Genomic DNA, 72,089 nt, shown 5'->3' with positions numbered 1-72,089 from the left:
CAGATATTATAAGGGTCTGGTCCCTAGTTTTCGAATATTAGAAGGGTTCGATTCCCTAACATCACAGATATTATAAGGGTCTGGTCCCTAACATCACATATATTATAAGGGTTTGGTCCTTGGTTTTCGAATATTAGAAGGGTTCGATTCCCTAACATCACAGATATTATAAGGGTCTGGTCCCTGGTTTCGAATATTAGAAGGGTTCGATTCCCTAACATCACAGATATTATAAGGGTCTGGTTCCTAACATCACAGATATTATAAGGGTCTGGTCCCTAGTTTTCGAATATTAGTAGGGTTCGATTCCCTCTTCGTTACCATACAACCATACATCATTCCTCGAGTATTATTAGGGCTCGGTACCCTCCTTCCTCGAATATTAGTAGGGTTCGGTTCCCTAGTTCTCGAATATTAGTAGGGTTCGATTCCCTCTTCATTACCATACATCATCATTTCTTTCTTTTATTATATCTATCACGTTCATACACATAAGCATACATATCATACTTACCTTATACATAGTGTTACAACCTGACAGTACGTGCAATATCCGAAGATCGTTCACGTACCATCAAGCAATCATTCTTACCTATCACATATATCACATAAGGCATACACTTATCACTTAGGATAAATGTATTAACAACACATCAAGTATGCACACAGCCCCGAAAACATAACAAGGAATGGGGCTAGAAACTCACCTGAACACGGTTACGTTCACCGTTAATCGTAATCCCTTTCTTCAGTTGTGCACGGCTGACTGTATAACAAGTATACGTATCAATTAACTATCACTTCTCATAATGTATTTCTATCTTTATATGACCCACAACGAACGGGGGTCCGGGGGCAGCGCCTCTGGCAGCGGGGTCTAGGGGCGGCAGCCCCTAGCAGGGTCCAAGGGGCAGAGCCCCTGGCTGGGGTCGAGCTGCCAGGTCAGCTTGGAAAAATTTTATTTCCATTAACTGTCTTAACACATTTTTCATTAGATTTTTAATTTATTTTCTAATCGAACTTGACTTTAAGCGAAGTTAAACCTTAGGCGAACTTAGCTTTAGGCGAAGTTATCAGGCGAACTTGGCTTTAGGCGAAGTTAAACCTCAGGCGAACTTAGCTCTAGGCGAAGTTATCATCAGGCGAACTTGGCTTTAGGCGATGTTACCAATTAGGCGAACTTGGCTTTAGGCGAAGTTACCAGCTAGGCGAACTTAGCTTTACAGCGAAGTTGCCGTCAGGCGAACTTGGCTTTAGGCGAAGTTTTCATCAGGCGAACTTAGCTTGCAGGCGAAGTTCATCAGGCGAACTTAGCTTGCAGGCGAAGTTATCGCTTTGAAGGCGAAGTTGCCCAGTTGCAGGCGAAGTTGCCCAGATCAGCCGCTGTTTTAGTTTCTGACCAGCATTTCGAGCTATTTTAACACCCTTGCTATGGTTCAACATCACCCACTACGCTTCCCGACCATTTTCGGTCGTATCTACACTATAAAACTTGGATATTTAAACTTCAAAGATCAAGAATCATACATTTTTGAGCTTGTTTGGATCTCGTTTACTTGCTTAACCGCTCTCTCTCTCTCGGACCTCTCTCTCCCTCTCCTCGGCCGCCGGTGAGGGTGGTGTGTGGTGTGTGTGTTTTGGAGTGTGTTTAGAAAACAAATGGAATGAAAGATATTTTGGGTTTAGGGGATATTTATATCCCTGAAATCCCATGGATCTAAGGCCCATTTTCATTTAACCCATCTCAATTAATCCAAGTCCATGATCCGCTCCTTACCCGATATTAACTAATTACGCGAAATCACTAAACATAACTTCCTTTATTCGACATTAAATTTTAGGATGTTACACTTATATAGACTAACTTTGAGTGTCATATGATGATGTATCAGAATCTTGTGCATGGAAAGCATTTATATATATAAGGCCTTCTTATCCATTAAGAAATCTTCTCCATTAAGAAAACTTTGTCAAGAAGATACGAGTTGACATCATTTTCTTACCCTATAAGATTTCTATTATAATACAGATATTATGGATATGCATGACATCCAATTCAAAGACTTACTTGTTAAGGTTTTCTACAATCTTATCTTTTTCATTTTAATATTATAATACAGATATTATGGATATGCATGACATCCAATTCAAAGACTTACTCATTAAGGTTTTCTACAATCTTATCTTCTCCATTTTAATATTATAATACAGATATTATGGATGTGCATGACATCCAATTCAAATATTTTATTTTTATCCACAAAAAGGGATGTTACAAATCTCCCCCTCTTAATTAGGTTTCGTCCCCGAAACCTGTTCATACCTCGAATAACTCAGGGTAGTATTTTCTCATTTCATTTTCGGCTTCCCATGTGGTATCCAAACCTTGCCGATGTTTCCATTGTACTTTTACTTGACTTATATCTTTATTTCAAAGTTGCTTAACTTTACGATCAAGAACTGCTACAGGTTTTTTTACATAGTTAAGCTTATTATCTACTTTGATGTCATTTAACGGCACACATGCTGTTTCATCGGCCAAGCATTTTCGTAAATATGACACGTGAAATTTGTTATAGATATCGTTTAATTCTTCGGGTAGCTCTAATCGATATGCCATTTGCCCCACACGAGAAATTACTTTAAATGGACCAATGAATCGTGAACTTAGCTTGCCACGTTTACGGAAACAAATCACTCCTTTCCATGGAGAGACTTTTAACATAACATAGTCGCCTACTTGAAATTCAATTGGGCGTCTCCATTTATCAGCATACGACTTTTGTCGATCCTGGGCAGCTTTTAAATGTGCTCTAATTTGATCGATCTTTTCATTCGTTGCTTTTACAACTTCTTTATTTGCAAGTTCTCTTTGGCCGACTTCCCCCCAATACACTGGAGTGCGACATTTCCTACCATACAGTATTTCAAATGGGGGCATCCCTATGCTTGAATGGTAACTATTATTATAAGAGAACTCTTCTGGGGCAAATACTTGTCCCAACTTCCACCAAAATCAATAATGCAAGCACGAAGAATATCCTCAAGAGTTTGAATTGTTCTTTCGCTTTGTCCGTCGGTCTGAGGATGATATGCCGTACTGATCAATAATTTGGTTCCCATTTCCTCCTGAAATTTTCTCCAAAATTTTAAGGTAAAGCGGGTGTCTCTATCGGATACGATAGATACTGGCACTCCATGTCTTGATACCACCTCATTAATATACACTTCTGCCATTCGTTCAGAAGTATATTTTTCATGAATGGGTATAAAGTGTGCACTTTTTATCAAATGGTCGACAACCACCCATATCGTGTCATGCCCTTTGGCAGTTTTTGGAAGTTTCGTTATTAGGTCCATCGTAATGCGTTCCCACTTCCATAATGGAATCTCTAGTTATTGCATCTTCCCATATGGCTTATGGTGTTCAGGCTTCACTTGTAAACAAGTTAAACACCTTTCCGCATATTTAACAATATCTCTTTCATACCAGGCCACCAATAATTTTTCTTCAAATCACCGTACATTTTGGTTGCACCTGGATGAATTGAGTACTTTGATTTATGGTGTGACATCTGCCCCTATCCGACCCGACCCAGGTACCCGTTTCTCTGACCCGATCTCTTTCTTTTATGATTTAGTATTTATTTATACTTATATTTTACTTTTAAAATAATATATATATTTTCCTTCCCGCCTCTCTCTCTTTCTTTCCGCCGTCCCGTCCCTCTCCTTCTCTCTTTCCGCCTTCTTTTCCCTCTTGTCGCCGTCCCGCCCTTACGCCTTGTTTCCCTCTTTTTCTTCTAACTCTTTGCTTGTCCTTTGTTCCTTCCCGCCTAAGGTTGTCTGCGCAGCTCCACGCGCCAGACTCCCTTACAAGGAATCCTGCGTGAAGACCACCTGTACAGCGATTCGCGAGACGAACTCTTCTCGCAGCGCGCTAAGAATTGTAATTCTTCTCGCAGCGCGCTAAGAACGGTAGTTCTTCCCGCGACGCGCTAAGGATTTGTAGTTCTTCTCGCAGCGCGCTAAGAATCGTAGTTCATCCCTCGACGCGCGAAGAATTATAGTTCTTCCCGCGGCGGCTAGGAATTTTAGTTCCTCCCGCGGCGCGCTAAGAAATGTGATTCTTCCCGCGACGCGTTAAGGTTGGTTCTGTCTGCCTTGGCGCTCGCGCACTTTTGCCTTCGCGCCTTAGCCTTCTCGCGCTAAACCCTTTGAGTTTTCTTCTGTTTAATCTAGCCGTTTGCTTTTGTGTTGTCTTATCTTTTGAGCTGTTGACCTAATCTGATTTATGTCTGAAAAGTTACTTTCGGCGCAGCATGCGCGCCAACCCCATTGGTTGGCAGATAAAGTGACTGACATAATCTTTTGAGATCTGCTTTTTCCATGCTTGACCAGTACCTTTTTCTGAACCACTCATGCCTTTTTACTGTTCCCTGACAGCTTTATCTTGCCTCTGCAGCTGCCATATCTTTCCATATCTTTTGCTTTTGGAATCTTTTACTTTTTGAGATATTTTCCCCTTTTTCTAGGGATTGTGTTCCCTAGGGTTTCTCTATAAATAATAATAATATTTTCATAACACTACACACACAAAACACTTAATCTCTCCTGTTCTCTTGCTCCTTGCTCTCTCTGCCGCCTCCCTCTCTGCCTCCGTCTTCCTCCCTGTTCTGCCCTGTTTTCCGGTAATATATTATATATAATAACTTACTTATTAATTATGCTAACTTATAATCAAGACTTAAAACAAATCATTAAAACAATAATCTTATTTATAGGTTAACTTGTGCTTGTTTAAAGTTGGTTCTTGCTTTATCTTACACCGCATCGTTTATCAAGTGAGTAATCTCGTACCTAATCCCTTTTTGCTTTTAATGTTTTGGGATGTTCATGTGTTCATACAAACTTAGAGTCTTAAACTTGTTTATGAACTTTAGTCGCGCAGTATCCCATGTGTTGAGGACGTAGACTTGGCTGTTTATTTGTATGTGTGGATCATTAACCGTCTTGTCGGTCTATTCCGCAGTTTTCATGGTACCATTAGATGAACACGGGAGAACTATCGTTTATGATTTTCTCTTTTGTTACACTTGCACAGTTAGTCTTGTTTGTGAGCTCAATTGTGAGCACTGGCAGTCTTGTCTCTTAGAGTTGGTCCCGATCTGATTACACCCTTGTTGAAACCCAGACATACACATGTTGCGCGCAGATTTATTGTTATCTATGTATTGTATTAAACTTGATTTCTCACCAACACGCAAGTGTTTGACGTTTATTTTAACACATGTTCAGGTTTGCAGTAGCTGTTTTGGAGCTTGTGGACACATAGGAAGTTTCTTTATTTTGGACCTAGATTAAAATGTATCAAGACAAGTTTTTGTTGTTCGAATATTTTGTCTTATAATATATTGATTTATGTTGATTTATGTTATCTTGTGTTTACCCTGCGCGTGCGCGAATGAATGTATTTATTAAATATTGACACCCAATAGTGTCACGAGTAATGAAACAATATGTGGCGCCCCGATGTATAATCCGCCTTTGGTCGGGGTGTTACAGATTGGTATCAGAGCTCGTTGACTTTAGGATAGGTGGTTAGACGTAACGGCCTAGAATACCTAAGAGTCCCCTCTCGCGCATGAGAGAAATCTCATGTTTGCGCGCTTATTGTTAATTACTCGTTATTTATGAGTATGCTCGCGCTTGCGCAGTATATGATTTTATGTTTTATTCCGCGATATTTCGATTTTTGTGAATTTCGATTTTTATTGATTTTTCTTACATATTCGTTTGTTGAATTTGAAAGTCCGAAAAGTCATGGTGATGCATGAATAGCTGATTTTCAATTTCCACTTACGATTATGTTCTGAGGTTGGAGACTTGAAAAGTCATGGTGATACATGAATTGTCAACCTCCAATACTCATTTTCTTGTATGTTTTATATTGAAGATTGAAAAGTCATGGTGATACATGAATCGTCAATCTCCAATACTCGTTTGCTCGTATATTTTAAATTGGGAATTCGGAAAGTCATGGTGATACATGAATTGTCGATTCTTGATTCGAATTTGTTACCTTTATTAAGTCTGCATTTAGGGTCATTTATTTTACTTTAACTTTTGACAGTAACTGACTCCGTGAAACCAAGCTTTTCGAGGTTATACTTTGCGCTAAAACCAAGATATTAACTAAAATTAAAACTTTTATAGAATGCCTCCGCTATCAGCTCGCCATCTCAAGAAGAAAGAAGCCGCGCGCAGACGTTCGCTGCAACGTTCCCAGGAAATGGCCGCCGCAATAGCCCAAGCTTTGAGCCAAAACAATACCAACACCTCTGGTTACAACATTAAGTCCTTTAACGCGGGTAACCCTCCAAAGTTCACAGGTCTTGAAGGAGCCACCGTGATGCTCCAATGGCTCGAAAAGATTGAAAACACTTTCCTCCACACCCAATGCCCCTCAGACAGACGAACCCTGTATGCTTCCAGTGTCCTGGAATCTAGAGCGCTTACTTGGTGGAATGGAGTAGCTCATGCGCGTGGCGCAGAAGCTGCTTCTAGCATGCTCTGGGAGGAATTCAAGGAAATTCTGACGCGAGAATTCTGCCCTCCCAACGAAGTTAAGCGCCTGGAGGAGGAATTTTGGAATCTTAAGCAGTACAGTGGTGAAGCGCGCGAGTACGCGACGCGCTTCCACGAGCTAAGCTTACTGGTCCCTCACCTTGTTACCCCTTCCAGCCGAGCCATAGAGAAATTCCTTGGGGGTCTCCCCATGGAAATTCAAGATTCTGTATGGGCCAGAAACCCAGTAACCCTCCCTGACGCTATTGAGTTGGCCGCTGTGCTCAGCGACAACCATGTCAGAGCAGGAACCTTGTTCCTGCGGGGAACAGAAAAGACCAATCTCACCAAGACTGCCCCTGAACCAACAGAAACCAAACCTGAACCCTCAAACCGTAACAACCTCAAGCGCAGGCGCAAGGCCTATGCGCTTACCAACCCGCCCATTGTCCAGCAACCCATTTATCAACCCCCAGTTTACGCGCCTAACCCACTATCAGCCTACCCAACTCCCCCTATAGTCCACAACTATGCCTTAACCAATCCAGCACTCCCTGCCCCACCAACTAAGAAACCTTACACAGGAAACCACCCCTTTTGCCCAACCTGTAGATTTCACCACCCAACCCAAACCCCGTGTCGACTTTGTAACCGATGTGGCCGTACTGGTCACACTGCTGAGAACTGTAGAGTCCTTCCCGCCAATCCAATTGCGCCAACACCACCAGTCTACCCGCAGAACCCACAATCAACCTACCAAAACCCACGACCCAGATCGTGCTTTAACTGCGGTGATCCCAGTCATTTCCGGAACGCGTGCCCGAGACTACAAGTGCAAATCACACAAGCGAATCCGGTGAACCAGATTTCGAACCAAGTAACGCGTGGACGAGCTTTTAACATAACCGCGCACCAAGCGCAAGCGAATAATGACGTAGTTAATGGTACATTTTTGCTTAACGGATTTTATGCTTCTGTACTTTTTGATACTGGCGCCGATCGAAGTTTTATCTCTCGCGCCTTCGAGCAGAAGCTTGCGCGACCGCGCAACGATTTAAAAGAAAATTTTTCAGTTGAATTGGCTAATGGTGAAACTGTTTTAATAAACTCTGTGATTAAAGATTGCACGCTTAACCTTAACGAAAACGATTTTCTGATCGACCTCATCCCCATGCCTCTTGGAAGCTTTGATGTTATCATTGGTATGGACTGGCTTTCGCATAATCGCGCCGAAGTTATTTGCGCCAAGAAGTTGATTCGCATACCTCGAGAAAATGGTGATCTTCATATCTACGGCGAAAAACCCTCCCGCGGTCTTAAGCTTATGTCTTGCGCCGAAGCCCAAAGACTCATGCGGAAGAAGTATGTTGCATTCTTAGCCCATGTGGTTAAACCTGCTGAAGAAAAGAAGCTTCGCGATATCCCCATCGTGCGCGACTTCCCTGAAGTTTTTCCTGATGATCTTCCTGGTATCCCTCCCGCTCGTGAAGTCGAGTTCCGCATTGATCTTGTCCCTGGTGCTTCCCCCGTAGCTAAATCTCCTTATCGTCTTGCACCCGCTGAGATGCAAGAATTGGCAAGCCAACTTCAAGAGTTGACTGCTAAAGGATTCATTCGCCCTAGCTCTTCGCCCTGGGGTGCTCCGGTGTTGTTCGTTAAAAAGAAAGATGGATCGTTTCGCATGTGTATTGATTACCGCGAGTTGAACAAACTCACCATTAAAAACCGGTATCCCTTACCGCGTATTGACGACCTCTTTGATCAACTCCAAGGTGCCTCTTGTTTCTCGAAGATTGATCTCCGCTCTGGTTATCACCAGTTGCGCATCCGCGATGAAGATGTTCCGAAGACTGCTTTTCGAACTCGTTATGGCCATTTTGAATTCTTGGTCATGTCCTTCGGTCTAACCAACGCACCCGCCGTTTTCATGGATCTAATGAATCGGGTGTGTAGGCCCTTCCTGGATAAATTCGTGATTGTGTTTATCGATGATGTTCTGGTGTATTCTAAGACCAAGGCCGAGCACGAGCAACATCTCCGATTGGTATTGCAAAAGCTTAGAGCTGAACAACTCTATGCTAAGCTTTCCAAGTGTGAATTTTGGTCGGATGAAGTACAGTTTCTTGGCCATGTTGTTAACAAGATGGGTATTCATGTCGACCCATCCAAGATTGAAGCAATCAAGAACTGGATTACGCCATCCTCTCCTTCTGAGATCCGTTCCTTTCTGGGCTTAGCTGGTTATTACCGGCGCTTCATTTCGAACTTCTCGAAGATCGCTTTGCCTTTAACAGCTCTAACGCACAAAGGTAAACAGTATATTTGGGGCTCGAAGCAAGAAGAAGCCTTTCTAACGCTCAAGCGATTGTTGTGTGAAGCTCCTGTTCTTGCGCTACCTGAGGGTAATGATAATTTTGTCGTGTATTGCGATGCATCCAACCAAGGTCTCGGTTGTGTTCTTATGCAACGAGGCAAGGTTATCGCTTACGCATCAAGGCAACTTAAGGTTCATGAAAAGAATTATACAACTCACGACCTCGAACTTGGTGCAGTTGTATTTGCCTTGAAGATCTGGAGACACTACCTTTATGGTACTAAGTGTATCCTCTACACTGACCATAAAAGCCTTCAGCATATCTTTGATCAGAAGGAACTTAACATGAGACAACGCCGATGGAACGAACTCATCAGCGATTACGATTGTGAGATCCGGTATCATCCTGGTAAGGCTAATGTGGTAGCCGATGCGCTCAGCCGAAAACCCTGCCAGCTTAACTGTATTTTGCCGCGCACGCAGCTTCACTTCGCGCCGATTCAAAGCAACCTTGAATCGCGTATTCGTGACGCGCAGCGCGCATCCATCAGTAATGGTAACCTTCGCGCCGAGTTAGCGTGTGGCGCGGAAGCACTCTTTGTCCCTAATCTGAGTGGAATTCTCTGCTATCTCAATCGCATCTGGATTCCCTTTGATGAGAATCTTCGCGCTGATATCCTGAGTGAAGCGCACAAATCTCGGTATTCTATTCATCCTGGCGCTGATAAGATGTACAAGGATTTGCGCATAACTTATTGGTGGCCCGGTATGAAGAAGGATATTGCTGTGTTCGTAGCTAGATGTCTGACTTGTTCTAAAGTGAAAGCTGAACACCAACGCCCATCTGGTTTGCTCGAACAACCAGAAATTCCTACGTGGAAATGGGAAAGTATAGCGATGGACTTTATTACCAAGTTACCTTTGACAGCAAGCAAACATGATAGCATTTGGGTAATAGTGGATCGTTTGACTAAGTCTGCTCACTTTCTGCCCATTCGTGAAAACTACCGTGTTGAGCAACTCGCGCAGCTTTATGTCAAGGAAATTGTCTGCCGCCATGGTACTCCTTTGAGCATCATATCCGATCGCGATGGCCGTTTTATATCTCGCTTTTGGAAATCTCTCCAATCTGCGCTAGGAACTCGCTTGGACATGAGTACGGCATATCATCCTCAGACTGACGGTCAGTCTGAGCGAACTATTCAAACTCTTGAGGATATGCTCCGATCTTGTGTTCTTGATTTTGGAGGTAATTGGGATTCGCACCTGCCTTTGATCGAGTTCTCTTATAATAACAGCTATCATTCCAGTATTGGTATGGCCCCATTTGAAGCACTTTACGGTCGTAAGTGCCGCTCCCCGATTTGTTGGAGCGAAGTGGGTGAAACTCAAATCACAGGACCCGAACTTGTTCAAGAGACAACAGATAAAATCGCCAAGATCCGTGATCATCTGCTGACTGCCAGAAGCCGACAGAAGAGTTACGCAGATCGTAGGCGAAAGCCTCTCGAATTTCAAGTTGGTGATCTTGTTCTCCTCAAAGTGTCGCCTTGGAAAGGTGTTGTCCGCTTTGGGAAGAAGGGTAAGCTTGCTCCTCGTTATGTTGGACCATTTAAGATTCTCGCGCGTGTGGGAAAAGTTGCCTACAGACTTGACCTGCCGCCCGCGCTCAGTAATGTGCATCCAACGTTCCATGTATCCAATCTCAAGAAGTGTTTAGCTGACGAGAACCTTCACATTCCACTTGATGAAGTTCAAGTTGATGAAACTATGCATTTTGTTGAGAAGCCTGTTGAGATTAGGGATCGCGAGGTAAAGCAAACCAAGCGCAGTCGTATCCCTATTGTTAAAGTTCGCTGGGAGTCCAAGCGCGGAGCCGAGTTTACATGGGAAAGGGAAGATCAAGTGAAGATCAAGTACCCGCACCTGTTCTCTGCGCAACCTACTTCGAGATAAATTTCGGGACGAAATTTCTTAAAGTAGGGGAGACTGTGACATCTGCCCCGATCCGACCCGACCCAGGTACCCGTTTCTCTGACCCGATCTCTTTCTTTTATGATTTAGTATTTATTTATACTTATATTTTACTTTTAAAAATAATATATATATTTTCCTTCCCGCCTCTCTCTCTTTCTTTCCGCCGTCCCGTCCCTCTCCTTCTCTCTTTCCGCCTTCTTTTCCCTCTTGTCGCCGTCCCGCCCTTACGCCTTGTTTCCCTCTTTTTCTTCTAACTCTTTGCTTGTCCTTTGTTCCTTCCCGCCTAAGGTTGTCTGCGCAGCTCCACGCGCCAGACTCCCTTACAAGGAATCCTGCGTGAAGACCACCTGTACAGCGATTCGCGAGACGAACTCTTCTCGCAGCGCGCTAAGAATTGTAATTCTTCTCGCAGCGCGCTAAGAACGGTAGTTCTTCCCGCGACGCGCTAAGGATTTGTAGTTCTTCTCGCAGCGCGCTAAGAATCGTAGTTCATCCCTCGATGCGCGAAGAATTATAGTTCTTCCCGCGGCGGCTAGGAATTTTAGTTCCTCCCGCGGCGCGCTAAGAAATGTGATTCTTCCCGCGACGCGTTAAGGTTGGTTCTGTCTGCCTTGGCGCTCGCGCACTTTTGCCTTCGCGCCTTAGCCTTCTCGCGCTAAACCCTTTGAGTTTTCTTCTGTTTAATCTAGCCGTTTGCTTTTGTGTTGTCTTATCTTTTGAGCTGTTGACCTAATCTGCTTTATGTCTGAAAAGTTACTTTCGGCGCAGCATGCGCGCCAACCCCATTGGTTGGCAGATAAAGTGACTGACATAATCTTTTGAGATCTGCTTTTTCCATGCTTGACCAGTACCTTTTTCTGAACCACCCATGCCTTTTTACTGTTCCCTGACAGCTTTATCTTGCCTCTGCAGCTGCCATATCTTTCCATATCTTTTGCTTTTGGAATCTTTTACTTTTTGAGATCTTTTCCCCTTTTTCTAGGGATTGTGTTCCCTAGGGTTTCTCTATAAATAATAATAATATTTTCATAACACTACACACACAAAACACTTAATCTCTCCTGTTCTCTTGCTCCTTGCTCTCTCTGCCTCCGTCTTCCTCCCTGTTCTGCCCTGTTTTCCGGTAATATATTATATATAATAACTTACTTATTAATTATGCTAACTTATAATCAAGACTTAAAACAGATCATTAAAACAATAATCTTATTTATAGGTTAACTTGTGCTTGTTTAAAGTTGGTTCTTGCTTTATCTTACACCGCATCGTTTATCAAGTGAGTAATCTCGTACCTAATCCCTTTTTGCTTTTAATGTTTTGGGATGTTCATGTGTTCATACAAACTTAGAGTCTTAAACTTGTTTATGAACTTTAGTCGCGCAGTATCCCATGTGTTGAGGACGTAGACTTGGCTGTTTATTTGTATGTGTGGATCATTAACCGTCTTGTCGGTCTATTCCGCAGTTTTCATGGTACCATTAGATGAACACGGGAGAACTATCGTTTATGATTTTCTCTTTTGTTACACTTGCACAGTTAGTCTTGTTTGTGAGCTCAATTGTGAGCACTGGCAGTCTTGTCTCTTAGAGTTGGTCCCGATCTGATTACACCCTTGTTGAAACCCAGACATACACATGTTGCGCGCAGATTTATTGTTATCTATGTATTGTATTAAACTTGATTTCTCACCAACACGCAAGTGTTTGACGTTTATTTTAACACATGTTCAGGTTTGCAGTAGCTGTTTTGGAGCTTGTGGACACATAGGAAGTTTCTTTATTTTGGACCTAGATTAAAATGTATCAAGACAAGTTTTTGTTGTTCGAATATTTTGTCTTATAATATATTGATTTATGTTGATTTATGTTATCTTGTGTTTACCCTGCGCGTGCGCGAATGAATGTATTTATTAAATATTGACACCCAATAGTGTCACGAGTAATGAAACAATATGTGGCGCCCCGATGTATAATCCGCCTTTGGTCGGGGTGTTACATATGGGCCTCTTCAAGAATGATCGTTTTAATTGGACAAGACTTAGGAATCCAAATTCGTCCAAAACGAACCTTAATTCCTTTGTCATTTTCTTCCAAATGTCGGACTTGACCGAAAATTCTTTCGCGCTTTAAATTTTCTTCTTTTAGCACCTCCTTTTGCGTGTTTTTAATTTGATCAAATAAGTCTGAATTTACAATTAGTTTATATGAATGCACCTTAATTGGAGAATAACTCTCTTTTCGGCTTAGGGCATCAGCCACTACGTTGGCTTTACCCGGGTGATAGAGTATCTCACAGTCATAATCTTTGACTAATTCCAACCACAGCCGTTGTCTCTTGTTTAATTCTTTCTGATCAAAGAAATATTTCAGACTTTTATGATCAGTATAAATTGTGCATCTTGTTCCATATAAATAATGCCTCCAGATCTTTAGCGCAAATACTACTGCCGCTAATTCAAGATCATGAGTAGGGTAGTTTGCTTCATGTGATTTCAATTGTCGTGAGGCATATGCTATCACTTTCCCTCTTTGCATAAGGACACAACCCAATCCAACACGTGAGGCATCCGAATAAACCACAAAATCTTCTGTTCCTTTAGGTAAAGCAAGTACCGGAGCTCTAGTTAGCTTTTCTTTCAAAATTTAAAATGCCTTTTCGTGTTCTGGACTCCATTCGAACTTGGAATTCTTTCGAGTCAGCTTAGTCACGGGGAGGGAACTTTTGAAAAATATTGAATGAAACGCCCGATAATAACCAGCTAAACCCAGAAAACTTCTGACTTCCGTTGGAGTCTTCGGAGGAGACCAATGCATAATAGATTCTAACTTGGCGGGATCTACCAGGATACCCTCCGTGTTTACTACGTGGCCTAAGAATTCAACTAACTTCTGTTGGGAATCTGAGGCCAAATATTGAGCTAATACGTTCTCTAATTTCTTCATACTACTCTGAACAGGGTTGTGATTAGAATATTGACCATGGAATTGACCCTGATTATGCTGCGGCTGCTGATATTGATCATCATAATAATACGAAGGAGGTCCCTGCCAAAAATTTTGTTGCGCCTGCACAGGAGGGTTAGCATAATAATGTGCCAAACACCCCACATATTGTGGACATATAAGCGTAAAATGGGGTCCACCACAAATCTCACACATGTTTACGAGACTCAAAAGAAATAAAAGACACGGACAATTAGACTCCTACGACTCAAAATAAAAGAAAACGAAGTAGACTCCTACTAAAAGACTCCTAATAAAACTATCAATTAACTAAACTATATTAACCTAACTCCCACGGGAGGGTTAGCATAATAATGTGCCAAACACCCCACATATTGTGGACATATAAGCATAAAATGGGGTCCACCACAAATCTCACACATGTTTACGAGACTCAAAAGAAATAAAAGACACGGACAATTAGACTCCTACGACTCAAAATAAAAGAAAACGAAGTAGACTCCTACTAAAAGACTCCTAATAAAACTATCAATTAACTAAACTATGTTAACCTAACTCCCACGACTTAAAAAAAAAACAAAATACAATAACACGTATGTAGCAAGTAAGTCTAATCAAAGCTAATAACGCAATCGCCAAGAGTCCCCTGCAACGGCGCCAAAAACTTGATGTGCTAAAAGTAGTTATATAAAAACACGCTAATCTAGACACTAAGTAATAAATTCTAGACTCTTTAAACTTAACTAAACTACCAACCGGCAAGTGAACCGGTCGACTCTAGTACAGCTAAGTAAGTCCGGATATCGAACCCACGAGACTCTTTTAATTACGTAAACTAGCTAAATTAGATTCAACTACAAACACGACTATTTATTTATTATTTGTTTAGGGGGGGGGGGTTTACTAATAAACTAACTTTAAACTAATTAAGAAAAATAAAGACGACTAAACTTAGAACTTGGACTTAATTCAGAAGATGATGAGATAATTACCTAGGCTAGAATCCCCTAAATTTCAGTTGTTAATTAATCAGGAAAATATTTAGTTATGGACTGAGATCGTAAAATAGACACCAAAGAGAAAACCCGAACAGGACCACTGACCCTTCTCAAGAGACACATATGGGTTTCTAATAAGTTTTAACGCACACCAGTATTAAAAATCAAGTTTCCTTACGGTCACCTAATTGTTTATGACTTAGTTCCTTTATACGAAATTCTACCTTACAGCGCGGAAATCAAAGTCAGTTTAATATATTTAATTGATTCAATAGACAATAATTAAATAATCAAACCTAGATGGACTCATTATGAGGAACTAAATCTAGCAAGATCAAATAATAAAGATCTATCAATAACCTAGCACTTTACAGATTTAAGTTAGCAGTACACTTAGGTTTATTTAATTAGTAATTATTATTCCTATGATCAAATCGCGAATCAATCATAAAATAGTCAAAAACACAAAGTAGATGACCTAATAGAAACCAATCATAATGACAAACAATAATCAAGGCAACTATGGAATAATAACAATTAATCAGACAATCCTAAAGATCCATACGCATCAATTTAATATAATTAAACATTTTACTAAATCATAAAACCATAACGATAAATAAAACCCAAGTCAAAATTAAACATTAACAGAGGTTCATCATAAGCCTAGGCGGTCTAAGGGTTTAGCCAACAACCATAAAAATAAATAAGTTCAAATAATGAGTTTATAACGAAAATAATAAATTCAAACCAAATAATAAGGATGTTTGGATGAGTAGATGTTGAAACCGAACGCTCTCCTCTCAAACCAAAGTGCTAGCTCTCTCTTTTTCCTCTTTTTCCTTGTGGCTGACCTTCACCTCTCCTTCCCCCTTTATGGTGGAAAATATGTGGCGCCCCCAAAATATATTTCTTTTTTTGTGACTTCCAAGTTCCAAAGGAATAAATATTGTTGTGATTTACTTCCAAACCGACGTCACATATTTAATCTGCCCATGGCCACCAAATTCAATCCACCACCACAAGAAATTAATTAGCCCATGTAAACTCCTACTACCCAAATATGATATTTAGTTAAAAACAAAACTACTAAATCAATGTTAAAAATTGAAGTATTGCATCTGCTCATGTCTCTTTATATTTTAAACAAATAATAAAAACTATTCTATATCTTTATATAAAATATACTATAAAGAATATAAGCAAATACAAAATTTGTTTAAACATTTAAAATTAATTGAGTCTTAAAAGTAGTAAAAGTACTTCATTTTAGTTCGTTGTCTCTTGAAACCTTTGAAATCTAAATGTGAACCAATTTGTAGCAATATTAAATAGATATCAACTCAAAAGTCACTCACAGTGTAGGAAATATTCATATTATTCATGTATATTTTAGATTACATCAAAACACTAATCAGAAAAACCCCCCAAATTGAAAATCCTGTACCCTCTATCAATTAAAATTGATATAGGGGTTTTAACAAGCACACAAATCCGCTCCTAACCATATATTAATCACCTGATACAAGGCCGAATCGAAGGAGCACGAGACACTAAATTTTTCGTTTAGAGAGGTTTTGTTTAATAAAATTGACAGAGAGGTTAGCTTCGGGATTTAGTGGAGAGGGTGTGGTACCATTTAATTGATTTATAGATGTACATTTATAGGCTACGAGGTCGATTCAGTCCGAGTTCGTGATAGCATAAAACTGGCAGTAATTAGCTGTTAATTGGTCATCTTACCATATCCTTTGATCTCTTGATGGATAAGAAACACATAAACAAATCCAATCCAGGAAATTTCGGCTTGATTTGTGGCCAAAATCACGAGGGGGGGGGGGTGTTTTGTGGGCCGGCGGGAGGAAGAAGAGAAGAACAAAAGAAAATAATATTTGAAAAGTTTGCAAATAGGTCCATGGTCTTAAGTTGGGTATTCAAGTCACATCTAAAATAGGTTAACGGGTGGATTATGCATATTGTCGATAGTTATGATAATTTATAAAATAAACGAAACCAAACCGGGCGACGCACAATGAAATAAATGATCAACGACTAAATAAAATAATAAATGTATTGATTTGGATTAAATAACAATAGTCCGAATAACAAAATAAAATACAAAAAATTAACGGGCCAGGTTTTTTTGTGTCTGCATTTTAACGAGTGTTACATGGTAGACTTTGATGAGGTTTTTGCCCCGGTGGCAAGAATGGAAACTGTATGTTTAGTTTTAGCAATAGCGACGAATTATGGTTGGCTTGTTTACCATATGCACATTAACTCTGCGTTCTTAAATGGGGAGCTGAAAGAAGAAATGTACGCAAAGCAACCTGATTGTTTTGAAATTCCGGGAAAAATGGTATGATTTATAAGCTACAAAAGGCTATATATGGTCTTTACAAAGCCCTACAAGCTGGTAATTAAATTCTAGACAAAACGTTAAAAGGTTTGGATTTTATTCGATGTCCGAGAGAGTCGGCGGTGTACAAGCGGAGTACAAACACTGACATTCTCATTGTTGTTGTATATGCCAATGATCTTATCGTGACTGGGATATTGAGAAATTTAGAAGTCAAATGAAGAATGAGTTTGAGATGCAAGACTTCAGAATGCTTTCTTACTATTTAGGTTTCGAAGTTACATTAAAGAAGCATGAGATAAAGTTGAAATATGAATCATATGCTAATAAAATTTGAATGAGTGCCTGTTTTAGCGAGTGCAACCCGACTCAATTTCCCATGGAACGTGAGTTGCAAGTAACGAAGGATGAAAAAAGAGAACCCGTAGATGGAATAGAACAGAATATCAAAGAATAATCAGTAGCTTAAGGTATTTAACGCAGACGAGACCCGATTTGAGTTACTCGGTTGGAGTTGCTAGTATATGCAGGGTCAGGATATATGGGAAGTTGTTTAAGAAATGATTGAATAAGCGATATCATTGTTTGCGTTGGCCATACAAAATATGCATGTCAAATCCAAAGGCCATATGATGCGACTGATTCAAGCATCTGTGATGGACCGTCATGATAACTCCGATGATGTTGACCTTGCCAACTCATTGGACATGCGGCCCACTTCCAGTGTGTATAATCAAGGCTACCAAGCATCCTGGGAAAAACTGTATACTTGTTGATGAACCTCATATATTTTCTATGTGTCGTGAAAGGTCGAATTCCTCAAATATCTCTTTCCCTAAAGATCAACAACGCTTAACAACAACAACAACAATACCTTCATAAAAACACACTGAAGACTTTCTGAGCCACTTTTTCTTATATCTTTGAATACTTGTCTATTGCGTCACTCGAAGTCCTATATGCTGGTTACATAATTGCGGTCGTGCATTTTTTCAAATCCGAAAATCCTAGTTTACATCTAGCATCCTCCTTTCGTTGGAAATATTAAACTCGCATTCCAAATGGCCTACAATTCCTAAAAATAATTGGGTACTCATCCGGAAATGACGATGTAACTGTCGACTATCATGCAATGGGTCTTCAGAAAAATAATCTTTCACCAAAAAAGGTTATGAGCAGCCTCATGATCCCGTTGAAGCTAAAGTCGTCTTGTTCGTGGTTGTGATATTTCGTATTCGTCGACTAAAAGTTGGGTCGACGCTCTAACCGTAGAAATGATCATATCATCTTCCAATTCTTAATCAAATGAAGATTCGGTGTATAAATAGTCGGAATACGAGTCTGTTTTTTGTAGCTTTTAATTTGGGTACACAAGTGCCAATTTGAAATTCCTCGAAAAATAATTCTAATCACATGTGAAATTATAGTCTACCCCAAATGTTGGAACATCAACCATTTATATCCACAAGAATGGTAAAGGAGTCTGTTTAATACACCTACAGTACATTTATATCAACAAGAATTGAAAAAGAGTCTATTTAACACCTGCAGTAGACGGCCTTTGATCTAAACACTTCCACTGAAGCAAAAATGAAAAATATTCATGTTCTAGCAATACCTTATCCAGCACAAGGCCATGTGATTCCTCTTATGGAGGCAGCACGATGCTACACCAGCAACGGTCTCAAGGTCACGTTTGTGAACACAGACTTCACTCACAAACGGGTTACCAGTGCATGGTCAGATATAGATGGTCTGAGTGATTTGATGCAAATGGTTTCAATCCCTGATGGGATGGAGCCGGGTGATGACAGAAATGACCTTGGGAAGTTGTCAAAACATATGTTTCAACTCATGCCCTCCAAACTTGAAGAACTAATAAATGATATCAACAAAAACGAGGACGAGAAAATTACGTGCATCATCGCAGATGCTTACATGGGATGGGTCCTAAGAGTTGCACGAAAGATGGGAATTAGACTAGCAGTCTTTTGTCCCAGCTCGGCTGCAGTTTTGGCCTTGACCATGAGTGTTGACAAGCTAATGGATGATGAAGTTATCAACTGCAGAGGTGAGATAACTTCTTCTTATCGACTGACTTAGCCAAATATTTAACCGTTTATAATTAAAATTTTCTTTCAGGGGTACCTTTAAAGGGTCAAACGGTTCAGCTGTCACCATCCATGCCATTCATGGACCCTACAAAGTTCGCATGGGCATGTGTTGGCGACTCCGAAACAAACCAACTTATCTTCGATTACCTAATTCTTTATGGTAAGGAAGCTGCAGAAGCAGCAGACTACATAATTTGCAATTCAACCATTGATAAGGAGCCTGGGGCGTTCAGTCTATTTCCAAAGATGTCGCCTGTTGGTCCACTTTTGGCGACCAACAGATCAACAAGGCAAGTAGGCCACTTTTGGAATGAAGACTCCACTTGCCTAACATGGCTCGATCAACAGCCACTCCACTCGGTAATCTATGTGGCATTTGGTAGCTTTACAATTTTTGACCAACTTCAATTGAAGAGTTGGCGCTAGCGCTAGAGGATACCAAAAGGCCATTTTTGTGGGTTGTTCGACGTAGTACAAGTGGTTGTATGGACTATGTCTACCCAAGTGGCTATATGGAGAGAATAGGCACTCGTGGGAAAATAGTAAGTTGGGCGCCTCAACAGGTGATCCTAAACCATCCGTCAGTGGCTTGCTTCATGAGTCATTGTGGTTGGAACTCTACAATGGAAGGTGTCAGCAATGGTGTTCCTTTCTTGTGCTGGCCTTATTTCGCTGATCAGTACTATAACAAAACATACATATGTGATATCTAGAAAACCGGTTTAGGTTTGAAACAAGATGAGGGAGGCATTGTTACACGGGAAGAAATCAAGAGTAAGGTAGAGCAGTTGTTCAGCAACAACATAATCAAGGACAATTCCTTGAGCATGCAAGAAAAAGTGATGAACCATGTTATAGCAGGAAAGGTTCCCAACAAAAATCTCAACAAATTCATTGATTGGGTAAAGGAAGGAAATGATCATGCTCGCGTGAATGAAACATGCAAATGATATATTTAGATTCGGTTATTTTTGTTTACTTCTCCTATTATCTTTGTGTTTTCGTTTGTTTTGTTTCCATCTATGTTACTTCGTTCAAAAAGCATGTTCGCTTCCGCAATAATTTGTCAAGTTTCTTATTTTATCCTAAGTTTATTTATGATAATAAAACTGATGTTCAATCGGACTTGTGTGAGGGTAGTCTTTCATATTTACAAGCTTATCATTTTTAATTGGTTCAAAAGAAAAGCGGTAACCATGTCCGGATAGGAGCGGAAGATCCTAGATGGAAACTTGGTCTGCTAAGGCAAAAGACATTAATTAGTCACACCGCATGAGGCGGTATCCTTCGATCAATTTTCTGGTTACTTGTTTTAAAGAGAAAGTAATAAGGCAGGGTAGATAGATCGAGAAAGAAACAAAGTAGAGAGAGGAAGCAAGTATCGAGCTGAATGCGTCGTTACCCTTGGCGTAGTAGTGGGGGATTAATAGTGGTGATAGCAGAACTAAGGTAATGTTTGGTTTTTAGAAATGTCAGGAAAATGGAATGATTCATTGTGTGAGAATAAAAAAAATTGGTTTGGTTACTTAAAAAATAAAATTATTCATTACATATGGAATCTCATTTCATCAAAACCATTTCTTTCTCCCCCCCCCCCCCTCTTTTTTTATTGCATTCCTCATTCATTGTACTTTCTCAACACCAACATCTAACAACCACCACTACCATCGCCACCACCACCACCTAACTGCCATTGTCTCCATCACCACCACCACCTCCCCTGCCACCACCACCTTACCACCAGCGCTATCGCCACCACCACCATCGTCACCATAACCACCGCAACCATTGTCATCGCCGTCGCCTGACCATCACCGCCACTATCGCTGTTGCTGTTTGACCACCACCACCGACGCCGCCACCCTACCATTGCCGTCACTACCAATGCTACCATTGTTTGACCACCTCCACCCCCCCACCACAACCAGCGCCCCTTCTGTCTGACCGCCACCACCACCATTTTCGTCGCCGGAGCTACCACCATCGCTATCGCCATTGCAGTTTTATTATTTTGGTAAAAAAAAATATTTTGAGATAGGAGTGTTTTTATTTTTTTCTATTTCATTCCTATATTTTTTTGGGTACCAAAAAATATAAATTAATAATTAATTTCATTCTCATAGATAACCAAACAAGAAAAAGGAATGGTAATAATCCATTTCATTCCTCTTGTCCATTCCGTTTCTTTTCCTGTCTCATTTTCCTTCATTCCATCACCCTCAACCAAACATACTTGCTTACATGACATTATCTTAGCTGGCTGCATCCATTTGTTCAAAAGTTTTAACTGATATATCCTCGATCATTAGCACTAGAGTGAGAATGTGAGACTATATAATGCCCAAGCTCAAAACATAAAAAAGATTTGCGCCTATTGGCTGAAAAATATATAATATGGAGACTTGACGTGTAATTGATTGGATATTTGGATGTAGACATAAGAAATTGTTAAATTAATAATTCAAAGGAGAATGTAAAATAATATAGCAGTAGATCCTTTTTCATATTTTAAATAGTACTAGCTGACCGCTTATTTATTGCACTTACTGCAATGAATGTTGTGCACAAATAAATGTAGTACCTACCATGTTATAAAATACGCCTGGCCTCTCTGTATGGCCAACTGTATTATAAATCGTGTACCAACCACGTTAAAAAATAATGATATGATTTAAATTTGACTTTATTATCAACACCTAACGTACAATAATAAGCAAGGCCCGGCCAAAACAACTCCCCGAAGAAAGTCACTGGAGACGTAAGCCATGGACAGAGATAACCTCTTCTCCGGAGTCCGGCCAGGAGTGTACAGACGCAGAGATGGAGAAGAATGTCAAAAACTTAATGGCATTAATTACCGAATTAAACAAAGGGTTGAAGAGCATAATGGTTCGTTACAGAAGGAATAAGATTAAGACCCTCATGTCACACCCTACCATGAGGCTGAGATATTTGGTGCCAAATTGGTACCAAATAGAAATAAACAAAGAATAAATGTTACAATATATGTCTACAAGACTACAAGGTTTACACTTGATCAAAGTCATAACTAAAATCAAAGTGTAATCTATAGAACTGAATACTAATGGGTGGTTCTAATAATCTTCTTGGCTACTAAGCTCACGTTAATGGTTCGGCAAACATCTCTATCCTTAAGCATGCTCGTCCAGATGTTAATCCAAAAATTTGTTAGATAGGGTACCTCAATACTTGCAAAAAAAATGTCAACTAAAATGTTGATGAGTTCATGAGTTTAGCCTCACACACAAGTAATAAAATTTGTTAATAAAATAAGTTTCATATATTTAAGTGTAAATAAAAGTATGATGCACATAAATCAAGTCCTCAACCAAACCTGCGTATATCGTAATGCCTCCCTGACACACACTAAGCATAACTGTCCTCGAGTATACCCTGCCAAGCAATAATAAAAAAGTACAGGTTATATGCCTCAACGATCCGCCGACCTCAGTGTGGGTTATCCAACAATGGGTCATTGTGCGTGAGGATTCCCCAAATAGTACTATATAGCCATGCATGTCTTTCGCTCAATCCGTGAGTTAATGATTGTAAAAATTTAAGGTGAGGCAAAATATGGCAAAAGAAATATGTTGATAAATATCAAACCACAGGTAAAAAAAAAATTTGATAAATGTATTCAGCTCAAAAACTGTTTTTTAAGTAAAAAGACGTTCATAAAATTAAAATTGTGCCCGTATGCATCGTGTATGCCAAAGAATAAGCTTACTACTTTCTGGAAACCACCAAGTAGGCCCCACTAAATTAATCAACTTGCGAATCAAAGTAAGTTTCCAATTTCTCTCTTTCATGATCAGTTTGAAACTTGGTTTTGCTTTCTTCTTCAATTTCTTATAACCAATGTTTTGAAACCCGGACTGGTCTGACCGGGACCCGCTTAACATACCGGTCCAGTTTGCAGTAGTTGGCCCGTTTTCTAAAAACCCGGCCGGTTTTGACGGTTGACGGTCGGACCGGACCCGGTGACCCGCCGGATAAACCGGTAATTGCAGTTTTTTCCTTTTTTTTTAGTTTAAAAAAACTCAAAATTTCTTCCTTCAAACCGATGAAAAACTACTTTCATCGCCTGCATATTTTCCGAATTCCTTCAATGCATCTGGTAATGATTCTATTGCTTGAGGAACACAGTTAGACTCAAAATCAAATCAAATACAGAGTACTAGATTGAGAAGATGAAGAAGAATCACAAGATAACCACACACGTTTTATATTTGTACCATAAAAAAGAGTTCTGAATGCGGCTCTCTTTATTCTTCTTTTGTCTATAGCAAGTTAGTAAACCAAACCTTAGATATATTCTCATAGGTGGGCTGGTTTATAATAATATATCTGTTGCTGGGCCTCATTTGAAGTGGGCTGTTTCATAACATAAGTTATTTTTTTTAACTGCCATTAGTCCATAACATATAATTAATTATTATCATTAATTCATTGTGCACACTATGGTAATTACTTTACGATATATAATGATTGAATCTATTAAGTTTTGAGACTCATACTATTAATGCATGCTTGAACTTTTGGATTATGATCTATGTTTTTAAAGTATTATGCTTGAACTTTTGGATTATGATCTATGTTTTTGAAGTATTATGAAACTTAGTTATCTTATATATATTTATAATATTTATAACGTTATCCGGGTCAAACACCAGTCCGCCCTTCCGGATCGGTTCGACCTTTGATCCTGTAAGACGTCCGGGTCAACGTCCGGGGCGGGTCTGAAAACATTGCTTATAACAACATTCCCAATCTGATTGTTTATCATTTTGGTTATAAGTTGTCGCATGTCCTTTGGCCCACAACCTAGATGACTGGAGTCTTTTATTGTGTATTCCTTGAATGGATCGATCATAGAAATATCACAAACTCTAGGGGTACGGAATCCCCTAAGTATTTGTTTACAAGTATGAATACTAACAAGAACAAATAGAGACAATGATTAACACCAAAGGATTAGTTGTGTTGATTAATAACACGGTATTTATTAATACACGGTAAACATAAAATTAAACATAAACATAACATATTATAACATACTAGGCGAAGTTATCACAACTTCTCCTGATCCCTATCTTCACCTCTAACAAACACGTTAAACATAAAATTAAACATAAACATAACATATTGTTCAATATAGACAAGACAAATATTAAACTTATGGACTACTGACACAAAATGCGCCAACAGACTCCCCCTTGGCAGTAGTTCCATCTTTTCTTGTTTTTCTTCAGGCTGCATTCAAATATTAATCCATCTTCAATCACACGAAGCATCCAGCATGCACTCCCAGTCTCACACAAACCGAGACCTCCCTCTGGTACTTCTTTCCTTCTGATTTCCACACAGGAATATATAAGATCTTGATTTCATGGAGTACATCGAATCATACACTCATAGAAACTCTTGTTCCTCCTCATCCTCCATCACAACTTCAGCAGTCTTACTATCAACATACCACCACTTAAGATTTTTCAACACATTCTTTGGCATTGACTTCATAGAATCTTCTTCAAACATCAAACAGGTTTGTATTTTACTATCATCCATGGTCTCCCGTAGATCTCACACCTCGCTCTATGTATTAAACACATTTACCTTTCTGTGGCTTTAGCAAAGTAAAGTTCGTTTCATTCACAACCTCATTCCAAATAATCTTTCCAACCCAGTCAGCAAACTCCTATTGATTAATCTCAAATGTGCCAAATCTTTTACCTCACATTCCGATGAAGTGTTGAACGATTTCAAGAATGGATAGAAATATTGAGCACCATCAAATCTCTTGAATACAAGCAGTTTCAACTTCTCATCATACAACTAACAAATTATTCCCTTCTTTGACTCACTCACAATCTTGATGCTATAATTCGTTTTGAATGAGGGTGAAACAGCTGGGTTCTTTTGTCTAACAAACCAATTTGCACAACCTTCTTTCCACTTTAGTTGTTATTCCCACTCTGACTCGTCGGCTTCCTCATTAACTTGTTTGTATACCTCATTCAAATCCACAGACTCTACACCATCATTATTCACCCATACTTGTTTACGAACAGGATAAGGCAACACATGCTTCACCCCTTGCTCAACAATCTCACCTTCTTTCAAGGTGTCATCAATCACAATCTTTTCTCCAATCTCTCCCTATTACAATTCCTCTCCTTCATTTAACATAATATCACAATCATCAATATATTGAAGAGCACCAATCTCTTCATCAACCACCACAGTCTTGTCACCACCACTGCCAGAGCCCTGTTGAGATTACTCCCTATGAGTTGTATCTTGAGTACCAAGAACTTGTGAAGTACTTGACATCTCACTACCTACACCTTTCGATGCATTGAGATCATCGTCAGTATCATCACGTCTACCCATTGCTAACAACACATCCTCTCTGCAGCTGCTCTCCCTCTAAGATGCAAAGAACTTCTAACAGCATCAGTAATCTTACCTTGTTCAATAAGGAGGGAGGTCTAGAGGTGATTCTCAAAGATAAGCCAATGAATGGCTTGATTTTGGAGCAAATTTATACGATGTTTTACAGCAACAACCCGTTCCAACTCAGTAATTCTCTCACAATTAGAGAGAGTGGAATCAAATGAGACATGGACCTGTGGAATGTCTTAAGTATACGGAGGTTGTTGTAGATGGAATTTGAAATGCGGTAGATGGAGGTGGTACAAATACAGATAGTCCAGTGGTAGAAAGCACTGACGAATCAACAAATATGTTACCACCTCTAAAGGTGACAATGAAACTGGAGGTAGCGAAACAGTAACAGGTGTATCCAAAGCCACCATGGAAACCCCACAAGTAAGAAGCTCAGTAGATAGTCCAACAATTATAGAAACAGAAGCACTTACTGTTGATTGACGCATAGTAGTAGTTGTCACAAAACTAGACCCTTCACCAACGCGAGGTCTCTTAGGATGCCTACTTAACTGATAAAGTTCTCTATCCAAAACTTCCACTTCACTATCCAATTGAAAATCTGAATCATCATCACTTGTCGGCTTCTTTTTTCTATTACTTTGAATTCTTTCTTGTAATGCCTAATAACGACTAGTCTCATCTATCTCCTCATATGAACCAGCAGACTCAGTGGCCTTAGTTGAAACAGCCGCAGAAGCTACTTCTGGTGCAACAGGCATATCTAAATCAAGACTGATCGCACCTTGACAACCAAACTTAACATCCAAGTTTATTTCCTTAGCCCCTAAGGAAGAATGACATCTTGTTGAACAACCAGCTCAGGTGTGGATCTACAGGTTCCTAAGGTTGTTGCTGTGGAGCAACATCTTGTTGCGGAACATCAGCAAGAGTAGGCGCATCCAAGTACCCGTCATTTGCAGGAGCCACATAAAATGGGTTCACAATGTAACTAAAAAGAGCTGTAGGCTGTTTCCTCCTTTCTAGTTTTCTCCTAGCACTAGATGTACGTCATTGTGTAAAGATTCTCTTCGAAATGTTGTCGATAAAGTTAATCGGTCGACGTTGAGGTAGATTAGAAGCAGCATGGTTCAGTATCATTTGCAAGAACCTGGGATAAAACAAGAAATGTTCCCTTCTCGCTGCTCTCCTTTGACTGTCCATCTCATAGAAAATCATCCGAGTGAAACTAACGGCTTGTTTTAAGTCAAAGCAGCCATAGCAGGCTGCATTGCGGAACCCATACCATCTGAACCTACCTTTCTACCAGACATACAGACAATCCGAACACGCATAAGAAGCCTTCACTGACCCAGTAGAAAACTCTCCCGTCTTTGTGTGTCAGCCAGATCACCCGAATAACATATTCACAAAAAGGCTCAATTTCTAAACATATAAGGATATTCTGGAGTACCATCATCTTCTTTAGCTGTTCCAAATTGTAAAGCAGCGCGAATATCATCTGCTAGAGAGCAACCTCTTGATTATTGATTGTAGCTCGAAAAATGGGATGTTTCACATGACAATCATACTCCATCGTCTGCCAAAAGTCTTCAGTGTTTGGCTCAGAGATGGGTAGCGTATGAGAGATAGCATAAATATTCCTGATCGAAGTAGAAAGTTGATTATCTCTTGTGGCATTCGTCCTTTTTATTTGTATTCGTTAAACCGACCAGTTTTGTCGTTTCAATGTATTCTTGTTTATCATTCATCATTAATATAATATTCACGGTAATTTACAGTTATCGATCGTTCGTTTTCTATTCATTTTGATCAATTAACGAAACTCCGAGGTTTAAAGGTTTATTAAATTTAAACAATTTGCAAACTATAGGGGTATAATATGAAAACTATCCAAGTATTATAACTTTTATTACATTTTTAACATATTTCAAAGTTTAGGGACTGAATTGGTAAATATATTTTATTTTCTGTTTTTATAGCTTGAAACTTCTATAAGGACCAAAGATGTAAATTAATTTAAAATATAATATTATATTAAAAACCCAACCCTTCCCCCTTTCCTCGTCGCGGTTTTCTGGCGACCAAACCCCAAATTTCCATCCACGTTAAAACACAATAAAACTCGCATTTTAACTAAATCAAAGGCTCATAAATCATTTAGACTATGACGGCAAACCTTAATCATTTACCATAACTCGTAATAACGGCTTTTATTGTGCGTATTAATCCGAGAACTCGCCGGAAATATAAAAAGAAAAAAAGATTACAAGCATTCATAGCCATACGCTCCAATTGAGACTATATAAAGCACCCTATACATCATCTAAACTTGCTAATAACATTAATTTCAACTAAAACACCCTCTGTAATCACGTAATTGTTTGTTCAAGTCGGATTTCGGCAAACCTCCGTTACCCGTCAATCCTTTACATTTCCAGGTAATTTTTATATCTAATTGAAATGTTTTCAACATAGAACAAAACCCCCCAACTTAATTTCATCATACATGGAACGAATTTAAGAATTTAAAGAATTGAGAAGCTAGGGTTTTAAAAATAATGAAGAACATGTGTTATAGTTTAAGTAAATTTGTTTCTTTATTATATCAACTAAGTAACCTGGTCTAGATGGTTGGTTCTCTTGTGTGTGGTCTAAAGGATCCAGGTTCAAACCCAGGTCTGCCCCTTTTTTATTGTTTTTATTTTTTAACCGTTTTTCTTTTATAAAATAAACCAAATTAAGTTGTTAAAAACTATTATAAATTAAATAAAATTATTTAAATTAAATAAAATCAATTATAAATTAATTTTTACCAATTTTTCATCTAAAAGCTAACTTTTTCATATTCGTTAACTTTCGCAAACCGTTAATATTTTATTATTTCCATCTTGTTAGTATTATAATATGCTAAAATAATCGTATTCGGGATAACTATTATACCGTTAAAAATCAGTGTTTCATAAATGTTAAAATTCTCATATAAGTGATAAACTATTAAATAATATTATAATAATAATAAATCGTTAAATTACCGTTAAGGAATAAAATAATATTATAATATAAAATGCCTATAGAATAAAATATATATTAAAATAATGCATAATTTCTAAAAACTAAATTATTTAACTTTTATAATTCCGTCGGTTAGTCTTTAATTTTGTATTTTTAATTACAATTCGTGAGGTACGATCACTTTGATTTCTCTAACACGCTCTCGGCATTTGTTTCTATATTATCTCCAATTCCAAAGGTGAGTTTCTCACACTTTCTTTTTAACGTTTTTACAAACTTTGGGGGTAGCATATATATTCTACCAAAACTATTGCTTATTTATCCATATATATTCAAACTACAATTCACGTTATGGACTTGTGTGTTACTTGATTACTTGCTCATATTTTACTTGCACATGGTAGCTTCAATAAGTATAATCATATGCCCCCCTGTACTCAGGGCCATTTTATTATGAGTGGAAAAGGGCCTCATTATCTGAGTACGCTGGTTATTACCAACTAGAAAAGACCTTACTTGCACGATTATTACACATGTCACATGGAATTGTATGATTTTATTACATATAAACAAAACTTTTGTGAACTCTTCAACTATTTGTTTAGTTGACTTGTATTTTATATATATATATATATATATACTGCACGGACAATCATTAGAGGATGCATGGAGAAGACACTAGTTCTTAAGTCATATTAATAAATGTACAAATTTATTTAATTTTCTTATAATGCAATGGATTTCTTTGTTTACGAACTTGTGTACTGGATGTTTAAATAAATTAATGATAATATTGTCACTTAGTAGTGTCACATGTCTTTTCAGCAATCTGTACGCCACACTAAAGTATTTCCATTTTAAGCCGGGGTGTTACATCTCTCCAAAATCCTCAATACCCTGTTTATCGGGTTTTAGTGTGACAAACATGTTATGAGCAGATATAAACTTTCTCCTATCACCATAACTTCCTTCATCACCGCCAGCACCACCTGCCCCAATAACAACAACCATACTTGTATAAAACATAGCAAGTTAGCCAACAAAAGTTTAACAACCCTTAACTTCGCCTTGCTTAGTGCAAGTGCAGGCGAAGATAGTGGGTAAGCAAAGTTATTGTTGGGCGAAGCTGATTAACTTTGACTGATGCTCATCTTTGCCGTTATCGGCGATGCATAACCAAAATATCAAAAGCATGGTTGAAGCAAGAATAAAGCCAATTTATGATCATCACACATGCTAGAAGGACAGATAAACACTTTTATGTGACCAGATTATGTTCAAACATGTTCTAAGCATTGATTTTAGTTCGGTTAAGGTTAAAATCGTATTTTCGGTCCATACCTCTCAAAACCTTCCGTAGGGTTCTCAATTCTGTGAACTCCTTTAAATTAATATAATACCTTCACCACGCAACCGACATTCCTTGCATCTACCCCTTTACACAAGTTACTACTTGGGCCTGTGATGATCCATTCTTTTTTAAATCTCCGGCCCACTAATTGCTTATCAATCTAACCAAAATAACAAGCCCATCACATGTTATTAAATGTAAATTCAGCCAAATTAATGCTAAGAGTTAAAAGCATTTAATAGCTTTTTGTATCCAACGTGCATCCACCTTCCAACCATTTTCATTCTATTGTGTTCAATGCCTTTAGATTCAACCAATCAATTCTCTTCAAGAATTAATAATCATCATCTTATTGGGTGGACTATGACATGCATCATCATTAATAATAATAATAATAATAATAATAATAATAATAATAATAATAATAATTGTTACTTAAAACTTAATAAAATGCATATTATTCATGCGATGGCTTGAATTAAAATTCAATAAAAATATCCAATATCACAAAAAACATTAGAACACTTTAATTAATTTTTTGTCGTTTTTCTCTTTTCATTCAACTTTTAAACTTTCAACAAATTAATATATGCTATTTTAGCTCGCGGCCTCATGAAACCCTTAAACTTTAAATATGAACCGTGAACAAGTCTAACTTAATAAAAAACAATCTCAAATGCACTCAAAAGTATAGGAAATATTTATTTAACTTATCTATAATTTAGACCATATCAGGTAACATAACTAAAATAAAAAAAAAAAACTAACCCCAAAAGTGGTCTATAGAATTGCATCACCGGTAGAAAAATACATAAAATGTATCAAAAAACAAAACAAAGAAGGCTCAAAATTTAAATGTTGACAATTTCAATAGGGAATTATTAATAGATAATCAAGTGAAGAGATAACTTAAAACATAACAGACCAAAACCCTAACCTAAATAAGACGTAGAATAACTTTTTGAAGCTGGTAAATTGAGAATAGCAAATGAAGAAAGCAATGTTGATTCTTAGTCTGAGGAGGATTATCATTCAGCATCGTTAGAGCATTCCTAACCTATCCTTATCCCTATCTCTATAATTACACTAAAAAACACTATATTTTTCTTTTCTGTTTAACTAAATAATATATTTTTTAATACTTTACTATTACAGTTTTCTCTCTTCATCTTATAATTTACAAAAAAAATCATTACATTTTTCCGCAAATTTACAAAAAATCACTACAATTTCTCTCTCCACCCTATAATTTACACTCATAACCACTCAAAATCCCACCATATAATTTACAAACTTCTCTCATATAAATTTGGGGAATAGGATGAGAATGCTCTTAGAGACAGGATAGATATTGTAAGATTCAACCAAACTCAAATAATCAAACATCTTCATGAACATCATGTATTCAGCCTTTTGTAATAAGGTCAAATTATGTTTCTGGTATACCAATATTGTGTAGGTCCCGAAACCAGATCCGACAAAGAACGGTTTTGTTCTTGATAATTTTGCTCGAGACCGGTGCGGTATAAATAAACGATCGAACAAATATATAAAGATAATATTGAGCTACTCCGTAACCGGTAATAAAAAATTCATAACATTAAACGAACTGACCCACTCAAGGTGAGCTCCCCTTGGGTGGTTGTTTACACCATCAAAAACACACACATAAAAGACAATATATGTCCCTATTTATAGCCTAACACATAATCTAGAAGTTTTCTCATTGAAGTTAAACGCGTGTCGAAGTTCTCGTCTCGTGTCCGGATTTCTCGCCCACTTTATTTTCTTGACCATAAATATATAACGGGTTTCATACTTTGATATCGCAAGTCACGTTTTTGGCCTTACAATCACCCCCCTTGACTTGTGATCTCAAAACATCGTCGAACCGTGTCTCGCATTTTCGCAAATCATCCCGATAACCGAAGCTTCTTCAATCACCCCCTTAAGGAATGATCAACCTAATTCATTCATGAAGACGTTCTTGCTTCTTTATCCATCTCGGATCTTAAGCAATATAGGTTCAGAAGAGCTTGATGAAATACCGGGGACAATGATCAAATGACAAAGCTTATTATTTCCGTGAATGAAATTATTTAAGTAACTCACCCCTAATAAATAAGTATCCCAGATACTCGTATCCCACATTTTTAGGGTGAGAACTTAAACAATTTATTTCCCTATTAAATCCAACTTGTTCAAAAAATATCACCTTAATAAATAAGCATCTCGGATGCTCGTAGCTCACGTTTTTAGGATCCAATTCTCGAACGCCTTGAAAATAACATATAAATAATATGCTTTGAACACGGTCGAATAATGACAAAAACCTGAACAAATTTGAATTTCTTCAGTTAGTCAACCCTGAATCAATAATTATTTCTTGGCCTGAAAATTGTTCCATATAACATGCCCAAATCTGACAATAGCTTGCTTATCAATTAATATCTTGACCCAAAACAATCATTTCTAACTAGCCCATATAAACAGCCCATTAAAAAACTTGTAATAATTAGCAAATGGCCCAATCTGAATGTAAGCCCAAGAATTATATGATCAGCTCAAAAATTAGAAAAGGTCAAAACATAACGTCAGCCGCCAATTATATCTTCATATTTGAAAGTTCGCCAGATTAGGGTTTTGGTGAGCATTTCCGGCGCCACTTTCCGGTGAGCCATCTCCGACCAACTGGAATCACTACCATAACCTCTGTTTTTCTTTATCATACTGCTGCCACACCCTAGAATCATGGCAGCGGTACCTTTTCCTTACCAACGACACAAGGAACAACCACCACCGCCGTGCACCACCTCCCTTACTGCCATGAGCCATCACCACTAAGCGCCACGGGTGAACCTCTAATAGAAAAACCCCATTCCAGTAGCCACCCACACACAACAGTGGCCTCCATCATCAATCTTTCGTTTTATTCTCGGCCACCGAAAAACAAATTGCGGTGACCATCGCCGTGCGCCGCCGTCACCAAACGCCACCAGCAACCTTTCTGGCTGGAAAATTGTTCTCCGGCTAACACCCTGCACCAACAGCCACTCGCCTCCACTGCCGTGCGAACGAGGTCACCGGCCACCCTCCGCTCTTCACAGAAACCCAATAAACGAGGCAGAGATTCCAGATCTACACACGAGACGAACTTCGAGCAACTTTATTTCCCCAAATCTTCAAATCTTATTTCCAAACCTTCAACTTTATTTCCCAAACTTCAACGGAATTAACTTCTCGGTTCGGGTAATAGCAGAAATAGAACCCGAATATCAACAACAAAGTTGAATCATAAGATTCGACCTGCTCTGATACCAATTGTAGGTCCCGAAACCGGATCCGACAAAGAACGGGTTTGTTCTTGATAATTTTGATCGAGATGGGTGCGGTATAAACAAACGATCGAACAAATATACAAAGATAATATTGAGCTACTCCGTAACCGGTAATAAAAAATTCATAACATTAAACGAACCGATCCCACCCAAGGTGAGCTCCCCTTGGGTGATTATTTACACCATAAAAAACACACACATAAAAGACAATATATGTCCCTATTTATAGCCTAACGCATAATCTAGAAGTTTTCTCGTTGAAGTTAAGCGCGTGTCGAAGTTCTCGTCTCGTGTCTGGATTTCTCGCCCACTTTATTTTCTTGACTATAAATATATAACGGGTTTCATACTTTGATATCGTAAGTCACATTTTTGGCCTTACATATTGTGGTCCACTTAAGACTTGCAAACCCATAATTCCGATGAATTTAATGCAAGTAAGTTAGGTATACAATTGCATAAGTATAAACTAAGGCTGTAACATTATGTAATCGCAGCTTTCATCTATATGAATCTATTTCTGATTTCAGTACAACCTAATTGAATCATCATCATCATCATCATCGTACTCAGTATATCCCACCAATAGCAAAAGGTATGGTAGGGTCTGAGGAGGGTAAGATGTAGACAGCCTTACCTCTACCCCATGGGGATAGAGAGGCTGCTTCCGGTGAGACCCCCGGCTCGATAGTAGTTTTGCATCAAGCCTTGGACATATTACATAAGGCACATAGCACTCAATCATCGGGACGCCGGCTGATTGGTGCATGTACCCTTGTCTTTCAGCTATTAACGCCACCACATGATGCCTGATTAACCTTCCATCACTTTTAACGTTATTTTCACAAAATTAGTAAAATAACGTCAAAATTAGTGCAATTTTACTTTTGCCCACCCGAGGGTTCACACATATATATATTATATGCGCGCACCGCAAGCAGTACAACCTAATTGAATGTGAAAATTTAATCAAAATTAAGCTTGTAATACAGAGAATTGAACCTAAAAATATCAACGCCATTCATTCAGATGCTGCAATGCGCTTTCGATAATGGAACGATTCTCAATTGTGAAATAGATGACAATTATTCATGATAGACATCGCAAGACGAGATGCAGCATTAGGGTTATTTTCAAAGGTGCCTTAGGATTAGCGTTATTAGAGAAAAGAACGGATCAAAGGAAGCAGGATCAGGATCCACATGTCATAATAAATGGGTCATGAGGTTTGAGCAAGGAAATAGCCACCAAGAATTGATAGACACACGTCAGTATTTATTGTATTTTATTAAAACAGGTAGATCTTATGTTCATGATTGAATTTTCATATTAGTATTTATTATTTTTAATTCATGCTCTATTAATATGAAACATCATACATCATTACATTATAGTCCTTTACAAAATTATTAACGTCCAGTCGCCATTTCATATTATATTGAGGTACATGACATGTTTTAATTGAATGTAATTATGTGTCCTTTTCAAATTGATAATTAAATAAATAAATAAATAAAATAAAGCTAATTACTGTTGTTATAAATTACAAGTTCTCCCAGTTTTTTAGTAGCGTATGCACTAATAATAACACAATTCGCGTGTAAATGTTTGTGATCTATAATATATATAAACGAAACCCCTAAAATCCTAAGTACCGCGATATGGTCACTCCCTCCTTTTTTGGAAGCCACCAGATTGCTTGATTTTTAAATAGAGGTCTCTCATTAATTAAACCCAAATTCATGGTATGGGTCTTACCAAAACCAGATAGCTCTTAAACAAGTTATAACATCTCATTAAATTAAAAATTAATCTTACCAATTATTTGATATGAAAATCCTATAAAATAGGGATATACTAAAATTTAATATCTAATTTAAAAAGGAAAAGATATTATTTATAATTAATAAACAATTTTATAGTAAAAAACCATAAGCGGATCATAGGTCACCAAATCTAGATAGTTTTTAAACGGGTTATAACATATCATTTATTTATGAAACTCTTTAATCATCAAACCCTAAGTATATTATTAATTTTCTTACAATAAGAAAAATTAAAATCCAAAAGATAAATATTAAAAAACGAAAAATTTAAAACAATCATTCTCTCAAGCCATCAGATTGCTTTATTTGTAAACGAAGGTTTCTCACGCATTTGACCCGAATTCACGGGTGAAGGTCTGATCAAACCTAGATAGCTCTTAAACGGGTTATAACATCTCATTATATTAAAAATTAATCTCATAAAATATTTGATATGAAAATCCTATAAAATAGGGATATACTAAAAATTAATATCCTATTTTATTTAAAAAAATATTATTTATAATTAAGAATCAATTTTATAATAAAGAAAATAAATGGGTATTGGGTATCACCAAACCCGGATAGCTTTTAAACCGTATTATTACATATCATTTATTTGTGAAACCATTTTATCATCATACCTCAAGTGTATTAATTATTGACTTTCTTACGATAAATAAAATTAAAATCCAAATATACATATATAAATATTAAAAACAAATAATGTAAAACAACCCCCGTAATACGGGGGATAAAATCTAGTTATATATAAACTAGCTTTAGAACATGTGTGATGCACGGGAAGCTCAAAAGAAATACAACTAAATTATAGAAATTAAAAAAACCTATATGGTATCAAATTAAATAATTTAATAAGTTCAAACTATATTTTCTAATGTAATATTCATATAAATTATAGAAATTAAAAACACCTATATTTTATCAAATTAGATAGTTTAATAAAAACTATATTTTTTGATGTAATATTCATACTAATATGTGATGCATTCTCACACCATTTCTTCATAATCACGAAAAAGATGGACCTAGTAATTTTACAAGTTGTAAGTATATTTTTTAATGGAATAGCGAATTCTAAAAGAGATGATAAAATATTTCATTATAAATGGCATAAAAAGAGAACATATATAAAATTAGCATGATTAAAACACGTTTTTGCTACATATTTGAAAGATATGGATGAAAACTCCATGGATCCATGGAGATTGAATAAATACGTGAAAATAAAATTATTATTCATTCATAATTTGTTCTTGTTTGATCTTATTAGACCTATAAATATCGTTCATTAATTTTTTTCACATTCATCTTCTACACTGAAAAGTATTTATAAATTGATTTAATAAAAAAAAATATAGATATGATTTCATTAAAGATATAAATACTTTTATTATACTGAAATAAATATACATATATTTTTAATCTCTATAATTTAGGTAATCAGTTATTTGATTAAATGATGAATTGATATGTTTTGATTACACTGACATAAATAAGATCATTAAAAATAGAAAAATAGTTTTAACGGGAAATTTTGGCTGAGAGTGAATCTTTGAATGTACATTTAATCATATACACAATATCATTTCTCTGATCAGTCCTGTAGACTACAAGAGGCATGTTTGATGATATGCATGGCCTCGGGGAAATCCGAGTCACCATGTATGTATGGATCCAGACACATGTATACTCTTAATTTGAGTATGCCCGTTTCTCATTATTGTAGCACAAAGTTTTAAGGATTCGTAAATCCTATGTAAACAGTTCAGACTCTAAAAGAGTTATAAAAGTTTAGGGCGTATTCACCTTTTATGTTTGTAATCAGTTTCTGATACTGATTCCTGTATATTGATCAGTTTCGGTTACTGACCCCTGTCTATAAATCAGTTTCTGTTACTGATTCCTGTTTCTGTTTTCAGCTTTCAGATTGATTGATTGGCTGTTGTAACACCCCGACCAAAGGCGGATTATACATCGGGGCGCCACATATTGTTTCATTACTCGTGACACTATTGGGTGTCAATATTTAATAAATATATTCATTCACGCACGCGCAACGTAAACACAAGATAACATAAATCAACATAAATCAATATATTATAAGGCAAAATATTCGAACAACAATAACTTGTCTTGATACATTTTAATCTAGGTCCAAAAGTAAAAACATCCTACGTGTCCACAAGCTCCAAATGTAGCTACAGCAAACCTGAACATGTGTTAAAATAAAACGTCAAACACTTGCGTGTTGGTGAGAAATCAAGTTTAATACAATACATAGATAACAATAAATCTGCGCGCAACACGTGTATGTCTGGTGTTTTACAAGGGTGTAATCAGATTGTGATCAAGCCTAAATAGATCATAGTTCATAGTTCAATCCGTGCTCCCAAATGAGAATAAAAACAAGAAAAACATCTGTGCAAGTGTAAACAAAGAAAACCGTAAACGATAGGTCTCCCGTGTTCATCTAATGGATCCATGAAAACTTCGGAATAGGCCGAACAAAGCGGTTAATGATTCACACATACAAATAAACAGCCAAGTAAACGTCCATAACACATGGGGTTTTGCGCACATAAATTTCATAAACAAGTTTAAGACTCAAGTTGTACGAACACATGAACATCCCAAAACGTTAAAAATAAAAGGGGATTAAGTACGAGATTACTCACTTGATAAACGGTGCGGTGAAAGATAAAGCAAGAACCAACTTTAAACAAGCACAAGTTAACCTATAATTAAAGATTATTGTTTTAACGATTTGATTTAAGTCTTGACTATAAGTTAGCATAATTAATAAGTAACTTAAACAAATTATTATATATTATAGATTACCGGAAAACAGGGCAGAACAGGAGAGAGGACGAAGGCAGAGAGAGGAGGCGGCAGAGGAAGAACAACGGCAAGGAGTAAGAGAGAACAGGAGAGTTTAAGTGCTTTGTGTGTGTAGTGTTAGGAAATTAACATTATTATTTATAGGGAAACCCTAGGGAACACAATCCCTAGAAAAGGGGGAAAAGATCTCCAAAAAAAAGTAAAAGATTCCAAAAGCAAAAGATATCAAAAGATATGGCAGCTGCAGGGGACAAAGGAAAAGCTGACAGGTAACAGTAAACAGGCATGGGAGGGTCAGATAAAGGTACTGGTCAAGCATGGAAAAAGCAGATCTCAAAAGATAATGTCAGTCACTTTTTCTGTCAACCAATGGGGTTGGTGCGCATGCTGCGCCAAAAGTGGCTTTTCAGACACAAGATAGGTCAGGTCAACAGCACAGAAGATAAGACAACACAAAAGCAAACGGCATAGATTAAACAGAAGAAAAGACTCAAGACATAGCGCGAGAAGGCATCGAGCGTACGCGCGAGGGCGAAGGCAGACAGAGAACAGTCCACAGCGCGCTGCGAGAAGAACTACAATTCTTAGCGCGTCGCGGGAAGAACTACCATTCTTAACGCGCTGCGAGAAGAACTACAATTCTTAGCGCGTCGCGGGAAGAACTACCGTTCTTAGCGCGCTGCGAGAAGAACTACAATTCTTAGCGCGTCGCGGGAAGAACTACCGTTCTTAGCGCGCTGCGAGAAGAACTACAATTCTTAGCGCGCTGCGAGAACAGTTCGCATCGCGTATCGCAGGAACAACTAGTCTTCACGCAGGCTTCCTTGTAAGGAGTCTGGCGCGTGGAGCTGCGCAGACAACCTTAGGCGGGAAGAAACAAAGGACAAACAAAAAGAGAAGGGGGGGTTCAAGGCTAAAGGGCGGGATGGCGACAAGAGGGAAAAGAAGGCGGAAAGAGAGAAGAAGAGGGACGGGACGGCGGGAAGGAAGAGAGAGGAAGAGGCGGGAAGGAAAATATATTATTATTATTAAAAGTAAAGTATAAGTATAAATAAATATTAAATCATAAAAGAAAGAGATCGGATCGGAGAAACGGGTACCTGGGTCGGGTCGGATAGGGCAGATGTCACAGCTGTTATCTCGGACCTATAGTACAAGTATAACATTTGTATAAATATCTAGATCTACGATCTAGCTTCAGACCCCGTAGTCTGTTTTGTGTAGCTGTAACCTTGATAATTATTTGTTTGTATAAAACATTTGGACCTTTAATCCTTTTGTTTAATAATTATATGTCAAGTTTCTTCTTCAGGAAGAAACGTCTATACCATGTTTCTTCTTCAAGAAGAAACATTACTTTATCTATAACCCGTGTGAATGAATAGTATCTTTCTTAATCATTAAGAAATACTATTTTTAACTATACCCTTTGCCTGTAAATGATTACGTTTCTTAATCGTGAAGAAACAATAATTTAACTATAACCTTTGCTTATGAAAAGTTATATTATACTTAAAAATGATCAAGGATCGGGCTATACCCCCGACTATGGTCTAAGCTATTATTATAATAATAAAATAATATCTTAAGCAGAACCCCTACCTCGTACGGGTGTTTGGAGTTAAATGCATATGACTAATCGAGCAGCACCTCTACTTTATATCGCGTACTAGAGCTTTAGACTGTCAGAGCTTCGGAGCTTGGCACGTTCCACGAGGTCGGCCCGCAAACCGAGGCTAGTGTGTGTGAAATGTGTTGTTGGAGGTGTGAGTGGTGAATGCCGTGAACCCTCCTATTTATAGCCGAGTTTGGGATCTATCGCGTAGCACGATGGTCCATTGTCTTAAGCCTTCGCGTAGCGCGATGTCTGAGAAACGACGCGTGGCTGCTGACTCAGCCCTAGCGTCTGCCACGTGTCTCCCGGTCGCGACACGTGTTGCTGCGTCATCACAGGCCGTCGCGTAGCGCGATGTTCTTGAGGCTGGGCTCATCGCGTAACGCGATGGGTTCCAAATTTCAAATTTTTATTTTTAGTCCCTCGTCTTTGATAACTTGCCACTTCTTGATCATACTTCAATATTCCAAAAATACTAAAGCGACCCTTATGCGGCGATGTGAGCGTGCGAAGTGCCAAGTGCGCCATCAAAACGCCACATTACGCCCATCGCCCGAGTCCGTGTCCGTGCGCGTCGGGTGCTTCGCACCCTCCGCTAGGACTATGGAGAGTGGTTAGCCATATTAAAATATTTTTATGGAAACTTGCTTCCTTATAAAGAGCTTCCATTTCTTTGTTTGTTTCCATGTGGGATGAAAATTCACTTCCTTATTTATACCGATGTGGGATGCTTACCTTTTATTCCATATTTCCATGTGGGATGGATTTTCTTATTTCTTTAACATAAGGATGCTTTATTTTTCTTATCTTATTCTTCCCATTACTTGCCTTTGAAATTATTTTTAATCATTCAACTTTCAAAGTTGACATATTTGGTCCAAAATAAATATGGGTTTTTCCTAGGTGTTACAATTTGGAATAAAATGTTTCGAATATAACGTTTCAATTTAAATGAAGATTTTTAGATGCATATCTTCAAGTTCTTAGAGCATCCCCAACGCTGGTTTTCGTATCCGACACGTATATAAATTAACCATTGAAACATAATGGGTTGCTGTGTGTTCTTCGTTAGATAATCAAGAATGAACACATACTGAATCACTGAACCCACAATTTGCATCCACTCTATTTACTTGATTGTTGTTTGGTTTGCTTGATTACCACATAAGTCTAGAATTAAATTATACTTTATTATTATATTGGTTAGGTAATTATTGATGGACCATATTATCCTTACTTGCTAATAAAGGGTTTCCCCTTAAGTGTATAGAAATATATGAAGAGAATAATTAGCATCGTAACATAACTCTAAACACACAGATAACAATTTTCGTGTGCATCTCTCTCCCCCCCTATATTTGGTTTTCACAAAAACCTAATCTCTTTCCTTAACATGCATCATAAAGGGAAATTCGACCTTGCTAACAATCATGTTGTTTGGATCATACTCCGCAGAGGTGATGTCACACCCCGACCAATGAAGGCGGAAACGTCGAGGCGCGACATGATTGCTCATTGCACAATGACACTATAAAGTTACAATATTTAAAAAACTCATTTAAATCCATATCATCATAAATAACACAATAATTGTTCATACAAAATGCCAAATAGATAGATAAACAAATAACTTGTTCTTTTATTTTCTAAAATCCTAAAGCCAAGATAATAAGTTTCTTCAAGTAATCCAATCAAGCAAACATCAAACCTGTAGCATTGCATAAAATAGAGTTTGTCAACACGAAGGTTGGTGAGCAATTTTCATAGTTTTGGACAATAAGTATATGTATGAAATCCACAACTAGTATATGAAAACAATAAATAATAGCAACAATTTAGATAATAAAACTGTTAATAAGAATACATTGACGACACCTTTCTATATGGGGATACCATATATATTCGGAATTAACATATGATCATACTTTGATGAGGCTACCCGCTTTAGCATTCAAGAATTTGCACATAATCATGTAAAGCATATAACACCAAATCGAGCATTTATTTAAGTAAACATATACAATACGTGTTGTGGTTTAAGACTCAAGTATAAATCATTTGAATTTGAATAAGTATGCAATGTCACCCCCAAAACGAAAGATGGAAAACGGGGGATGAAAAAGTACTCACATTAACAAGTAACTTGAAAGATAGTGTCGTGAATAATCGGAGAGATCGGTTTAACGAGCAAGACCTATATTAAATGGGTCTTGTGTTAGTAGGTAGTCTTGGAAGGGTTTAAAATAAAATACATGACAAATAAAGTAAATAAATAAAGTTTAGGATTTAAAATGTAAATATTTGAGAAATTAAAGAAACGAGTTTTGTAAAATAAGTTTACTCGAAACCGGGTCTCGGTATTCTATTCATTAGTTTTTTTCTTTTTTTTACTCAACCTATGTTAAGTAATAATGTGGGTTAAAATGCGATATTGCAAAACCCTTGGTTATAAGAATACCAAAACGAGGTTTAAACGAGTGTTCGGGTTTGTCGGTTCGAGACTTGATAATTGACCAAGCTCACAGTTAACTTCCCAAAATAATAAATGTTATGAGATAACTCAATAAAATCAAAATAAACTTAACCAAGTATGTAGTTCTATTGTGAAGAACCTTAACGTTCGTTAAGCGAGTATACGACCTTATCGGTTCGAACTTGTTATAAAATCAATTTGGTTACCGACATGCCAAGTATGTTTAGAAATTAACTAAAATTGATTTAAAATATAATCTTGAGAAAAATATGAGTTTTTGTGGCTAAAAACACACTTGTGTGTCTTAAGCGAGTGAACTCGGTTTAGTTCGGCTTTTGGTTCGGTCCTTGACTCGGAATAAGACCGAGGATGGTTACCACATACCCAATTACCATGGAACTTGTAAAATAACTTATAAATAATAATACTCAAGTTTTACATTCAAAAAGTTAACAATAAAGCTTTTAAACAAAAGTTCGGTTTTTGGTTCGGTCCTTGACTCGGAATAAGACCGAGGATGGTTACCACATACCCAATTACCATGGAACTTGTAAAATAACTTATAAATAATAATACTCAAGTTTTACATTCAAAAAGTTAACAATAATGCTTTTAAACAAAAGTTTGGTTTTTGGTTCGGTTCTCAACTCAGGATGAAACCGAGGCTAGTCACCACATACCCAATACCATGGAACTTGACAAATATGAACAATAAACTAAAATATGTAGAAGTTAAGCAAGTATAACAAGTTATATGGTTAGATTTGTTAAATATATAAACAAGGACTACAAAGTCCTCCATGTAACCTTGCCTTACTAGCCCAACATTTCAACCGGCTGAGACCGGATAAATGAAAGACCGAAGGTAAACAAGGAGTGTATATTATATATATGTTGTAACATCAAGCTTTAAGTATTGAGAAGTTAATTAAAATGAAAGATTAGCTTATGAAGAACAACCTTAGAATTTAAGAATTTGAGAGAGAAATGAAAAAATGAGCAAGCACAAATGAAGAAGATGGGTGTGTATATATAGGGTAAGTTGAATGGGTCTTTCATAAAGGGTGTTTCATGAAAATGGGTTGGTTATAGACCCAAGAAAGCACAAACTACAAATGGGTCCTTCAAGTCTCCATTTTGGTAGTTTTCGTTCCTGGAGTTCGTTTTGAGCGTTTTCGGGAAATTTTAAGAACCAAAAAGGGTGTTTTTTTTATCCAACAACTATAAAACAAATATTTAACATACAATTCATCATTTTGATAATATCGAAAGGTTCGGGATACAAAACGGGTTAGGTTTACATTAAGAATACAAGTATAAAATAACCCGAAATTAACAAATGTCACAGGTGACTACTCTCTTTAACAAGTTCATAGTTTTAATATTATATACATGTTTTCTATTGCTATTATGAAGAACTGATCAACAATCATGTTTTCAGTGGGATTGGTTTTTGCTATTCAAAAGAATATTACGACGCAGCTTGTTGCCAGTTTATCTGTCACTCTGTTGTAAATCATTTGTAATGAAATAGAATTATGGACATAAAAAAAAATCATATATATACATGTTCTCCGTCACGGATAGCTGGTACTTAAGCATGACGCCAAAGGTAACTGTTTTAATGTTGGTGAGGATGATGACTTATTTCTTTTAAGCCATCAATTACTTATTATAAAATTCTAAATAATAATAATAATAATAATAATAATAATAATAATAATAATAATAATAATAATAATTAACATACTCTACTAGGCTTAATTCGGTGTTTATGAGGAGTCTTGAGGAGAAATCCATTAGCTTGCTCCAAAGCTTTAGTAGTCGTTCCAAATTTGAACCCTTTCCTTTTCATCAAATGTTTAGCCGGATTCCAATCATCACTTCCAATAAACAATACATGGTCGTGCTCAAACTAGGAGTTTAATCTACCATTTAAATCTGGATTGAGAAAGATAATAGTAGAACACACATGAGAATGATAGGTTGATCCATATCTCACGTTTAATATGATATCTATTACAGAAAAGATATATTGACAAAAGCCACCATGACTGTTACAATGTGGTTAAGTATGGGTACTTTAACCACCAATCGGGAATAGTAGACTGCTTGGTGTAGGTCCTATTTAATAGATCTCACAACTTTACTCGAATTAATCCGTGTTGTTAGTTAGTTAGCGGAATTCACTAACAAGACTCAGATCTCAGATTTTAGTTTTGAAAACACAAAAAAAGATAAAAAGATAAAATTTTCTATAAGAAGTTGTACGGAGAAATGGGTGAAAGTGACCCTTTCATAAGGTCCCCATTTCTCCTAGGTATTCATTTCATGGGCCCAAGTGGGCTTACCTAATAGACTTTTACCGTGCAAAATAAACGTACTGAGTACGTAATAACCCGACCATAAGTAATCTGAAAGACATACACAATCCTAATTGTAATTTCGAATATTAGCCTTACAATCTCCCTCTAGGATTGAGTATGTCGAGACACATTCATCAAGTTCTTTGATGCGTCTTTATTTCTTGAAATTTAGTACTTGTCTTGATCCAAGAGCTTGAACAAGATTAGTTTTTGGACAATTCTTTATTTTCCATTCTTGTAGACTTGAATTTCAATCTTATTTCTGGGAAGAATCGATAACAGCAAATTTTAAAAACATCAGATGCGGTATGTTCGACATCTAATTTTCTTTTGTTGACTTTATTGAGCCGACTGGTTTCTTTTTTTTGTCTTTCAACTGATCTTCATACATTATCAGTTCATTTTTAGGTTCAACCACCAACTTTCACGTTTTTATTTTCTTTTATGCACTTCAGCATCTGCAACTTCAGTCTCTGCAGTCCAGCAGACTTGATCTTGATATACCTTTCCATGTACAACTGCACAAAACTTAGAACGAATAAGATTCGTTCACAGACCCTTTTGAGGGTCAAAGAAGAATTGTCTTTTTCAAAGCATACCCTTGGTTTGAAGTATTTGCTGAATAACTCTGAAATTTTAATTTTTAATAGTATGTTGACTTTTCATAAAATACCAATTTCAATCCCTCAACTTGTAAATGATTTGAAGTCCCAGGTTTTCAACAAACTTTACATGAACGACATTGACAACAAAACACATGATTTTGAATAAAATAAAGGTTTAATAAAATATGTACGAACACAATAAAAACTTAAAATCTTTTTGGCATTTTCATATATTTTAAAATAAAAAAATATATACATAATATTTTGTATTTTTTCTACGATGAAAAGTGCAAATAATAAACATAAGTTGTAAAAATATTTATGAAAAAGATCGCAACATGGAATTGCATTGACTGAGATGTTCTTTGCACATTTCTATTTTGGTTGTATTACAACTCTAATTCAGATTGACCACCGATATGTTGATCCACTTTTAAACTACATATGTGTTTTTAGAATCTTATGATACTGGTTTAGTTAGAATTAGGCATTGACTGTGTGTGGTCCCCACTTATTGGAATAATGATGCCTCATATCTGTTCTCAAAGTTTATTCTGCTTTCTCCAGATCATCCCGAATTGACTCCGACCCTCTAATGATTGGTCAAAAACATTTAAGATAAACGAACCTTTTACGATCTTTTGCAAAAAGTAAAAGTTGAACTATGGACTTAAATGCCGCGTAGCTTGGACTTACATGCCTTCATTCAAGGTGTTTAGGACTTACGGCTGTCAGACTTATTGCTCCACCTCAAGTAGTTCTAATATACCCCCCTCCCATTTTTTGCTAACTATTAACATTTTGGGCTGATATTAAACCTTTGAGCCCTTTTGCATTTTTCTGCTTTTCTTTTGAATTTCATCATTTAAGAACTGTCTATTTCTGTCTTTTCTTATGAATTCTCAACATTTAAGAACAAAAACAGAATACATTTTTATAGTGACCACCCATTAATGGGCTCGTGTATGACTGGATAATCACATTTCTGCCTATCATTAGAAAAGATGTATCTTGAGACATACACACCCTTTCAAAGAATAAAACCACTTAATCTAGCAAATTTTAGTTTATATCACATAGTTTCATACTAAACATGTTAAACATATCGAGCACATCAGATGTTAAGCTTATTGTTCTTTTTAGCCTACTTTATCCATGAGCTAGAAGCATTCAGTCAATCTCTTATCATTATTCAAAGGTCGGATCAATTTCTCAAAAATTTTAGATTTACTAACTCCCTCTTAACAGGAGAACCCTCTTTTTGAGACAATTTCTGATTTTCTTAAAAAGATAAAATAAAATCTTTTTGAAAAGTTCTAGAAACTTATTTTCTCTCTCTAAATTTGTGACATGTGTGAAAGTATTTACAAATTCACATAAAAAAGATATAATGGAAGTTTTAATCAAATTGATCATATCTAGCAATCATACCAGAAATTCAAATCGGGCATTATCGATGGCTTTAGTGAAAAGGTTATACGATAATCATAGCATGCATGCACGAATTGTAGTTGGCGGCAAGTTGCCGAAGCGATAACTTTTGTTGAGCAATAAGTTGTGTTGATCGATATATTACTAGTTACGGGATTTGATAAGCTTATGTAAGAACCTTGTACAGTCAGTTCACGTGGTCAAGAAAGCATTACTCAATGATTAGGAAGTTTGCTTCATCATGTTAGTTTCTAGACGATTTTTTTATGTTATGTTTTGGGCCGGTGTGCATATTCATGAAATGATTCAAACCGATAACAATCTTGATTTTTAGTAGCATATGATGATGAGTAAGTAAATGGATTTAATACTTATGGTTAAGATGAATGATAGTAATTATGTGTGTATCTTAACGGTTAGGAAATGAGTATGGATGATGTACAATGTAAATTGTGAAAATAGAAAGGCCTACAACCCTGAAACGTGTCTATAATAGTGTTTACATTATAGTATGTTATGTAGGAAAGAATAGTCTAAACATAGGAAATGATTGCAACTCTTATACATGTTTACCTTATGTAATTGGTCTTACATGACATGTGGAAGACGACGATCATCGCCCAACAAGGTTGTGTAGTCCTACCGGACATGTGAATGTTTGAAGTTAACACAATAAATACATGCGACCCTAACACGTGTTCACTAGGATAGACATGGGAAACCCCTATGACCCTAATACATGTTTATCCTACCTATTTATGTATAAGGTGACTATTGGAAAGACTTGCGAATTGCGATCCTGATATATAGGAAAAGCCTGTGACCGTGATACATGTTTATGCTATCTAGATATGTATATATAATACGACGCTATGACGGTGTTGTGGTTACGAACATAGTTATAATAATATAACTTGATATGTTATTGTATGATGTTTATAAGTTACGATTCGTTATGATCTTTAAATTAAGAACTCGCTTAAAGGAGCTGACTTTTAGTAGTGCATCAACTTGATTGAAGGTGCGTTAAGATGCAAACTTAGAGTGGCACAGCAGGCTATCGAGACAAAGACTGGCGTCACTCTAGGATTGTATGTTTATTTATGTTATGTTAAGTCAAGGTATTATGTCTCGTTAGTAAATCCAATCAGTGGCGAAGCTTGGACTAAGAAACCGGAGGGGCCGGACTCAAAATGTATACAAAATTTCACAAACAAAAGGACCCGTGCTCAAATTTTCAGCCGTAAACGGCAAAATTAACACTACGAATAAAATTTCGGCCGAAAACGGCTAAATTTACACTACGAATAAAAAATTCCGGCCGAAAATGGCTAAATTTTACACCATGTATAAAAATTTTCAGCCAAAAAAAGAATAAGTTTTACACTACGTATAAAAAGTTTCGGCCGAAAACAGTTAAATTTACATTACTTATAAAAATTTTCGGACGAAATCGGGTAAATTTACACTACTATGTAAAAAAACAGGGGGGGCCTGCCCCTAAGTATCCTCCGCCATTGAATCCAATGAAGAAGACCATATGGGTTTAGGGCGTTTCAATGAATTGGCAAATTCCTAGCGTAATTCACCTATGGGTTACCGAAGAATATGTCCATTACTTAATGCCTTCATGAGTTCTGTAGTGATACATTTAAGAGCGTACTTGATAATTGCTTTACGTGTGACCTTGTAGATAACTAGCTTTTGAATCCTTGTATTACACGAGATTTGTTAAGTTAAAAAAAATTAATAAGTTTATTATTTGAAATAAATACATAAAATTAAAGATAAAAACGAAATGAAATATAAATTACAAGCAATAAGAAGTCTAGAATCTTGAATTTGCATTTATATGGAAAACATAGAAATGGATTAGATATTGCTATGAATTCAATACTGCTATGAGTTCGAGGAAGCAGTAAAAACGAATTCACAACAATAATAAAACCAAAATATTAAAAGTATATAGAATGATTTAGTGTATATCATATGAAAGTAATTGTCAAGAAATGTTGTTTTTGTATATGATCCTATTTCTTTTGATGAAATTGATTATGTGATAAATTTTTATGAAATAAAAAAAATCAGGAATTGACGATTTCCAAAAACAAACATCTCGAATTTAGAATGATCATGTTGAGAAAATTAAATTAAACATTCAAAATTAAATAATCACATTAATAGAAAAATTAAATTAAATAGCATAATTAAAACTTATATATATATATATGAAATGAGAAACTTTGCATAATTCAAAGTGAATTCATGAGCCCTTGTTGTTAAACAATGTTGGTTTCGTCAATAAAAAAGTAAGTTATACATTAAGCATAATTATATTTTATGTATTAAATTGTGGTAATGATTATTAATGTGTGCATAATGTTTTGAAAATATATTAAAAATGTTATAACTTATGGGTTAAACTATTTTTATCCATGACTCATGGATAACATGAATTACGGAGAATAGAAATTAGAACATAAGAAAGGAATTTTATTCTAAAATTGAATGTTATTGGAACAACTAAGCATTATTATTTTTGTTTATTACTAAGCAGCATCATTTTTATTTTTATTTTTATTTATTAGTATAGTAAGGTATATCAATAGTGTCACTGTTATATGCTATATGTTGTTTATTTTAAGCATGCAGTTCCAACAACCATTTTGGATGATATATTACGTGTGAGATATAATCCAAAAGAATATATATATATATATATATATATATATATATATATATATATATATAAATCATGTAATTTACAAATACAATTGATACACCCCGTGAAATTTATTACTGGAACATATTACGTTACAACTCATGAAATTTATTATTAAAAATATATTACGTTCTTTGATGTTTTACAGCATATATTTCGTCCAAATGGCATTAGCGATATTTCGGTTGCAAATAAACTATTTTTCTATTAAAATTATAGAAGACAGACTAGGGACGAAATTATTATTATGTCATTTAATCAATTAGAAAATTAGCTACGAGTTAACTAATTAGTTTCTATTTTTCTCTTAATATGAAAGTTAGCGACGACTTGTATTAGAGAATAGAGATGGATCAACCGTCGAAATGATATATCACGATTTTTATCGGTCACAAATAGTGAAAGTGGCTTACTGTCAACATATCCTTTGCAACTTTGTGATAGTTTTTTTGTGGGTCACACTAAGCGATTCTTTCAAACGATCGAGATAGTGACTTTGATTAGGACTTGCAGGGGCGGATCCAGTGTTCAGCCAGGGGGAGCGCTGACACCAACTCAAATCTGTAGTTTCCTTTATAAACTTGTAATATATTAGGTTTAAAGACCCAAGTGTCCCATCCAAAAATATTTTAGTGACCCACTCATAATTTTTTAGTGCCCTAAACTTTTTAAACCCAAATTTAATTTTGTTATAAATAATAACAATTAAACCCATATTACTTAGTTGTTCTAACCACTTTAATTGGAATTTTGGAATGAGTGAGAGACGAACAGAATAGGGTGCCGGCGGGTTCACATGTGACGTCTCGGGTCAGGTTTATTTGTAAATTGTGATTTTGAATTCTTGATTTTATTCTAACATAAAACAAACATTTATGGTTCATGGTTCATCACTTGTTAATTTATTTCTTTTGTATTTGAATTCCGTATGTCTAGTAACCCTTTTCGATCTTATGTTTAAAAAAAATAACGCCCTTTTTTTTAAATTCAACAGACATGTGATCTTTATTGTCATGTGGTGAATGATTATTTGGTTTCTAGCTTTCTAATTTATTCATTCTATGAGTACCGTTTATTAGTATTGTTTTTTAGAGTTCTACACTATTTAACTTTGTAATTCATTTTATTTGTACAATAAAAGCTTTTAGCTATGACAACTATGGAAAGATTCTGTATCTGAAACGAACAACACCATCTGTCGGACCAAGTTCAGTTGATCTAGATAATCTTCGGTGGGGTCTTGTCGATAGCAAAAATTTTTAGCTTATTACCCTAACCAAAGAGACGGGATACGGGGTACGGAGAAAGTATTAGCTTAATGGACCTTTAAGTGTTACAAATGTAGCCGTAATTGACCATTTAAGTGTTACGAATTAAGTTGTAATTGACCGTTTTCAAAAGATGAAATCACGTAGAGGACAATTGTAATATGTATTTTGTTTATCTTTAATGAAATTTATTGTTTACATATCTATACGTAGTTTGTTTAATGTAAAATTTTTACCCGACCCAAATTGACGAGTTCCAGGTTGAACTTTTTTATGGCATCCACTAGCTAAATTTTCTGGATCCGTCACCGAGGACTTGCTCTTATTTATATTGTTAATTCGGTTATTTTCTTGAGAAACTGACTTACGATTATATTTACACATCCGGATATATTTCTCTACTGCCAGAAGGGACGAACATGAACATAAAAAAAATGTATACTTTATTAAGGTGCTGTTTGTTTTTGCAGACATAAACTGTCTGTAAGCTGATTTCATCTGTTTTTATGTCTGCAGCTGAAGATGTGGTCTGAAGCTCTGTAAGCTGAAAAAATAAGACTGTTTGTTTTTATAAGTTAACACTGTCTGCATAAACTGAAAATACAAACACATTAATTAATAAATTATTTATTAATTCATTAATATCACCAAGAAAGGGAAGTACAAGGAGTTCCAGAAGACGATGTAGAAGAAACTCCATTGTTACTATTCGAATCACCACCGCCACAAACGTCTTCGTCGTCGCCAGAAGACGTCTCCTCCGTCTCCAACCGTGACGGCGACGTGTCCGGCGTCTCAAACGGCGTATTTCCGGCGACCCTACTCTTTCTCCCGTTTTCCTCACCGTTGTACACCGGATTCGAAATGGATGGGTGGCATGGGCGATTAATCCCATCGGGACCGGAATGGCGGGGGCTCAATCGTTTATCGCGTTCAAGGGTTCCAAAGGATCGATGACGGTGAAGACGTATAATATTAGCTCCTACTCGTCAATTGTTGAAGGGAAGATTGCGTTTGAAGTGCCGGAGGCTAGTGCTGAGTTTTCCGGTGGGGTGATGAGGATTTTTGCGACGATGAAGTTGCCGGAGGCGATGACGGAGGTGAATCATATCTGGCCGGAGTTTATGGGATGCTTATTGTTGTTTTTGGATGGTTGGAGAGGAGGCAGCAGGAGAGCAGGTAGGGTGAAGATGTGTGAAGCAATAATTTTTAGCTTCTTTTTTAAGATAAAAGAAGCTGATTTCAGATCTTATCTTAAAAAAAAAAACAAACAGTCTTCATGGTTGATGTCTGGGCGCCTGCAGACATCACCCCTCCTGCAGATGTTTTAATCAAAAACAAACACAACCTAAATTGACAAGTTGCAACCTACCATTTATATTTATATCCGTCAGAATAACAAGCGAGTCATTTTAAGTGCAGATCATACGGCCTTTCAATTGTAAGCATTCCAACTGAAACAAAAATGAAAAATATTCATGTTCTAGCGATACCTTATCCAGCACAAGGCCATGTAATTCCTCTTATGGAGGCTGCACGGTGCTTCACCAGCAACGGTCTCAAGGTCACGTTTGTGAACACTGAGTTCTCTCACAAACGAGTAATGAGTGCACGTTCGGAGATTGATGGTTCTAATGATTTGATGCGAATGGTTTCGATCTCTGATGGGATGGAACCAGGTGATGATAGGGATGACATTGGGAAGTTGGCAAAAACAATGTTTCAACTCATGCCCGCCAAACTAGAAGAGCTAATCAACGATATTAACAAAAACAAGGACGAGAAAATTGCATGCATCATTGCCGACGCTTACATGGGATGGGTTTCAAGAGTTGCTAAAAAGATGGATATTAGACTCGCGGTCTTTTGTCCCAGCTCGTCTGCGGTTTTGGCCGTGATCATGAGCCTTCAGAAGCTAATGGACGATGAAGTTATAAACACCAACGGTGAGGTAGCTTTTTATTCACATACATAACCAAATATTCTGCCTTATGCGATGCAACTTTTCTTTCAGGGATACCTTTGACTGACCAATTAATACAGCTGTCACCCTCCATGCCGTTCATGAATCCTGCAAATTTTTTGTGGGCTTGTGTAGGCGACCAAGCCACAAACCAAATTATATTTGATTTCCCAATTCTTGAAGGTAAGGAAGCAGCAAAAGCAGCAGATCACATAATTTGCAACTCAACCATGGAGTTGGAAACCGGAGTGTTTGCCCTATTTCCAAAGATGTTGCCGATAGGTCCACTTTTGGCGACCAACAGATCCGCAAAGCAAGTAGGCCACTTTTGGAATGAAGACTCCTCTTGCCTAAGATGGCTTGATCAGCAACCGGTATGCTCGGTCATTTATGTGGCATTTGGGAGCTTCACAATATTTGACCAACTCCAGTTTGAAGAGTTGGCGCTAGGACTTGAGGACACCAAAAAGCCATTCTTGTGGGTTGTTCGACCTGGTACAGGTGGTAGTGTAGATTATGTCTACCCAAGTGGCTACATGGAGAGAATATGCACTCGTGGGAAAATCGTTGGCTGGGCACCTCAGCAGGAGGTCCTAAACCATTCGTCAGTGGCTTGCTTTGTGAGTCATTGTGGTTGGAACTCTACAATGGAAGGTGTCAGCAACGGCGTTCCTTTCTTGTGCTGGCCATACTTTGCTGATCAGTTTTTTAATAAAACATACATATGTGATATCTGGAAAACCGGTTTAGGTTTGAACCAAGATGAAACATGTATTGTTACACGTGAAGAAATCAAGAGTAAAGTAGAGCAGTTGCTTAGCAACAACACAATCAAAGAAAATGCCTTGAACATACAAGAAAAAGTGATGGATTGCGTCACAGCTGGAAAGCTCTCCAGCAAAAATCTCAAGAAACTCATTGATTGGGTAAAGGAAGGAAAGGATGATGTTCACGTGAAGAAACCTGCAAATGATATATGACTCACGACCTTTAGGTTAGGTTGTGGTTTCATGATTATGTTTAAAATCAGTTATTTCTAATTATGTTTCCTATGTTCTCATTTTCGTTGTTTGCATGTATGTGTTCGGTTCCTTGTCTTGTTTTCATCAATTTTACTTTGTAAAAAAAGCATATTCGCTTCTAAAATAATTTGTCAAGTTTCTTATTCTATCCTTAATTCATAATCAATAAGTGTATTTATAATTATAATGCTAAAACTAACATTCAAAGAACTTGTGTGAGGCTAGTCTTTCAAATTTACAAGCTTATCATCTTTTGCCTTACTATATATAGTCACAATTGCTTCAAAGGAAAAGTATCTAGTGATCAGCCTTTGGCGTCTGAATAATTATGGCTTAGATACGGGGAGGTATGTTCCTTTCCTTTGTAGAGAGTCCGGAGACATGATTGTTGCTCCATGGGCAGTAGTTTTATCAACAACTCCAATTAGACAAAATTACAAAACTAAACAAGTGAAAACCAATCTGAATAAAAAATTACCAAACATATTTATCAAATAGTCGTTAGAAAAATAACGAAATTAATTAAAATATAAAAGACTGGGAAAAAGAATTCCCGCTCTATAGTTAACATAACAAACAATAAAACAGATGTAATAGATACTATTAATTTCTCTGAAAATAGTACTAGACAACACTAGTAGTGATGTATTAATTTTACCTACTATAATAAAAATGGCGTACGACTTTTGATTGATAGATATCAAGACAAAGACTCTTTTTTTTTTTTAAATTCTAGGGACACCTTTTTTTTCCTAAAATATTCATCAATATGTTTTGTATAGGGCTATACGAAGCGTATTGGGTCCCCGTATACCCCCCGTATAGTCTTATACGGGACGTATAGGGCCTCGTATAGGGGGGTATCTGGATGTCCGTAGTAGGATTTTTTTTTTAATCGATGTCTTTAAAAAAAAGAGAGAAACTTGTCACCATTTCCATATAGATTTCCAGCTCCACTCCATATATGACGTACTCTATTACAAATCATGTAACTAACTACCACCAAAAATTATAGGTGATGTATAGTCTATTACAAATGTAACTACCACCTTAAATTATAGGTGCATAATTTAAATGAATATAGTGTAGTGTTTTCTCAAAGTAATGTTCTTGAAAAAAATATTTATTAATTTGGTATTCATTGAAAAATATTTATCATAATAGTGTTAATATCTTTTTTTTTCTACTCATAATTTATTAGAAAAAACCAAGATCGGCCTATTTTATGTTCTCTCCTCTCTTTTTTTTTCTACTTTTAAAAAAATAATAATATTAACGTCAGTAAGAAATAAATATCATTTTATGCAACCATACGTCTACTCCTTTCTTATTTAAATCATATTCATGTTATTTAAATAAAACTTAAATTAAACTATATAGATAACTAATTCGTCGGTTTTTTTAATACGTATTCATGTAATTGTTTTTTCTATAAAAACTCTTTTCTTAAATATAATAGTTTCTTTAATTGGTAAATATTGATATCAAACCGTACCAATACCGTACTGATACCGAAACCACAAATAGTTGGTACTGAATTGATACCCACTTGGTATCTATACCCGGTACCGTTTACTCATCTAGTCTCAACTCTTAAACTGAAACATTTTCTTAAATAGTGGCTTACTTTTAAAAATTAAAACATGTATTTTTAAAACAAATAACGTTATGAAATATATAAACCTTTTAGTTACAACAATGAACTTAAAGAAAATTTGTCGTACAACTACAAATATATAATATTGTACAGCCAAAAAAAACCTCATTATCTGGTTTACAAATTTTAAAATACACGTTCTATTTATCTTTTTTTTTCAAACAAGTTTATTTAATTTCTAAATAAAATGTTTTATTACAAATTATGAAAAATAATTCTATTGCGAAAGAAACCTTGTTTGAAGAGAAAAACAAAAACATTAACGACATATGTTTATTTAATTAATAAAAAAGATACAACCATATTTTCTAAATATTAAAAACATAAGTCGATGTTGTATCTATTTTTATAATAAAATATTTTATTTTATTATTATAAAAGAGGAAGACTATGACATTGGTCTATCTTGGTTAATACAATAAGATAAGGAGTGATAAATTAAATAATTGTTACACTATTATGGTAAATGTTTTAATGGACACCATATTAGCTAGTAAATATTTTTTCTACTAACATTATTTTGAGAAAAAACTTGAATACAAAGATTCGTCGATATATAAGGCTATGCAGCATACCACGGCAAAGGCATGTGTTGTCCTAGGTGGCCATGGGAAATAACTATTAACTCGTGCTTCATTCTTTTACAAGTTATTTTATTCTCTTTTATTTTGCAATTAAACAATATGATGAAAAAATTCAAAGCATGCGCGCATACACACATATATATACGTATGTGTGGGTTAAAGAAAAAGAGATAGTTTTAAAGGAAGAGTAAGAATAGATCTAGACCATTGGATCTACGAGCTAGTGGTTGAGATTGGTAGTTACCAAATAACAAATAGTTTCCTAGGATCTAGGATTTATATGATACATAGGCTAACATTGTTTCTTAACTACAAATTTTATGTCCTTCCTACTTTTCCTAGCAGTGGCGAAGCTTGGACGGAAACAGAGAGGGGGGGGGGGGGGGAGACTCAAAATGTATACAAATTTCACAAGCGAGGGGCGGGCTCAAATTTTCGATCAAAAATGGGTAAATTTACACTACATATTAAAATTTTCGAACGAAAAACAGATAAATTTACACTACTGCGGAAAAGGGGGGGCTAGGGCCACCCCTGGCCCTCACTATACATCGCCTCTGCTTCCTAGAAAAATATATATTTTTATTTTAACCCTTTCTATAATATATATATAGAAGAGGATCAAGAGAAAACTCACCTTTAGAGAGAAAACTAAAAAACTCCTAAAAACTCCTAAAGAATTATTTTTAATTAAAAATAAAAAAAATATTTTCAAAATTCTGTTTTAGCCATTATTCTTATATTTTCTTATATTTCACTCGAAAAATATAAAAAAAACAAAAAAAACCGCCGTAATGCACATACGTGTTACTGTGCGATACCGTTGTATTACACATGTGTATTACTATGTATTTTTGAGTTTAATAGTGTTTTATTGCATATATTCAATATTTGTGTATTGTATATATGGAAAAAGAATAATAATAAAATAAATGTCGATGTGGTGCACATGTGCGTTAATGTTGTATTACACATACGTACTAATGTGTATTCGATGTGTGTATTAGTCTTATATTGCATATATACAATAGTGTGTATCAAATATATGCAATAGTGTTGTATTCTATGCAATACAAACACTCTTGCATATATGCAATGCACACTATTACACATGCGCACTATACTGACGAGGTTACCGACAAGGTTTTTTTTTTTTTGAACCAATAACAACATATAAGAATAATGGAAAAAAAAAGAAACTTCAAAAAATTTTTTTTTTTTAAAGTTAAAACTAGTTTTTTAGAAGTTTTTAGGAGTTTTTAAGTTTTCTCTTTTAAAGGAGTTTTCATTAGAACCCACCCATATATATATATATATATGTATGTGTGTGTGTGTGTGTGTGTGTGTTTAAGTTCATGAGAGAGATGAGATTACTGCGAAAAGTGCGAGAAATGAATATGGGCCACTAGTTTTATTTTAGGTTTTAAATGTTTAAAAATAAATGAAAAAAATTTAAATGCAACAATAAACGCATTCTCTCTTTTCAATTGATATAACTAATATAATCATATAAATCCCTCTTTATTAATATACCTAATTAATTTAACTATAATAATTAAAAAGATAAAAACACTAATTTAGTTTTATATATAATTCACTTACCTTATCTTCATTTATCCAACAGAAATACAATTTATTCATATAATACTATTTCTTTTTATTAAAAAACAATTTATTTATGTCTAATTTATTAGCATATATTAACACGTAATTTTTAACAACAAATATCAAAACATAATATTTTTTTTCAATTCATATACTTTGAAAAATTATCGTGATAAATAATAATAAAAAAAATATCATACAAATATGTCCATTAAATATAAACAATAAATATACAACATACACAAAATTATATAACCTACCCCTTGTTAATGTATGAATAAATTGTATTTGTGTAAGATAAAATTTTCGAGTGTAGGTTATACGTTTTTGTGTGCGTGTGTAGTTTGTTGATATTGAATTTTGTGTGTCGGTTATGTGTTTTTCGTGTGTAGGTTATATGTTTTCTTATTTTTATAGAACAAGTGTAGGTTATATGTTTTTGTGTAGTTGTGCACTTTTTTTTTTAATATTTAACGCAAACACGTGTAAGATAGTTTTTTGTACTATTCATCACAATGTAACTACGTGTTGATGAATATTAATATATTGAGTTAGAAGAAATTGGTTTTGGATAGAAAGAAATTTTAATGTATGAATAAATTGTACTTGCGTAGGATAAAAATTCAAAAGAGAAAAAATAAGTTATAAAAATTAGTGAATTTTTAATATTTTTCAATTATAACAATTTGATTAATTATATTAATTGAATAGATAACTATTATATTTATTAGTTATATTAATTGAAGAGAGAGCATGCCTTAATATTTTCCTCATTTATCTTTAAGTATTTAAAACCTAAAATAAAACTAGTAGCCTATATTCATTTCTCGTATTTCTCGTATTAATCTCATTTCTCTCCTGAACTATCCCCGATATATATATATATATATATATATATATATATATATATATATATATATATATATATATATATATATATATGCGTAAATTCATACGAAAAGTGCAATAAATAATTTTAACCAATCATAGTTTTTCTTTTTAGTTTGTGTTATCTTAATCACAAGAATAGATTAGTTAAAAGTGTTTTATTCTTGGCAAATAACATTAATTATAGAAAGTTACTATATTTTTAATTGTTTTTTCTTATTGTTATTTATCCAACATTTTTCAACATCATAAATCATTTTTATCCATATGAAGGGAGATTCAACTAAGCACTCTCCTAAAGCTTAATCTTAGTTTCTTTTTAGTATGAAAGCCTATGTCCCATGAAAATAATTTTAGTATACAACTTTTATATTTTTTTTCTGTCCATAAAATAACCTACTTAGATGACACAAAATATATGCAATTTGTATCTTTATAGGTTTCCATACACAGCAAACATTAATCCTACACCGTTGGTGGAAGTTTAAAAAGTTGATGTAACCCTACACAAAATAACCTAACTAGAAACGTACAATCTTCCAACTCATGCCACCCAAACTAGAAGCGCTAATCAATGATATTGACAAAAACAAGGACGAGAAAATTACATGCATCATTGCTAATGCTTACATGGGATGGGTTTCAAGAGTTGCTCAGAATATGGATATTAGACTAGCCGTCTTTTTTTCCCAGCTCATCATGCAGTTTTGGCCGTGATCATGAGCCTTTAGAAGCTGATGGACGATGAAATTATAAAGACTAATGGTGAGATAGCTTTTTATTCAGATACATATAGCTATATATTTTTGCCTTATGCAATGTAACTTTTCTTTCAGAGATACCTTTGACTGACCAATTAATACAGCTATTACCCTCCATGCCGTTCGTAAATCCTGCAGATTTTTTATGGGCTTTTGTAGGCAACCAAGCCACCAAATTATATTTGATTTCCAAATTCTTGAAGGTAAGGAAGCAATAAAAGCAGCATATCACATAATTAGCAACTCAACCATGGAGATGGAGACCGGAGTGTTTACCCTATTTCCAAGATGTTGCCGATTGGTCCACTTTTAGCGACCAACAAATCCACAAAGCAAGTAAGCCACTTCTAGAATGAAGATTCCTCTTGCCAAAAATGGCTTGATCAACAACTGGTATGCTCGGTTATTTATGTGGCATTTGGGAGCTTCACAATATTTGACCAACTCCAGTTTGAAGAGTTTGCGCTAGCACTTGAGGACACCAAAAAGCCATTATTATGGGTTGTTCGATCTGGTATAAGTGGTAGTGTAGATTATGTCTACCCAAGTGACTACATGGAGAGACATTCATTTCCTTTGTAGGGAGTCTGAAGACATGTTTCTTGCTCCATGGGCTGTAGTCTTTTCCACAACTCCAATTAGACTAAATTAACATAACTAAACAAGCGAAAACCCATCTAAATAAACAATTACCAAACTTATTTATCAAAACAGTTGTTAAAAAAATAACGAAATTAATTAAAATAAAAGGCTGTGAAAACAAATTCCTGCTATAGAGTTAACATAACAAACAATAAAGCAGATGTAATTAGTGTTTTATTATATTTGGTAATGTTTTGGCTAGCAAGTTAGGTTAGTCTATATAAACCAAGATATTTTAGATATTATAGAAAGTGTAGTGTGAGATGCAACCAAGTTAGGGTTCATCTAGAGACACACGATGAGATGTAACCGAGTTAGGGTTAATCTGGATGCAACCGAGTTAGGGTTTATCAAGAGGAAAACCGAATTCGGGTTTGAGATACTGTAATCAGTTTTTTGAGTGAGATTTTCTGATTAATATAAACAAGAGTTATTCGTTTAGTTCGTGTGTGATTATCGATCCGGGACTTGAATTTGTATCAGAGCCTTATGCTCTTGATGTTTATCAATCAAAGTCGTGGTTGATTGTCGTCCAATTTAACATAGCCGCTGTTGTTCGATTTTTGCAAGAAAAAGAAATCTTGCCACGTTATTCTCTTGATTGGTTCGTTGAAAGAAAAAGTCAATTGAAGTTATATATGGTATCTTTTTCTTTGCTGTCTAACAAGAGTTCAAGAAAGTATAAATAATAATAAAACTTGGTTTTATTTTATTTCTTCCTTTGGTTTTCAATTCAGACGATACGATCGAAAAAGGAAAAGGAATAAAACGTTGGTTTTAATTCCTTTGTTTTCTTTAGTCCAACAAAGTTTGATCAACTTGTTTTGCGGCTGGATTTTTACGACGAACAATTGAGTTTTTATATTTGGACTTTACTTGTTGGCCATGTTAGGGTCACCCTATAAATACATAGCCATATTCAAGTTTTGAGTAGTTTATTGATTATAATAATACGTGAGGTTTACCCTAAATATCGTGTGCTCTAGGGGTGTTCTTCAGGTTAGTTTTTCGGGTTTCGGGTTATTCAGGTCGGGTTCTTCGGGTTTCAAATTTTTAAATCCAGACTCGAAACCCAACCCAAATCTCTCACGGTTTCTTCTAGTTCAGGTTTTTACGGGTTGGGTTAATTGGGTTTCAAGTATCCTAAGAAAAAAAACTACGTTGCTAAATTTAAATGCAACGTATTCTTTTTACTCATAATGTAAATAAACCAATAACAAAACAAAAATTAACCGATAAAACATTCTAAAAAAAGTAAAATCTAACAAAGTTCAACCATAATAAACAAGACCGACATAATCGTCTTCAATATGCCGTGATTAGGGTGTTTGATCATAGTTGTTTTTATTCATATATTGAAACTTCAATTAACTATAAACAATTGATCATAATAGGTGGAATGAGAACAGTCGTTTTTGACTAAATTATGATGACGTCAGTGGCTAAGTCCTAGCCTATATAATACTTAAAAACATAAACAATTTTAAAACTAAAAGTTTATTCGGGTTTTTCGAGTTGACCCAAAACATAGAATTTGGACCCAAGAACCAACCCGAATTACTTGGGTTCGGGATCAGGTTAGGGTTAGCCTTTTCTCGGGTTCGTGTTTCTCGGGTCGGGTTAGTTCGGGTTCGGGTACGTGCTTTCTCGGGTTGGGTTTCAGGTTTCAGGTAAAAGTGACAGCCCTGGTGTGCTCGTTTGTGTTTTCGTTATCAATTCTTTCTTGCTGTAATAGTAGATATTATTAATTTCTATGAAAATAGTACTAGACCACTGCAGTAGTGATTTATTATTTTTACCTACTACATTAAAAATTTTGCACCACTTTAGATTGATAGATATCAAGAAAAATATTGTGAAACAAGCATAATAGCCAAAGAATATGTGAAAGAGATGCAGAGAGAAAGATGGAGATTTTATTAATTAGGTGTATGTTACAATATATAATGGAATATATATTTATATATATAGGGATGTGGAAACTTGGTGAATAAACCAAACTATTTTAGGTGTTGATAACAATATCAATAATTATTCATAACACTCCCCTTGGTTATTAATTTCATACGCTTAGATATGCTGCCTCGTTAAAAACGTTGCTAGGAAAACCCAGTGGAACAAAACCATATCTTAGGGAAAAAGAGTGCAACGCGCATTTTCTCCCCCTGATTTATATATCATTTAAAATGATAAGTATCGATTTTGTATGAAAGTTGCCTAAAACTTTTGTAGTCAATCATTTTCATCTTGGTATCTTGATATGCGAATCTTTAGTTGAACAATGTTGCACGATCTTCACGTGAAAACTTCTATTGCTTCATCTGGTAAAGATGTCATTTTATCCATGGCTCGATTGTGTTTCTCTAAAATATTATTTTAACCCATTCTGATGTGTCCTAGCTATACATATGCTTATAAATATAAATAAAAAGAGATAAAAATCATGTGTAGTTAACAAGACATATTAATGCATATATACATTAAAATTTTGATGCTTTCGAACCAATATATTTAAGATTACGATAGGAAATGAAATAAAATGCATTGTTAGACATGCTTTAACATACTTAAATGATGAAATTTGTCTAGAGTAAAATGTCTCAACATCTTCTAGATATATTTGATGGATTGATAAATATATAATAACATATACACTCGAATTGCAGGTCGAGCAATATTCATACCGTGTCAAGGTATTTCAGAAATTCTCTGTCTAAAAGCTCGGAAGTTTCTCTTGATGATGTGTACATCATTACTGTAAAATGTGATTATATGAACTTTTAAGAGTGAAATTTTGATAAAACCATGACTTATGATATTCAACTTATCTCCCTCTTTATCAAAATATCTCTTGATATGTACGTACCACGCTGAATCCGACTATTTAGTTCTTACGTAATAAGCATAACTCCATGCATTTTCCGGTCCATCACAAACTCTTTTTCCATCATAACCAATTATTTATGTGCAATCACTCCTCATGAGTTTTGTTGCATAAACTTGCTCGTTTAACATATCAATTACTACATCATATATTGAAAATCCATAATGTACAATTCTTTGTTTAGTAAGATATGATATTTTTCAAGTACAATTTCTTTCACGTATGCTTATTAATGCACAAGAATTACATCTTTAAAATGTTTTAGTTAACCTTTTAAGAATTCACGTGGCATAGGAACTCTTCAGAAGTTGCAATTATATTTAATAAATAATCATAAAATATTCGAATCTGAATTTATACACAAAAGTCCTAGCGTTCTCGCGAACTTAATTTGTATGATTTGATAATTTGAATGTTTAAAATGTTTCATGTAAGCCTTTCGGTATTAAGTGAATCACTACATTTATTAGACGCATACATATCAATTCTCTCTTTATATCACCAGACTTTTTAGGTATCGGAAAACTATTATTTCCACCATTGGAGAATGCGTCTCCCTATAATCAATCATGGGTCTTTGCAAAATTCTTGTGCCACCAATTTTGTCTTATATCACTTAATTGAATTTCCATAACTCACATAAAAGACCACATTTGTATCTAACACATTTTACAACCTAGTTGTACGGACTGTTGGTCCAAAAATCTTTTCGTTTCTTATGAGAATTTTAACTCTGCCATACTTGCGTCTTTAATTTTGGCCAGTCATTTATAAGTTTTCATTCATATGCAGATCTTAAATCTTGATCCTCGTCATCATTCTCATTTCAAGCGCTAATTATATATATATAGATATATATACGACGTCGACTTTATATCGATTCCATATATATATATATAAAGGATAAAATACAATAATCTTTTATCATACATTACGTACGCGACACTTTTAACCGTTGATTTTTAGAAACCCAAAATCACAATTACACTAATCCTCTCGTCGGCAAACTCAGCTCCGTTTCCGAACAAACCCGCACCCAAACCTTATGCGAGCTCCGCCTCATCTCCAAAATCGACCCCGAAGTCGCCCTTTAATCACCGACGCCGGTGCCATTTTGCTCGCTGGCGACATCAACAAATTGAAATTGAAGGCAATTGATTGGTTAATCGTTGAAATCGATTCAATTAATCATCAATTTGAAGCTTCAATCGATCAATTTTGAGTTCTGGATGATAGGTTTTTGACATTGATTGTTTAAGATTTGAACGTATTAGTAGAACATATTAGTAGAATGTATTAGCAGAATGTATTAGCAGAAAGTATTAGCAGAACATATTAGCAGAACGTATTAGGGTTTGAGGTTTTATTTGCAGGTAACGAACATTTTTAGGGTTATATAACTCAATTAGTTTGATATCGACCTGCAAATTAGTTTAATACCGATCGACGGTTGAATGATATTGATATGGATGGATGCTCGATGAATCAATTGATGAATTTTGAAAAACAGGGATTTGGGGGAATTGAAGAATAGATTTGGAGAGTATAGTTGGACGTTCTGGATGGAAATACCCTTTTGATAACTGGCGTATCGTGGCGTATAATCGTATTTTAATAATTTAATCGCATATAATTGTACGTTCTGGATACTCGCGTGCGTAATGTACGATAGTGTATTAGCGTGCGTTAACCGCCCCTATATATATATATGGTACATAGAGAGAGAGAGAGACATGATACAATATTTACTAAGAGCTCTTTGTTTTCATGCACCTTAGGTTCTTCCAGAACCGTCATGTCTAATGTCTTTCAAGAGACTTTTTTACTGTACCCTGATCATCTTTATTACTTGCTCCAATTTTCGAGGAATCATTATTCTTGGAATTGACTAGTCTACCATGCTTCGACATGCCTTAGACTCACTAGTCACTACTAATGTATGATTCTCCTTCCAGGATGCTTATATTAATCGGAGCATAAGCAGTTGATTTATGTGACTTAGTCACTCTACATGGATTAGTGAACGCGTCTGGTAAATGATTCCCTAATTTTCAATGAATTATCCTTTGAACCTTTTTTGACGTAATGTACTTTGAGGATCAATGATAATTCATTCGTACTCATTCCTTTTCAATTGCTTTACGTTACCCCCTAGTTGGGAATTTTAGTTTACTTAAAGTGAAAACCAATGAGTTGTAAACATATGTCTCATAAATGACTCTAAGTATTTATTCATATATTCATGCCAAATATATATTCTCATTCTCCTTTGAGGTCTCATCTTTATGCATTGTGGTGGATCACTTTGAATATATATCGCACTACTAAATAAACCTCAGATGAGAAATACTTAGTTCCTGATCAAAAAACCAATTGTAACAGGGAGAAAATATTATAACTTGTTGGCTTGATGTGAGTTAATGTAGACATATACCAATTACAAATTGTTACTCTTGTGATCACTTGCTTTGAAATCAATTGTAGACGTTTAATAATTGCCTCAACAAAAACAACTTATGTGTGAACATAATCTATAAGAAGTTCAACATTTATTTCGATAATTATTAATAACTTGGGAATTAAATTCATTACTATAACCAAAATAAATATGTCAATCTAGAAAATATGCTTGCTACTTATCAGCTAAGTCATAAATCACGCAAACTTGAAGTTGCAAACTTGATAACCATTTAGACGATGAACACTAAATAATATCATGTTAGGATATGTATATCATTTTCTCATTCCATAACATTTAGAGATTCACACCCTCCGTTAGTCAGTAAATAAATAATTCCCCTTGATAGCAATATTGCATGTATAATTATTAGACAGAATCTTTTGGCTCTTCAAAAAATTTCACATCATTGAATCGGTGTGGTCTAACCGATCACACCATTAGATAATAATCTAATCATAATCCATAAACTTCAGGTTTATGATCATACATGTATTATACTTCTTTAACGCAAGACTATAAATATGAGAGAAAATTGTATATCATTTCAAGCGATCATGGAATTTCACTTTTGTAGTTCCACATTTTGTTCTTATATATGATTAATCCATTTGCCACTTGTGGTGGTCAATCTCATTATTAGCATGACCATGATTATAATCCGATGGCCCATCTCATTATTGATATAATCATCAGTACAAAATTTTGATTATGTCCATGATCGCAACGATCAATGCATATTCACATTCACTTCGGGGAATGATATAAAACCAAACTCTTTTCATGGTTTATTCATAATTTTCTAGGACATGGATACAAAATCACTTTAAGCCTCTCATATGTTTTAATGAGATATATCGGTCTTAAATCTTATAACCTTTAATTAATAATGAGATTTAGGGAGTGTTTTGATGAAAAATTAACAAAGGTAATTTTTTTAACCAAAATAGTGAGTGAGGCATGGTGCTTGGTTGAAATGAATGCAAAAATTCTATAACACACAGATTTGTTGCATGGAAAAACCCTGTTATCCTGAGTATAACAAGTAAAAACCCCGGATGGTGAACACTATCACCACCAGTTTATTGATAAACAAAATTGGTTACAAGTGTTGGAGCTAATTGGATCGTGATTACAATGTGCGATTACTGCTAAGTATCAAGTGCTAAGAGTGTGTGTGAATACAAATATTCAGCTAACTATATCTCCTAACTATCCATAAATAGTATACTTCTTCCAATTAGCCGTTAAACTCCACGACCTCCATTAAGCACATGGTAGTTGAAGTGGTTGAGGAGTAATCCGAGTCTTTAGCAGATCATGTGAACATTGCAAGACCTGGTAAACATCAAACAAAGACGACCGAGCCATTAGTTATACAATATATTAAGGATACCTGTTGTCCTGGAGGATGTTGTATCTTGAAGTTATCCTGAACATATCGTTTGCTTAAGATACCAAAAATCTGATGCTCAACAATTGTCCCCAAAATTGACAGCTGTGAAAGTGCTTTACAGCTGCTAATTTTAAATTTTGAATTCTGCATGTCGTTAGATCGTCTACACGCGTCACGCATCTGCGAGGTCTGTCAAACCCTAGGTTATCTTTATATTTACTTGGATAAATAAGTCATACATCCATCCGATCATCTATCCAGGTAAATTATTCTTTCTTTATCTTCTTCATCCTCAAAAATCATGAGTTCCAAGCTTCGTTTCTCCGGCATTGAAGATTTTGTTTCACAAAACCTTCTCGCAAATCCCGTTAATGAAATATGTACTTTCAAAAATACCGATATCATGAACCTGCAAGCCAAAGGGTGTTTCCCTCTGAGAACAGTCTTTAGACCCTTCAACCCTTCAGTCTTGTCAGGCCTTGTTTCCAAAACTTGGATCTGCTTTCCCTTTTTACCCTTCAAAATCGGTTTCACTTATCCCTTCCCGGCTTTTACCATCGAGTTTTTCAGTAAAACCGGCCTTAGTTTTATTCAAACCATGCCTATGGTTTGGAGAACCTTGTTCTTAATTGAAAGGTTGATTACAGACCATGCTTTAGACTTTTCCCTTGCCGAGCTGGCTTTTGTTTATGATCTTCAAAGCCATGGCTCTTCCTGCTATCTCCTTAAGACCAGGTCAGAGAGAACCCCTCTTGTTTTGAGGAACACCCAAAACAATGACCTGTGGAAGAAACAGTTTTTCTTCGTCAAAAGGGATTCACTTCCAGATCTCGGAAGCCTTCCTTATTTTTATGTTACAAAAAGTAGGATATGTTATCCTGAGACGGTATGATGAATTGTATTGTACTAATATGCTTATTTTCTTATCTCTTTCGCAGCTCTGAAGTTTTTTTAGATCGCTCCCCCAGGAAAAGAAACCAAGAGTAAAGTGAACTCGTTCTATCTCATAGACGAGGAAGAGAGAACCTTTCACTTTCAATCAAACTTTCAAGAACCATCCCCCTGGGAGGAATCTGACATGTCTGGTAAGAAATAACAATACGTTAGCTATAACAGTTAAGAGTTTAGGGATACTGACCTCTAATCCAACAGGTAAGGTTGTTTCCACTTTTGGTTTTGAAGATATTGAGAATATGGTGTCAACCCGCGGCTCCATCAAGAAAGAGGTCGTTTCCAGTTCCTTTCCTCGACCTGAGAGTAGCCGAGCAAAAAGTTTAAAGAAGAGGAAGAACCAAGGAGACCACTGATTCCACTCCCGTGCACGACATTGACTTCCACGAAGCTATGAATAAGACAAAACAGGTATCCTTCTTTCTATTACGTATCCTTGTATCCTAAGGATAATATATGCTGAGCAGTTCTTATCCTGGCAGGGTCTAGTGTTTCTCTCCTCCAGGTTTGCTGCCATGAGCCTAGAACTTCATGAAGCCCATACCCGTATTGCTGAATTGGTGAAGATCGGGACCTCTAAGACCAGCCTTCTTGAGAAAAAGACCAAAGAAGTTGAAGATACGAAGTAGGAGATTTCGCTAGCGAGAAAGGAACTGGTTCATCAGGAGGTGGATTGCTTGGTGAGGGTCCAAGAGGGTACAGAGGGGGCGAAGAAATTGGCAGCAATATCTATTTTCCAATCTCGTCTCCGGATGGCAAAGGAGGCCAAGGATACGGGCATTGATACCCCTTTCTGGGATGTAGCAGCATGGGAGAAAGTGCTGGCGGAGCTAAATGGAGAAAACGTGGAGGAGCCGGGACCAAGTGGAGTGGAAAAGATAGCTGATGAGGCTATGAAGGTGGTGAGTGGCAAGGTGGAGAAGGCGGCGGGTGATGGTGATCAATTGGGCGATGAAGGTAATAAAGACAAGGACTGAGCCCAATTTTTAGGACTGTTCATTTGTGGTTTGATGATGGTGGTTGGTGGTAACTTGTTGAACAATTTTACTTTTCTGCTTTTGAACAATGGTACTTAGGATAATGGGAAATACAGGCGGAGGGATCTTGGTTTAAGACGAAGCCCGTGTTATCCTGGATTTTGGACATCTGGTAACGCCTGGGTGGAAGGGTCTTCTGCTTGTTAAGAACGAAGCCCTGGCATTGCCTTTTTATTTTCCTGCACTTATTGTTAGTAATGGCATAATCTTTTGGCTTTTATCTTGTATGTTGTTTGCGTGATTTTTTAGAAAAATTATCTTGATATGTTTCACTTGAAACAAGTCTAAAATAGTTTTAAACTTATCTGTTTTCAGCATGACATATCTTAAGGATAATGTATCCAAAAAATACGTGTTCAGGACTTATTATATTTAAAAGCATAATATCTTAGGACAATGTATATGGAAAACATATCCTTAAAACTAATTGTAGGTAGCAAAATATCCTAAGTATAACATATCCAGAAGATACGTATTTAAAATTTCTATAAGTGAAAGTTGACACAGTTTTAAGCCAAATGATCATACTTCAAAGGGAAATAAGATGCAAGACAAATTTAAATATAAAAGTGTACCGTTGTAACAGATTTCAAAGTAACCAATTTGCACGTGATGTCCCCAATCGTTGAATCTTTATGCATCATACTTTTGTAATTTGTGCTATCCGAGTTAGAAATAACTAAGTAGCATCTTTTGCGCATAAAGACTTGGCCAATATTCAATCTGTCAAAACCAAGTTAGATAATTCTGGCAATAAAGCCTGTTTACTGGTGATAAGGCTCGTTTACTAGCGATAAAGCCTGCTTTCTGGCGGCAAGGCCTTTACTTGAGAGACACAAAGTCTAAACCTTAGTTAAAATTGGGGAAAGTCCCAAGCATGAGCGACCTGAAAATACCAAAACCTTAGATAACATGAAAATGTTATAAACCTTAGTAACGTATGTATGACACGTCTTCCACTTATTTTGAGGATCCGATCTATAGCAAACAAAAACCGGATTATCAGCTGGTCTGGTCTGGCTGCCTCGAACTATAGTCGAACATCGTGCGCTCCAGGCGGGGTTTTACCCAATTCGTTAGAAAGGTGAAGACCTTTAAACCTTAGAAGATATCAAGGATATCTTATTCGTGTGGGAGGTGATCGGCCTTAAATGTTGTCAAGATAACGTATCCTTAGGATACCTGCAAAACATTAAACCCTTGATGAGGGGTGGGTGTTAGCCTGAATAACACCCCTCTGATGCTTAAGTCGGTAAACTTGATAAAGGGATAATAAAGTTTAAATATATAAGAATTTAAAGATAAGTTAGGGAACATTCCTTTATCCTAAAATATTGAGGATACGGACATACCGGTTGAGGATACTAGCAAAAATATGCCTTAAGATGAATAGCATTACAAGCTCTTGGTAAAGGAACACCTTCCATAGTGATTAATCTGTAGGCCCCTTTGCCCGCTTCTGAATCGATCAAATAAGGACCTTCCCACTTCAGAGCTAGCTTTCCATCTGCTGGATTAGTGATATTCTGGAATGCCTTCCTCAACACCATATCTCCTACTTGGAATCTTCGAATTCCTATGTTCTTATTGTAGGATTTGGCTATTCTTTGCTGGTATGCTACCATCCTGATTTTGGCAAGATCTCTGAGTTCGTCAATAGTGTCCAGATCTTCAGTAAGGCTTCGGTTGTTAGACTTAATATCTTGGATATTGGATCTTGTTGTGGGGGATCACCATCTCTGTAGAGATAACAGCTTTGGCTCCAAACACCAAAGAGAAGGGTGTTTAACCCGTTGTATTTTCTGAATTAGTCCTATTTGCCCAAAGTGTGAATGGAAACTCTTCAACCCATTTTCCTTTCTTGGACCCCAACTTCTTCTTCAAATTGTTGATGATGATCTTATTTATTGATTCTGCTTGACCATTGGTTTGAGGATGTACTGGTGTTGAAGTTACCATCTTGATTCCCCAACTCTCTACAAAAGTTGGTTGTTCTGCTGCCAATGAATTGTGAACCATTATCACATATGATCTCTGCCGGGATACCAAATCTTGTCAGGATATTACGCTTGATAAAGGAGATCACATCCTTCTCCCTAACTTGGACAAACGCCTCAGCTTCGATCCACTTGAAGAAGTAATCCGTTATGGCCAGCATAAAGACTTTTCCACCAGGAGCCTTGGGCAGATTTCCAACAATATCCATTCCCCATTTCATAAAAGGCCACGGTGATATAATAGGATGTAGTGGTTTAGCTGGTTGATGTAAGATGTTGTTGTGTCTTTGACAAGCATCACACTTCCTAGAGAAATTCATTGCATCCTTCTTCATTGTTGGCCAGAAGTAATATGTCCTCAGTATCTTGGATACTAAGGCTCTGCCCCCAGTGTGGTTGCCGCAATCACCTTCATGTATATCCTTGAGGACTTATTGAATTTCATGATGTTCCAAGCACCTCAAGTATGGACCTGCAAGTGATTTCCTATACAAAACATTATTTAGGATAATATACTGGGTTAGCTTCATTCGAAAAGCTTTGGGATTTTCTCCTTCTAGGATCTCGTTATCCTGAAGATACCGTACTATATTGGATTGTCCTCAGAGTTTTGAAGTCTCCATGACTTGTTGGTTCTCCTTTGTCGCTGGCGTCAAGATATGAACAATGGGTATCTTGATGTCACCTGGTATCTTGAGAGCTGATGCCAAATTTGTTAAGGCATTTGCTTTAGCATTCTCTTCTCTAGGTACCTGTACTACATCAAATGTTTCGAAACACATGGCTAATTGCTTAACTTGTTCTAAATATTTTGCTAAGTTTTCTGCATTTACTGCATAAGAGCCATTAAAATTGTTAGCTAATAATAGCGAATCGGCATAAACCTGATGATACCTAACCTTCATATCCTTAGCTAATTGTAACCCTACTATCTGTAACATTCATTACTTTTCAAAACCCGAAAACCCGACCCATTTCGATTTTCGGCTTTGTTTATATATATATATATATATATATATATTCCTCAAGTTCGTTTCGTGTATTTGTTTAACCTTCGTTAAATGTTATTAGAATTTGTATTTGTATTCGTTAAAAACGAGCCGTTTCGTTATTTCATTTTATTCGTGTTTAACGTGCATCGTTAAGATAATGGTTTACGTTCATCGATAAATGTAATTTCGGAACTAACGCTTTTGTTCAAAGTTTTATTAAACTAATCGAATTCGCAAACTTTACTAGTATAATATATTATCCGAATATACTAACTTTCTTTTCATTCATTATAACTTTTTCAAAGTGTCACGTTTACTTTGTAAGTTTAAACTATAATTTAGTTTTAAAGAATTCTGAGACTTGAAGGACTAAAATGAAAATTCATTTAAAATTATAATATAATAAAACACCACAGCACCCCTCCCCAACGTCTTCCCTAATTCGTTTTTCCGGCGATAATTTCCGGCGCCGGCAACGTCCAAACTCCCCATAAATCTCGTTGTTTGACCTAATTCTTTTATATAACGGCCTTAGAACTCAATATAATACGTTAATCTTTAATCATTTTTCCGTTAAAACAATATTAAAACGGCGAATCTGACTCGTAAGACCGCGAAACTCGTCGGATAATCAGCCAACACCATTAACGACCAATTAAACGCCATACGACTCAATTACA

The 72,089-nt window shown here is 36.0% G+C and overlaps 1 protein-coding gene and 2 pseudogenes across 2 annotated transcripts; all 3 read left to right on the top strand.

The window, feature by feature from the left end:
* Positions 1 to 18,768: 18,768 nt before the first annotated feature.
* On the top strand, positions 18,769 to 20,242 carry LOC143623507 (UDP-glycosyltransferase 83A1-like; annotated as a pseudogene).
* Positions 20,243 to 51,477: 31,235 nt separating this feature from the next.
* LOC143623553 (auxin-induced in root cultures protein 12-like) lies at positions 51,478 to 51,929 on the top strand. The gene is made up of 2 exons (XM_077094433.1): positions 51,478 to 51,751; positions 51,847 to 51,929. The coding sequence occupies exons 1-2, from the start codon at positions 51,478 to 51,480 to the stop codon at positions 51,927 to 51,929; spliced, it is 357 nt and encodes a 118-aa protein (XP_076950548.1).
* A 6-nt stretch (positions 51,930 to 51,935) lies between these two features.
* On the top strand, positions 51,936 to 53,515 carry LOC143623552 (UDP-glycosyltransferase 83A1 pseudogene; annotated as a pseudogene). Its single transcript, XR_013151915.1, has 2 exons — positions 51,936 to 52,518; positions 52,587 to 53,515. The product of XR_013151915.1 is annotated as a UDP-glycosyltransferase 83A1 pseudogene (transcript).
* Positions 53,516 to 72,089: the final 18,574 nt, after the last annotated feature.

Source organism: Bidens hawaiensis, unplaced genomic scaffold (genome assembly GCF_021521415.1).
Source record: "Bidens hawaiensis isolate Kalapana, Puna unplaced genomic scaffold, B.hawaiensis_p1.1 tig00003488_1, whole genome shotgun sequence".
Classification (NCBI taxonomy): domain Eukaryota; kingdom Viridiplantae; phylum Streptophyta; class Magnoliopsida; order Asterales; family Asteraceae; genus Bidens; species Bidens hawaiensis.
The sequence above is the reverse complement of the archived record's forward strand: the minus strand, read 5'-3'. Positions and strand labels throughout refer to the sequence as shown.

Bases quoted from the DNA above. Each gene is read 5' to 3' on its own strand.
- LOC143623553 (XM_077094433.1), top strand. From the start codon at position 51,478: ATGGCGGGGGCTCAATCGTTTATCGCGTTCAAGGGTTCCAAAGGATCG. The intron at 51,752-51,846 runs GTAGGGTGAAGA...AAAAACAAACAG, and splicing joins AGGAGGCAGCAGGAGAGCAG to TCTTCATGGTTGATGTCTGG.